The following is a 72,089-nucleotide window of genomic DNA, read 5'->3' on the forward strand; positions in this document are numbered from 1 at the left end:
GTGGGACTCAGCAGTAGAATAAGAGCTGAAGGAACCTTGTTCAGGTTTGTTTCTTTGGGGAGAACAACAACCTTGGTTTTAAAAAGCCTACTGTTGAAGGTCAAGATGGCAGAATAGAAGGATGTGGAGCTCACAGGCTCCCACAAATACATAAAAAATACATCTACATGTGGAACAGTTCTCACAGAATCCCTAAAAGCTTACTGTTGTTATTTTTTTCCTGCTCAGAGCTTTTAAGTGGAAAGATGTGGTTTCACAAAAGGTAGCTCAGCTGGGACTCAAAAATCAGTATTCTGCCCCAACCAGTCCTGCCAGTACCTCAGAGCAAGACCGTAGGCAACGTTATAATCCCCGGAGCCCTCAACCTCCTCTTCTATAAAGTGAGGTGTAGATCTTGATAGGACCCTATTCTACCCCTAACAGCCTGGTTGCTATTACCTAAGACTTAATTCTGGACAGTGTGTATGCTGGGTCCAACATTTCTAGAACACTTGCTATGTGACATGTAAAAAGCTTCCTTCCCCTTACATTACTTACAGAGATGGAAGTAGCTCTGTAATGAATGCCAAGCCTCATGCCCAACTTGACTGAACTCCGAGATATAATCTGGAAACCACTGTAATCTGAGAAGCAATGAAAAAGAAGAAAAAAAAAATAGCATAGTATTCAAGTAAATGGCCTTATTTCCGTGACCTTGTTATGTAGTCAACTCATTTATTTGAAAGTAATTTAATTTTAATTACCCCAGTACTGTCTCTGCAATGTTCAGGTTAGAAAATAGACTAAATTTCAACTCTGTGTGTTGAGAACAGAATGTTTTCTTTACAAGAGTAAAGAAAGAGTAAAGAAAGGGTTTTCTTTACAAGAGTAAACAGTAAAGAAAATTAGAGTTTTATTTAGCAAAGGTTGTTCTTTGTTTATTAGAAAATTCAAAATAGCTATATTTCTATGGGACATATCATCACAGCATGACATGACATGGTAGAAACACTTTATATCACTCTATGGCCATCGTTCGTACTTCTTAGGAGATTCCATATATGGCAGATGTTAATCAAATTGCATGCCTTACTCAATCTCTTTCTCAGAGGATCCTTTCCCAAAGCCACCATCAGTCAATATTAAGAGATGGTCACATCATCTAATTGAAGCCAGTCTCGTAATCTGACCTGAGAACTGCTTGGTTGGGCATTGATTTGACTTCTGGAGTCATGTAGATGTAGGGTGTGGATCTCCTTGAAGGATTTTTTTGGTTGAGAAGGAGCTGAGAAAGCTGCTGTGCAGGAAGAAAACAAGACAGAAACAGCTGTGTGGATGGAAGGAGAAGAGGAGCTGCCGAGGATCCTGCTGGCTTTCTTTATCCTTCTCCAGGTTCCCCGGGAGGCCAGTTTGCACTTCCTGCTTTTGGGTTCTTCTAAGAGATATCTCAATGCCCTGTTAATACAGCCATTCCCACCCTCTTGACAAACTACTTAAATATGACTTTGTAGCCCTTGTACTCAACAACCCCTTTATCATCATACTTTATCTTGGCAAACCATTCTAGAATTTAACCACATTTTATTACTTTTTCAGCCAGTGTCCCCTTATTTGCTTCCCCCACCAAAGCAATTGTATATAGGTTGTTCAAATAGTTAGCTATATTGTGCTAATCTGGCCAAGCATGGCCATAGACTAAATTTTAATGAGCTTCTAACCCCAGTTAGTAATGTGGCACAGTTTCCAACGGATGCATGCCACTGGTTAAAAAGAAGTGGTTTGATTTCAGAAAAGACTTATCACTGCAAATCTATCACTGGAAATCCAACTGAAGATGCCCAATGAGCATAGGTTTGTAGTGTCAGTATGGGAAATGAATTATGCTCCTGTCATGTCTGCCTTATCTATGAAATCATTTATATCCACAAATGCTTTATGATGATTCCCAAACCTCTCCAAGATCAGAATTACCCAGGGAAGCTTTGTAAACATAAATTCTTAGGTTCATCCCAGAACTAGAGTAAGAACTTTGGGGACATGTGGTCTGGGAATCTGTGTATTTACAGTTCTGTAGGCGATTCTGAGGCTCAGCCAGTTTTGAGGACCAGTGTTCTACATTATATACAATGTTCAGGGAGAAACTGGTCATTGAAAATAGAACACCAATCAATATAGGAAAACCAATTTTATTTTTAGATATCTACATTAAACAATCGGAAGTTGAAATTTCAAAAAATACAGTTTACAAGAGCACCCAAAACATGAAATACTTGGGTAAAAATCTACTGACATATGCAAGATATATATTCTGACAGTTAAAAATACTCATGAAAGAAATCAAAGAAGACCTAAATAAATGTAGATAAATACAATATTCATGGATTGGAAAATTTAATATTGTTAAGATGTCAATTCTCCTAAACTGTTCTATAGTTTCTACTCAATCCCAATAGAAATCTAGCAGCAATTTTTTAAAATGATATGTTTCAGGTGTACAGCGTTATAATTCAACCTCTGTATGCATCTGTGTTTAAAAAAGAAATTGACCAGTTGATTCTAAAATGTACATGAAAAGACAAAGGAACTAGATTAGCCTAAACAATTTTTGAAAAGCCGAACAAAAGCAGGACTCATACTACCTGATTTTAAGACTTATTTTAAAATTATTGTAATCAAGCCAGTATAATATTGACAAAAAGATAGACATATAGATGGATGGAATAGAATAGAGAGTCCAAAATTAGACTCATGCATATATAGTCAATTGATTTCTGAAAAAAAGTGCAAAGACAGTTTAGTGGAGAAGAGAACTTCCTTCCAATAAATTGTGCTGGAACAATGGAATATCCACATGCAAAACAATGAACTTTGACCCATACCTCATATTATATGCAAACATTAACTCAAAAAGGATAACTAGACCTAAATGTAAAATCTAAAGCTATAAAACTAGAAGAAAACATAGAAGAAAAATTTTTGTGATCTTGGGTAAGACAAAGATTTATAGGAAATGATAAAAAATCATGATCTACAAAAGAAAAAAATGGTAAGTTAGGTTTCATCACAATTAAAAGCTTCTGCTTTTTGAAGAACATTGTTGAGAAAATGAAGACAAGTGACACACTGGGAGAAAATATTTGCAAAATATGTATCTGATAAAGAACGTGTATCCAGGATATATGAGGAACTCTTAGAACTCAGCGACAAGGGAACAACCAAATACAAATCTTTCACTAGTGTGGTACACTTATTACAATTAATGTTCCAATATTAATACATTGTTATTAACTGTAGTCCACAATTTACCTTAAGCCTCACTCTTTGGTATGGATCTTCCATGGATTTTGACTAAAGTATAATGTATAGATCCACCATGACAGTTTCAAACAGAATAGTTTCATCTGTGCTTCACCTCTCCATCTTTCCTTGCCCTCTTCTCCTCCTCAACCCCTGGCAACCACTCTTTTTACCATCACTGTAGTTTTGCCCCAACATTACATTTTGAGCCAGAGATTTCATCACATTTTTAGGCAGATCTCTTTGCTTTTCTTAAAATGAAGAAAGAATATGTTCATGAAATTTAAGTTATTTTGCATAGTTAGGAAATGGTCACAGATTGAATTTATTCAGTTAGTTGTAGAGTTTTTTTCAAGGACCAGGTTGCATTTCCTGCTCCCATTAACCTAGAGTGAATACGTCGTGGGTCAACTCAAGCTATAGGTGGAAGAAAGGTCCTTGGGGATAAATGAGCGTCCAGATAAACCCAGAAGTACCCAAGAGGGACACGGATTTCTCTTGTCTGTCACCAAATTGCAACCAGCAATAGTGTCACTTGACCACATTCTAGCCATTTGATGGAAAATAATTTTTCCTCATAGATCAGGAGTCCACATGGGATAAGATCAAAGTTAAAAGAGAAATTCCCGTTTAACTGATGAAAGCAAGATATTTTTGCTAAGCCTCAGTTTTACGGGAAACAAGAAGAGGAGCCCATGTAGAAGCAGAGTGAATTGTGTGACTGATGGTGTGGAAGAGCATGGCCAGATGAAAGCTTAAAAAAATTAATACTTTTATAGTGCTTTATAGTTTTCTAAGTGTCTGTTCTCATACGTCCTTTGATACGAGTTATCTCTATCAGATGTGTTATAATATAGCTGTGTTTTAAGAGTTTGAAAATCTGTTTCTAAGAGTAATAGAGTGATCAGAAATGACCCTATAGTGAATATATAGTGGCGTTCCTCTTCTTTGCTTTAGTGAAATGCTTGAAAGTTTACTCTTTGTGCTGATAGTATGATTTGCTATTCAAAGACTATTTTAGTCTCAGCAGAGATGGAGTTTGCACATGCATTTTATATAACTATGGCCAACTCCCATGGGGCGGGGTGGTGGGTAAAGTATACGATTCATAGTAAGAAGTTGCTGCCTTTGAAATCACTTCCTACCATAATACTGGCCCCTTCATTACAGTGGTAATGGAGAGAAAGAAAGAAAGGAAGGAAGGAAGGAAGGAAGGAAGGAAGGAAGGAAGGAAGAAAGGAAGGAAGGAAGAAAGAAAGGAAGGAAGGAAGGAAGGAAGGAAGAAAGAAGAAAGGAAGGAAGGAAGGAAGGAAGAGAAAGAAAGAAAGAAAGAAAGGAAGGAAGGAAGAAAGGAAGGAAGGAAGGAAGGAAGAAAGAAGAAAGGAAGGAAGGAAGAAAGAAAGAAAGAAAGAAAGAAAGAAAGGAAGAAAGAAAGGAAGGAAGGAAGGAAGGAAGAAAGAAGAAAGGAAGGAAGGAAGGAAGGAAGAAAGAAAGAAAGAAAGAAAAAGGAAGGAAGAAAGAAAGGAAGGAAGGAAGGAAGAAAGAAGAAAGGAAGGAAGGAAGGAAGGAAGGAAGAAAGAAAGAAAAAAACCGAAATGGCCACTTCAAGGGGAAATTAGTGCTTAGTTTCTGAGACTGCTTTAATGAATGGAAACACTGGCAGGATTTTACACTTAAATTGCAAAATGAAGAATGATAAGGCTAGTGTGTTAGATCTATCTTCTGAATGGAAAACACTTAATGCAACATGTGATGAAAAAGCATCTAATGACTGAATACAGTCCTACAGTCAAATACGGTGTCTTTGAAGAAGGGTTTAAAAAATAAATGGGTGTATGTAGGTAGGCATGTGTGTGTTATATCCATTTAATCAGTTGCTACTATCATTAAGCAAAGGACCACGCTTTCTGCATGCACCCTTAGCTTGCTAAAGATACTCCAATAAAGAGAAGGCACTGTTAGAAGAAAATTTCATATTTTATTAAAAGTGTCTGATGCAGTCCAAAATGAAGAAATGGATCTTTTCCTGGAAGAGGAAAACAAGACTTAAGACAAAGCATTATAGTTTGGTCTAAGAGTCCCCATTTTTTAGAGATCTGTTGAGTCATCTTCCAAAGAACATGTTTTCTGTCCTCCCCTCCCATTTCCTCTTTCAGAAAACTGTTTCATCCTGAAATGCACTATTCATACAGAAAGTGTACCAAATAAAAATATACAGCTCACTGCTTTATTTCAAAGGGCATACAGTGTAATCACCACACAGGGCGACAGAACATTGCCAAGTGCCGCATAAGCCCCTCCTGCAATCCTTCCTCCTTCCCTTGCCCCCCAAATTCAGTTTTCTTTTATATTATCATTTCTTTGCTTTTCTTGACAATTTTACCATCAAAGCATGCATCCCTAGACATTATAGTTTTGTTTTGCCCTTGTTTTTTTGAATTTTGTAGAAGTGGAATCATACAGTTTATATTCTTTTGTATCTATGTCCTTTCATGCAACATTCTGAATGTGAAATTTATTCTTGTGGCTGTGAGTGGTGGTCTCTCACTTTCATTCCATTATATACATACACCACCATTTTTCCTACCCATTCTACTGTAGGTGACTCCTGTATCCGGATGGCTTTCAGTTTTTGCTTCTGTGGGCGATGCTGCCCTGAATATTCTTGTGATTTTTTATATACGTGTGCACGTATTTCACTTGTACGTGCCTGTGGGTGGAACTTCCGGTCACTGGTGTGCCTATATGCAAATTTGGTCATGCCAAATAGCTTTCTGGAGTGGCTTTGTCAACTTACATCTCTGTCAGTGGCGTATGAGAGCCTTCCTCCACATGGTTGCCAATATCTCGTAGGCACAAAAATATAGTTGTTGAACTATGTTTTCAAAAGCTTCACCACAGGGTTTCCCTAGTGGCACAGTGGTTGAGAATCCGCCTGCCAAAGTTCAAGCCCTGGTCTGGGAGGATCCCACATGCCGCGGAGCAACTAGGCCCGTGAGCCACAACTACTGAGCCCGCGCGTCTGGAGCCTGTGCTCGGCCACAAGAGAGGCCGCGATAGTGAGAGGCCCACGCACCGCGAAAAAGAGTGGCCCCTGCTTGCCGCAACTAGAGAGAGCCCTCGCACAGAAACGAAGACCCAACACAGCAAAAATAAATAAATTAATTAATAAACTCCTACCCCCAACGTCTTCTTTAAAACAAAAAACAAAACAAAACAAAAAGCCTCACCACAATGAATGGAATAAATAGCAGGTTGAAGAGATGAAGAATGTGTTGAAAGGTCAGACCGAGAAACTCTCCCAGAAAACAGTAAAGAGATGGAAACCATGAAAGAATAGCCCAGGGATACACGAGACAGGAGGAGGATGGCCAACATCTAAAGGAGTCCCAGAAAAGAAAGAAAAAAATCAAACGGACCATTTCAGAAAGTTTGTAGAGATAATCCCTCTGAATTAAGAAAAAAATTACTACTCATGCCTCAGTTTTTTGAGAAAGCCAAGCTGTTAAGAATTGAACGGGAGGGGGAAGGGTAAGTTGGGGTGAGGTGAGAGAGTGGCATGGACATATATACACTACCAAATGTCAAATAGCTAGCTAGTGGGAAGCAGCCGCATAGCACAGGGAGATCAGCTCCGTGCTTTGTGACCATCTAGAGGGGTGGGATAGAGAGGGTGGGAGAGAGACGCAAGAGGGAGGGGATATGGGGACATATGTATATGTATAGCTGATTCACTTTGTTATACAGCAGAAAGTAACACACCATTGTAAAGCAATTATACTCCAAGATATAAACATATAAACAGCTTATAAACATATAAAGATGTTAAAAAAAAGAACTGAGTGAACAAATAAACATATGCTAATAAGATTGATTTTCAGAATTTACGAAATACCTGGGACATTTAAAAGAATAAATCGCCTTATTCAGTGTGTGACTCTCAGCCTGTGTGTCTTTTCATTCGTACAAGTCCCGTAATGGTAGACTAGGCCTATCACCGCCCGCTGAGGTTGGCACTCTTCTGGTTCTCCAATTTTCCTGAATCCAACAATGATTCCTAGCTGTATAAAGATGGTTACCTGTCTGGCTTTGACTACGGATGTGTTTGTAGGCATTTTATAATAAATTCCCCCTAGGCTTGACCCATCTATTCTATCAAACATTAAACAATTTTTTTTTTTCTTTCTTTCTTTTGGTGGCATTGCATGGCATGAGGGATCTTAGTTCCCTGACTAGGGAAGGAACCCGTGCCCCCTGCAGTGAAAGCATGGACTCCTAACCACTGGACTGACAGGGAATTCCTAGATCAAACATTCTTAAGACATTTCAATTGACTTCTTTGATTTAATGACAGGTGTCAACATCAAAACAGTCCGAGATTTTATGATTTTGTGCTGTTTAGCAGAGAGATTGCAGAGAAACATTCTATCAAGTAAAATGTAGGTAGAAACTAGAGAAAAATGATTACTTGCTTTTATGAGTCTTCTCTGGACACATATACAATAACATATCCTACACAATTAAGATATGTATTAATGGTCATTTTCAGAACATACAAAAAGTCAATCCCCAAATGTTCATATTCTGTTTAGTCAGAAATGAAACACAATATACACTTGAATTGATCTGCTTTTCATTCCTTTCACTGTAACTGGCATTAGGAGAAAAAAAAAAGGGCAGCGAGACCTGCAAGGAAATCTATAACAATTAGACTCCAAGGTCTCATTCTATCATTATCTATTGTGAATAATTATCCACGTTTTACATATTTCATCTATTTTAAATCTTATCAATCATGTCAAACTGATTAAAATGGTCTAATTATGTTTTAGAAAATTTGGGGGGTATCATAGGATTAAGATATTTAATAAAACACATTTTGTGATTAAAGTCTCAGAAGAATCCCTTAAGTGTTAAGCCCTACTTCCCAAAACCCCTGTAATACACAGTTCACTCAGAAGCAGCAGTAAATCACTGAAGTGAACGTTTTCTTCATAATGTCACCAGAAAATAGCATAAGGAGTATTCTAACTACATGCCATGAAATTAAAACAACAGACCATGACTGATAGGAAATTATGGGTTTATCTTACTTTCGTGAAGATTTAAAAAAAAGTAATATTTATGGAGAAAGTAATGAATATTAAATCTTTCATACATCTGCAATGATTAAAGAATTCACTTATGCCAGCAACTCTGCAACATGGTAAGATTTCTGTTCAGTTTGAACAAAGAGACTCAGAGAAGTTAAATAGGGTCAGGCCACACAGAATGGTTAAGTTTGAAAGCAAATGAAGGCAATCACGTGAAAAGTATTCAAATATTTTAAGATGTCCTGTTATTGGAAACATCCGGAGTTTGTAGCTAAGACCTCCACACTGAAGTGTGGTCCATGGACCAGAAGCGTCAGCGTCTCGTTGGTGCAATCTCAGGCCCCAAACCAATCCTACTGAATTAAAATCCTATTTTTAAAGAAGATCCTCAGGTGATTCACCTGCACATTCAGGTTTTAGAAGCACTACCATTGTGGGGAATTATAATTTTGAAAACTTAAGGCTAATAAGATACTCCAATGACTGGAAGGAAATCAACAGAGTTCATGTATTTTTGTGTAGAGATCATGGCAAATCCTCTCTAGAGTGGGTGTTCCTTAAGAGTGAGGGTTGTATTTGATTCTTTTGTGCATCCTAAGCATCTAGTATAATGCCTGGCTCACATCTGATGCAGTGAGAGTGAATGAACAAATGCTGTTAAAATAAAAATAGAGCAGTCAAGTCAGTGATGTTACAGTATTTGTTAAAAAGGTTGGTTCAATGGGCAAGTACAAGGACATTCAATAGGCACACATGAAAAGCAGAATATGTGCACATGAAACATTTTTGCCCAAACACATAGTGGAAACAAACTGTCATTTGCTTAATTAGGACGAAGCACACAAAAAGTTCTAAGCATCACTCTGCTTTGCCTGATGATTTGATAACCGTGTCGTTTAAAGAGCAAATGTGACACTGGGATGCATAAATATTTTCATTATGCTAAGCCATATTGTTGGTTTATTATGCTGGTCAAATTTTACTAGAATTCTGCACTCATTGACCAAGGAAGAACCTAGAATATATAGTGGGTTAAAGACAAAAATCACTTTAGGAAATTAAGAGATTTAGATAACAGTTCAGAGAATGCTAAAAGATAAAAACATTAGTTAAGCCTAAAGCCTGCAGTGCAATCCTATTTGGAGTTGGTCAAATGTCACACATTATGGGCACAGTCCCCACAAGCCTGCTCTCACTTCAGAACCAGCTGCAAGCTCCGAGGCTCCCAGGCCACCAACTGGTTACAAATTTGGGGGCGTTACCACTTTCCCCTCAGGTTCCATGCTTCGCTAGAACAACTCATAGAACTTAGGAAAGCGTTATACATTCCACTAGAGTTTTATCATAAAGGATACAAATCAGGAACAGACAAAAGAAGAGACCTGTGGGGCAAGGAGCATCACCCTCCTGGCACATCCGTGGGTACCTACAATCAGGGAAGCAATCCCAAACCTTGGTCTCCGGAGGTTATATTGGGTCTCACTATGTAGCCATGATTGACTGAATCACTGATCTTGCGATTGAACTCAGTCTTATCTCCAAACCCCTTACCTTCCCCAAAGGTTGGGCCGATATCCTGAGGCTCAAAACCCTAATCCTATAGTCACACGGTGAGACTTTCCAGCAAGGCCAGCCCCGACCCTGGAACCACCAAGACTAACAATTCCTATCATGGGAAACTCCAAGGACTAGAAGCTCCCTCCAGAAATCGAGGACAAAGGTTGGCCAAATTCTTTACTATACAACATGCCTTGCTGAGGATTCTGGCCAGGCTGGCTTACCTCTAGGTCAGATCTTGACACAGTGATCCACAAAGAGTTGGCTACATTCTTCTGCTATTGTTATTTTGTTGCACTGTTCCAGGGATTGAATCCGGGCCCTCGGCAGTGAAAGCGCAGAGTCCTAACCACTGGACCACCAGGGAACTCCTGCAATTAATATTTTAAATTCCCTTATTATTACTTTTTTTGGTTGCTGGGATGACATATTCATGAAAGGTCATATTTTAAATCTGGCACAAAGTACACATCCCAATGTTGATTTCCTTCACTACAGAAATTATTCTGTATTTTATACTACTACTATTCCATGGATACAAATAAGTGAGATGAAGTTTACCTCCTTCTGATGGCAGGTCAACAAGGGAAATGGAGTGTAAAGGGTTAGCCTGACAAACTGATTTTTTTTTTCTTTTTTTTGCGGTACATGGGGGTCTCTCACAGCTGTGGCCTCTCCCGTTGCGGAGCACAGGCTCCGGACGCGCAGGCTCAGCGACCATGGCTCACTGGCCAAGCCGCTCCGCGGCATGTGGGATCCTCCCGGACTGGGGCACGAACCCGTGTCCCCTGCATTGGCAGGCGGACTCTCAACCACTGCGCCACCAGGGAATCCCTGACAAACTGATTTTTAAACAGTGCTAAATTGTTTAAAATTGGGGATGGCGTAGGTGGGATGCGGAGCTGGTAACAGGCAAAAACATTAGAAAAGTATGGGGATAAAAAGATGACTTGATAAGTTAAATTTATATTTTATCAAGGATTCAGGAAAATTAACTTTTTTTTAAACAGCACAAATCCTTACTGTCTTAGAGTTTAAGGCAGTAGTATGAAGTGCAAATTAACATTCCTTTCACTTTAAAATATGAAAACTTTAAAAATGATTATCATTTGGGGGAAAAAACACCCACAGTATTTAATTTAACATATGACACATGAAGACCAGGCAGAATTTCTTGGGCTAGATCCTTAAATTATCATGGGCTCTGCTGCACCCACATATGCACAAAACAGGTTTAGGTCACCATCAGAATACAGTGGAATTTTAAGAATGAGATTACATATTCCAAGTATACTATACTCACAAAATATGTGATATTACTAAGAGCATGGATATTAAGCTGTTTTAACCAACATTTACACTGAAAACGAAGATTAATAGGATTTTTTTTAATACAGTGGAAGCAATTCCAAAACTTACTGCTAAAAAATCAGGGCCAAAATCTTTCTGAATTTAGAGTTAGAACTGTGCAAGCGGGCTTCCCTGGTGGCACAGTGGTTGAGAGTCCACCTACCGATGCGGGGGACATGGGTTCGTGCCCCGGTCCGGGAGGATCCCACATGCCGCGGAGCGGCTGGGCCCGTGAGCCATGGCCGCTGAGCCTGCGCGTCCGGAGCCTGTGCTCTGCAACGGGAGAGGCCACAACAGTGAGAGGCCTGCGTACCGCAAAAAAAAAAAAAAACCAAAACAACAAAAAAAACCAACTGTGCAAGCAACATATTGTGTGAATTTGCTAAATCTACTTGTTTTTCAATTTATCCAATTTCATCTTCAAGCTGTCAAATTAAATTTCATTTTTAAGAAACACTATGATAATTTTATTATTTTATAGTAATTTAAGACATCAATTATTTTCCCTTCAATTTATTTTTATTTTACTTTTTAAGATTTTTTTGATGTGGACCATTTTTAAAGTCTTCATTGAATTTGTTACTCTATTGCTTCTGTTTTATGTTTTGGTTTTCTGGCCACGAGGCATGTGGGATCTTAGCTCCCTGACCAGGGATTGAACCTGCACACCCTGCACTGGAAGGTGAAGTCTTAACCACTGGACTGCCAGGGAAGTCCCTCCCTTCAATTTAAAAATCCAAATCATGAAATCTTTTAGCACCTTTGATGGATAATAGGAAATCTGGCTTGTGATACATACTTACAGGATACAGGATGATGACTATTTTTACTCTATTGCCTATATTCCACAGAAAATGTAAAGCACATTTTCTCTAATAAATACTTTTAAATGATCAGAGAAAAGCCTAAGTTTTAAAGTTTATGTACACTGTACTTCCCATCTTCGTAACAAAATCCAACCTTCACTACCCCAATTCCATCACATTCTTTTAAAGAAAAAAATCAGAGAATAATTTTTATTTATAATGAAGTTATTCTCTCTAGACTTAAACCATCAGTTCACTCTTACAACAGAGAATCAATTTAAATAACACCACCAAAATGGAACGGAAAAAAGAAAACAATCTGCGTTTACATATCAATTTCTTTGATATGTCATAATGATATCCAATTTTTCTTGCAACATGGTCCATTTCCAGTGACATTCTCAACAGATTGTAAGCGTCACAGTCCTTCATCTTGACGTTTTATTCTAAGGTGTGCCGGGTGCGGCTCTTTTGATTGCTTTGGAAGTTAAACAGTCCAACAAAGATTCTGAAGAAAGGGTGACTTCACATGTAATCCATCCACAAATGACAGCATGCCTTCAGAGCCTCTGGTTTTTATAAAAGTCCCTTTGGAAAGTTAATTGATTGATGAATTAATTCTACGTTATAAAGCGAATCACTGCCTAGACAGTCTGTGCCAACGTCCCCGACCTCCTCACTTCCACTGTTTTGTTTATCACATCATACAGCGATGGGAGTCTTATTTTGTCCATATTTTTGCTGTAAACATTGAGAAATATACCAAGAACAACTAACAAACCAGACCATACATATCTAAGAGAAAAAAAATAAGGAAAAAAGATTAATGTCAGAGTCACAATTTGTCATTAACCACAGAATTTGATGACATCACAAAAATTCCTCAGTGAAATAAAATTTTGCTATTGGGTACCTATACTAAGAGCACTAAATAAAACAGTATTTGTTTTATTTTACAAATAATATTTAGATCACACTAGACAGAATTCTATATTTTTTTTTTTTTTTTTTTTTTTTGCGGTACGCGGGCCTCTCACGGCTGTGGCCTCTCCCGTTGCGGAGCACAGGCTCCGGACGCACAGGCTCAATGGCCATGGCTCACAGGCCCAGCCACTTCGCGGCACGTGGGATCTTCCCGGAACGGGGCACGAACCCGTGTCCCCTGCATCGGCAGGCGGACTCTCAACCACTGCACCACCAGGGAAGCCCAGAATTCTATATTTTTAATGTTAAGTATATATGTAGGAAAAGCACTTTACAAGATACCAAATGTAGTTCATTTCTTTGAGGATAATAGCAAATTTGAAGTCCAACTCCTACCAAAAGTCTCAGGAGTATGTTTAAAGCACTGGATATGTAAACCTGCCAATGGCCTACTTAGCCCCTGCAGAAAGAGAAACTAATTTATAGAAAACAAACAGAGTTTTCCAAAATCACTGGATGCTCAAGTCCTTTATTTATGGCACAGTATTTGCATATAACCTATGCACAACTTTGTGTCTACTTTAAATCATCTCTAAATTATTACAATACTTAACACATGTAGATGTCATGTAAATAGGTACCAGGTAGTCATTGTAGTAATCAATGCCAATTCTCCTACTTTCTCAGGATGCGTCCCTTTTTATCTCTCTGTATTATACCCCAGCTAGTTGGACTGCTGAATTGAATTCCTAAGAAGGCCATTGGCAGGTTTACATATCCAGGGCTTTAAACATACTCCTGAGGCTTTTGGTAGGAGTTGGACTTCAAATTTTACTTTATGGAACTTCCTGGAATTTTTTTTCTGAATATTTTTGCTCTGTAGTTGGTTGATTCAATCTGCAGATGCAGAACCCATGGATACAGAAGACCGACTATACATTGCTGAAAGTTTATTTGTGGTTACCTTTAAGCTCATACAGCTGACCCCTGAACAACGCAGGTTTGAATTGCACAGGTCCAGTTACACGTGGATTTTTTCAATAAATATACAGTCAGCCCTCTGTGTGCAGATGTGGAACCCGCAGACATAAAGAGCTGACTGAAAGGGACTTGAGCATCCTTGGATTTTGGTATATGTGCGGGTCCTGGAACTGGCACCCCATGGATTCCAAGGGATGACTGTACATTGATAATTTCTAAGTCTGAATCTTCTCAATTACCAACGAATATAAGTTGAAATGATGCTAATTTCAAATACATACTAGACAGTAAAGAAAACAGTCAATGCTTCCACCGAAAACCACAAACTAAGAAAACCATTAGGGTACAACTCTAACTCAAATCCTTTGTGGGAAAAGACAGCAAATAAACTTAACAATTTTAAAAACCATATATGTATATATATAAAATTTATATATTTGCACCAGGGCAAGGGGAGTCCCTTAATCTCACCACATCACTCACATTCATTTATACGGGAAACAGGGTCGCATGTGCATTGGGACTGGTTAGGCAATTTAAGTATACAAAATGATTTCTTCAAAATAATTACATACATTTCTGAAACAGAAGACACATCAATAAATCTGGGTCAAGATGAAAAGGATTCTTTACAAAGAAATTAAGGCTGTTTAAGAGTAGACGTGAAACAAAAGTATCTAAAGGTAGAGAAACTTGTCGAAGTAAAAAGTACTTACTGAAACGTGAATGGTTTGGCAAAGAATATAAATGAAAGTACAATGGTCATTCCTTTTCTCCCTGTTGTCACTGTAGGGAGAAAAAGGGTGGTTTTAGAATGCGCCTATCGTCTTGGTAATATTTCGGAAATAATTTATTTAACAAATATTTACAGAGCCTACTGTGTGCCAAGATCTACGTGAGGTGCCAAGGAAACAAAGGAAAGCGAAAAAAGAAGAAAATCAAACAGAAAGTCACTGCTTCTGCTACCATGGAATTTATAGGCTAGCAGGGTTACAGACATTAAATAATAGAGTTACATTTAAAGTACAACTGTAATAAGTGCTTGATGGAGGCCATGAGGCTACGGAGGCACGTCATCCTTTAGGGAGACATACTTAGTCTGACAGGAAAGAAAGGACTTTTCCAAGGAAGATGCGATTGGATTCCGTATCTTTAAAAGCAGCAATCTAAAGGACGTCCTAGTGGTGGGCATCTATGGGTAAGACCATGAGACATCTTTCCAGTCCTCTGTACAGTCCTTCAAGGATTATGGCCTGAAGCTTTCCTCCCTCGTCCCACCCCGGTGCAGAGAGGAACTCTGCACGTGGCTCCGGTACACCTTTCCACCACTAGACTGTGTGCTTTACTCAGTTCCTTGTCCTCATTTCCACAGACTCTGTAGTTCCTGGCACTTAATCTTCAAAGTGTGAATTAATGAATGAATACCAGATGAAGAAGCTGCTTTGGAAGCTGTCAGAGCCCGATTCCCCGAATCTATTTTTCCTACTACTTTAGTAAAAAGACCCCTACTTTTAACTGGGATACCTTCCCAGCCTCTCCTACAGTCAGGTGTGGTCACGGGACTAAGTTTGGACAACGAAGTGTGAGCAGAAGTGCTGTCTCTAGGAGTGTGATTTGTAGGAACTTTCCATAAAGAGAAGGATGTGTCTTTCATCTTCTCTCCACCTACCCCGTCTGGAATGAGGACGAGGATGGCAGAGCAGAAAGAGGGACTGGATTCCTAAGGAGCTGGAGCTACCATGCCAGCTTGGGAGGCACATGGCATACGGTTAAGAGGACAGGTCTGGAGCTAGACGGCCTCAGTTGAAATACTGATTTTGCAACTTACTAGCTGGCTGATCACTTGGCAAGCCACTTAACCACCCTGTGCCTCCGTTTACCCATTTGTAAAATGGAACAATAACAGCACCTACTTTACAGGATCATTGTGAGGTTAAGATGAATAATATATGTAAAATAGCTAAAATGGTACCTGGTACATAATAAGGGCTATGGACATGTTAGCTGTTATATTACCATCTCTGGATTTGTTTCGCGTGAGAGAGAAAGACACCTGCCTGCACCTTCAACACAAGGATTGCATCTCACATTTCTTTATACCAATCACAGGGCTCATCAACACATACAGACTGATATCAGACTCTTTTTGAACAGCTACTATCTTACAAACAAAACTGAAACCCAAGCTAAGTGTATGCATTTGCGATCTTTCTTGACAGCATAAGCTGACTTGGAAGGTTGCTGATATGGCCCAATCTACAATTAAATTCCCTCTACTTACCATTAGGGACATAAACTTTAAAAAGCAGAGTCATATGTGAGCAAATAAAGAGAACAGTTAGGAAGAAATATACTTTTACAGAGGGGGCAATTCATTTGTTTCATTTCCTCTGTGGTATTAAAATAAATATTCCTCTAAAACCGTGAAAAATCAAAATCAGGTAAATGAGTAAGGTGTAAACGCCTTATGGATGTAAATTCTACAGATCTCTGACAGAGATGATCTTGTCCAACCCAATCTCTTCACAAAAGAGAGAAACGAGGCCCAGGGAAGAGGAGAGACTTACTCTCCAGGTCTCGTATCATTAAACGTCAGGGCTGGGACTGGGCTGCACCTTCTCTCACACCCCAGCCTAGCGTTCCTCATGGCAGGTCACACGGCTTCCCATCCTGATGGGCTTCACCCAGGGCTCTCTCCAGATGGGAGATACTGAGAGCATTTGTCATGTGGACCATTCTTTTGGCAAACAGTATGAGGCAGCAATTGGAGTCATCTGCTCCCCTCACTGGGCCTCACCTGCAGCCCTGCACCTGCTCCCCTCACTCCTCCAAAGCAAAGCAAGTAACAACCTCCATTTCTCTGACATGCCAAGCAAAGTCCTTGCACAGAGCACGTGCATAATAATTATTAGTGAAAAGGGAAGCTCATCTGGTTGAGGTTCTAGAAAGTGTACAAACGAAAGGCCCCAAAACCTTTGCTTAAAATATACCTGTCATGTTTTAAGTGTAACAAAACTGTAATTTTCCATTATAAATTAAAAGTGATTAAATACAGTATTTTTCCTGGAAGGTATGCATCCCATCATACTTTTTAATAAAAACATCTTTTAATGTACTTAAAGTTACTATCTAGATAAATGCATATATCTGATTTTAAAATTAAACCTTCAGGGCTTCCCTGGTGGCGCAGTGGTTGAGAGTCCGCCTGCCCATGCAGGGGACACGGGTTCGTGCCCCGGTCTGGGAAGATCCCACATGCCGTGGAGCGGCTGGGCCCGTGAACCATGGCCGCTGAGCCTGCGCGTCCGGAGCCTGTGCTCCGCAACGGGAGAGGCCACAGCAGTGAGAGGCCTGCGTACCGCAAAAAAAAAAATTAAACCTTCAAATAAGAAATTCAGATCAAACATCATTTTCTTTAGAATTTTAAAGAAATATCACAAGCCAAGGAATAAATTGGTGAAATGTGACAATATTCTTTCTTTCTTTCAAAAAAAATTTCTTTTTGGCTGTGCTGTGCGGCTTCAGTGATCTTAGTTCCCGACCAGGGACTGAACTCGGGTCCCGGCAGTGAAAGCACCGAGTCCTAACCACTGGACCACCAGGGAATTCCCGACAATTTTCTTTTTAATGAAGAGCAGATGCTGCCCTTACCTTGTGAAAAAGAATATCAAAGAAAATTTAAATGCTTATTTCATAATCTAAGCAAGTATATCGTTCTTACCTGTTACAGCAAAAAGTGCACCAAAAATTTTAATCAGAGCCAGAACAAAAGAGATTCCAAAATACCCAGTGAGGGAAAAAAGGAAAGCATAACCATAGGTCCGAACTGGATCCTGCAAATATAAAAAGCCTGTTAGAAAAATGCAAAACAAACCCTGAGGTATTACAAATGAAAGAAAACTACAGATTTTAATCAACCTTCTGAGCAATAATAAGCCATTCAACAATGCAGTCAAGCAGAGATTCTGATTTAATGGAAAAATGAGGATGAAATGAAAAATCCCCAACTTCTACGTTATGAATAGTTTAAAAATTAACTTATAGGAAAGAGCGAGGATAAAAAATTTAAATATAAATTATTTCATTTCTGAAATAATTTCTGATTTACATATATTGTATTAAAGGAGTTATCAAATTACATAAAACAGTCTTTTTGGACAAGGGGAATTAGAAATACAGAGGAAACTAATTAATGGAAGATGTTTATTTTTAAAAATGTGATTAGTGTTTACCTTTGAACAAAATGTGACTGCAGGGCCTAATCCACTAGTGCATGTCAATCCCAATAAAATGTACACAAAACCGATTGAATACGAATACAAAACCTAGAGTAGAGAAAAACAGAGTGGAAAAAAGTGCTATTTAACCAAAGGTGTAAAATGAAGGTTTTCAATATATGGCTCAATTTCTTTATTTCATTAAATCTGTAGAGGAAACCATTTTAAAAGTCACAGTATTGTTTCAATATGGCCTAATTTTCTGGAAATGATGGTTGATTCTGTTTATAAGTTTACACATTATTTTAGGTACAACATAACACAGCAGTACTAATCCTTTCATAAATGGTTACCTAATTATTCATTTTTTGCCTCGTTTAATTACTGAATTCAAACCAGATTTTAATGTTGGGGGTCCTAAAAACATACACAAAACAAAGATACTCTAAAACTACTTATTAGACATGAAAAAACCCAAACATTAAGTTTGCAAGTACATTAAAATACAATGAAAATAAGCAGTATATGACATACCTATTGCTTAATTTCCCAATTTTCCTACCAATCTTTCTATTACACTCCTTATAAGCAGAATCAGTGTCATCATCAAACTTAAATACTTGCTATGTGTCAGGTACTGTGCTAATAACGCTCTATATGGATTATTCCATTTATTTCTCACAACCAACCTAAGAGACAGGCACTCTTAATCATCATTCCCCAATGTGCGGATGGAAAAACTAAAACTTAGCGATATTAAGTCACTTTCCTCAAACAGGAGAGCTAGTAGAGAACAAAGGCTATCTTAGTCCAGAGCCTACATCTTAACCACTGTATTACATTCTTTCTACCTACTTACAATTCCTTAATTCTCTGATCGTTACCTTATCTAGGGAGAGTGGTGATGATGATCAAGAAAACTCCTGACCAAGAGTAAAGTTCCTATGTTCTTAGGGACACTGTAAAGATGCCCCACTCTGTTGACTAAATAACCAGTCCTACATATCCTTACTGCTGTGTGCTCTGTCTGTCTAGCAAGGTGATGGGCTACAAAACTAATGCAAACACAGCATAACAACCTTCCTATATACAAACACCAACCAGCTAGGAGATATATTGGAAGAAAAGGCATTATTTGCAGTAATAACGGCAAAAAGATGAAACACCTAACAATAACTTCAATGAAAAATAACTGGAGTCATACAAAGAAAACTTTAAAATCTAAGGGACATTTAAAAGTAACGCTTGAATAAAAGGAAAGTCATACCTTATTCTTGGACTGAAAGAATCAAGTGTATAGATGCCATTCTCCCTAAATTAATTTATAATTCAATGCCATACCAATCACAATAGCAATGGGTTTCTAGTTTATTTGGGGATAGGAACACCCAAGAATAACTACTGGTAGTAACATTCTGAAAAACAAAAGGAACAAAGGTGGCTAGTCCTAACAGATGGTAAATGTATGGTGATAAAGCTGCTGTCATTATATGGTTCTGGTGCAGAAATAAGCTTGAAAGAATAAAACTGTGAACCCTGCATTAGAATAAGATAGGATAAAAGAAGGTATTTAAAATAAAAATTAGAAAAGTGAATTATTCAATACATGATGTTGGGCAAAGTGGATAGCCATACGGAAGAAAATTTTTTTAAAGTTTTGGTTGGATCAAAGATTTAATAAATAAGGAAATTATAAAACTAGTAGGCAATGGGCATAACATTCTTAAATGTTAGAGTTGGAAAAGCCCTTTTCAATCATAATACATAGCTAGAAGTCATGAAGGAAAAGATAAGCTAAACTACGTGTAAATTACAAACTTCTAAATGGAAAATAATACCAAATACAAAGAGAGAAGAAAAATGATGTAACAAAGCATTTTTTTTAACACGCCCCAAACTCCATAAATCAAAGAGGAAAAAATTTATCAAATGCTTGCAATAAGGTATCAGCAGTGATAATGGTATTTTACTTTTTACCTTCCTATAATATTTGAACGTACTACTTTTATGAAAATAATGATGATAAACTAGTTTAAAATTGCAATGCCAGTCTTCAATACCATAATTATGTCATAAAATTAAGTATATCGTCATTTTTGAGTCTGTCTGATGTGAAGAAAAAGCACTAGAGTATTTACCATTTCCGAATTAGAAGCATTATGAAGTTTCATAGCTTTCTCTTGGACATTTCCAATGACAGCATCTGCACATAGTGCCAGGGAGATGAGGATCACACCTTCAAGAAGGCAGAAGAAAAAGTAACCTCATTTACACATATGAACGATAATCAAGACTTATCAGAAATTTAATTGGGCTAAAAAACCAAAATCAGACCTTAAATCACATTTGCTCAGCAAAGTTGAGTATTTTTATCCACAACCAGTTGTAACAGGCATGTAGGTGATGTTATTAAGAAAAAAACAAACAAAAAAACCCCAACTAATACTAATAAATTGCATTAATGCTGTCACCTTGTTGTGTTTCACAATCATGTCAAATAATATTTCTGCTTTTAAGCAGATTATATGTTTGAAAGAAACACTGTATTAAACAAATACAGAAGAGATTCTTAGATCTAGTCAGTTAATTCAAACAATCAAAGGAAGAGGGAAAGCGTAAAAATAGTACCCATATTATTAAAATATTTAATTTAAAACACATAAACATAATGCAGCTGTTAAGGCCTCTTCTTTGAGTATGGGTCTGTACCAAAATTCTGCACTTGCCTTTGTGCAAGCTGCATTCAGAACACACAGTCTCTATGATTTCCAAGTTGTTTTTAAAAAGTGCACCGAAAGCTTAGGAACTTGTGAAACAATCAGGGTATACAGTCCTTTCATATTTTTATGCTTCCCCCCAATTTTTACCCACACTTAATTCAACAGTGATTTTATTGACTTGTCAAAGTGTTTAAAATTAACTTAGTTTTCACAGAAAGAATTCTCTCTTCAAACTCATTTTTGAATAACTTAAGTAACATTTAATTATTGTATAATTAAAATAACACATACAACTGAGATGAACAAATCTGGAATTCAACACACTCATACAAATGTGCATGTGTACCTGAGAAGCACGCTACTACCTGCAAGTATATAGGACACTGGCCACCAGTCATGGTGCTTTACCAAAGAAAAACAAAAAAACAAACAAAAAACCGCAACCTTGGTTATATCTGTGAGTCTGGTAGGATTTGAAGTTTTCTCTATTTTTAAAAACTATATAAGCAATCAAAGGTAGCAGAGGGCTTCCCTGGTGGCGCACTGGTTGGGAGTCCGCCTGCCGATGCAGGGGAGGCGGGTTCGTGCCCTGGTCCGGGAAGATCCCACATGCCGCGGAGCGGCTGGGCCCGTGAGCCATGGCCGCTGAACCTGCGTGTCCGGAGCCTGTGCTCCGCAACGGGAGAGGCCACAGCAGTGAGAGGCCCAAGTACCATGGAAAAAAAAATGGGTAGCAGAAAAATAAATGTACATGTGTATGCACTTAATTGAGAATTTTCAAGTTTTCATACTTATTCTTCAATTTGACTTTTTATCATCTAGCTTTGGTATTTATTACCTAAATATACATTTTTATTCACCAAACTTGATTCTGAATGCTCTTTTCCTTGTTTCAAATATCAAATCTGTCCTCGAAAGAAAAAGACATGCTATTATCCAAGACTTGGAAAACAACGTCCCAATACCTAAAAGGCTATTCAAAGACATCCCAAAACTGTTCTGAACTGTTCTGAACAATGGCAACAGCATGAAAATACCTGAATTGCATCTGAATTACCTCAATATTTTAAAGGAGGACATTTATTTGAATAAGTAAATTCTGATATATTCACTTCATACATCCGAAGTTTTATTTATGTCTGCCTTAAGTAACCATCTTAATAGCTAATTTAATCTCCTTCAGACAATACACTCATAGATCAGGGACTGTGATAAGTGCTCATCAATTATTCTCAATGATGAGGAATCGTTAGGTTCTCATGCCCTTAAAAAACATCCCCATGGAACTCAGAAAGGGTGAGCACTTGAGTTATACTGAGAAGTTACAGACCACCAAAACCTGCTGTCTCCGTCACTGTCATCACCCTCACCCCACCACGTGCCAAGTGCTTTCACGTTCATTATTCCAGCACCTCATTCTATCCTTCCACTACCTTTGTGTGAGGCAAGCTATTATCATTATCTTTGTTTTACGGTGAAGCACTCCTCTAAAACAGCTTTTCCCCTCAGTTTTCAAATATAATTTTCCTTTTGCAGTTGCTGACACGAAAACGAAGTGTTCCTGAAAAACCCAAACCATGTTAGAAACATCTGCAACTCTAAGCTTTCTCACTGAAGTAAGGATCACTCGTACTCTGGATGATCAAAGCTGAAAGAACAGACCTAATAGGTTCTATCAGCATCGTCTGTAAAAGGCTGGTTTAAAGGGCTGCTCTAAGATGCTGATCTGAATCCATTAACTTAGCATGATTAACCAGGTTAGTAAGAAACATAGACTAACAACTGGTCAGGAACATTTTGATTCTTAGAAAGAACAGCAAAGTTGACGTAAATGATTTTCTTCATTACTTCGTACTTTTTTTTCTCACAAATAATTATAGTTTGTACTGCTGATATATGTATATATATATTACATATGCTGCTCTTTTTGTTGTTATTTTGTTTTGCTTTGTTTTTCTCCCTGTTCTCTCAGAGTTCCTTTGAAAGAAATATTTTTGTCAGGTATCAGGCTAGGAAATGGGATGAAACTAAAATAATCTTATGAGTGACACTCAATAGTTTAAGAATGACAATACTGTATATATAATAAGCAATCTCTCTGTAAGGTCTTTAGACTAAAAATGAGATTCCAACACTATTTTTATTCTTATTTATTTCTAAACATACCTTAATACCTATTCTCCTCGTGAAAGATCTAAATTTAATTTACAAAATTCCACGTGGCACACCATGAGGAAAAGTGTTTATGGTGGAAGCTTTATGCACTTTAAGGTTATGACCACATTTATATTACACAGTTCAACATTAAAGAACAGCATAATTTTCTTTTTTTAAGCTAAAACAATGAAAAGTAAGTTTGCAAGTTTCATTTTTTTAAGAAAATGAGAATAACAATAACTACTGTGATCCTCCTATAACTCATGTGTATATTTCCAATTCAGCTCATAAGAAATTGGTCTGTCATGTACTTGATAATGGGAGATTCCATCTAGGCACACAGCCTCTTGTCATGTCAAAATACTATACAAGAGTACTAAAAACAACTGTTATGTTTCCAGAGTTGTGATATTTTTACTACATCTTATATGGAAAGTCCAAAAGCTTTATGTTAGATATGAGAATCACAGATGCCACACCATCATTTAAAACCCTCATGAAACTGTAAAAATTCTTACTCTAAACCGAAACACCTACAAAATCTAGGAATACAAGTAAATTCCTACCTGTCAGGTTGAAATTTGGTGCAACCGTGCTGTCGGCCAGGGTAAACCATATCAGGCCGAGGCTCATGCATAAGGCAGCAGACACATCAGCAACATTGTAATGCTTTCCTGTGCAAAATAAATGTAAGTCAACCTGATTATGCAATTACCCACTCAGCACAGTTTTAGATCTATGTGTTTAAACAAGTAGAGCAGGGACTGCCTTTTATATCCAATGTCAAAAATGATCACGAGCGCTTAGGTCAAGGCATGAGACAGTCACAGAAGGGCTTTGAAAATCAAAATTACCCCGTGAGCACCAAAATGTCCTTATAAGTTAGATACGAGATCCTTCTTATGATAGTGAGTAAATATGAACATTTAAAAAGTTTGTGGAAACTAGTGCCTCTTTTACTTTATGTATAACATAAGGCTATGAATTTTCTTATACTTCGTAAGTTTACCAAGAAACCAGAGTAGTCATTCAGGCTGTATATGTTTGCAAATACTATAGTCAGATAACTTCTAGGTTGGTGAGGATTACCTTATTTTAGCACATCCAAGTTTAAATAATGAAATCACATAGCGTAACTTTTTGGAAGGACTGTTAAGGAGATATTATACAGGCCAAATCAGTTACGACGTGAAATGTGATTTTTAATAGGAAATTAGGATCATTGTTTTTTCCTGCGTGAACAGTTATCCTGAAATTATATGTGAAGTAGTTGACATACACATTTTCATTTTAAAAGGCTCTTTTGGGAAGGCTTATAATGCATAAAATGAAGTCAGGCTTTATAAGAACTTTGGTGATTATCAAAACATGAATATTCCTCATGACAGTCAGATGAACAAAACAAAAACTTGTTCCACTGCTTGTCGCTATCACTGCCTCCCCTTTTACTCCTATTTTCACATAGCTTGTAATTTAGTTGGGATCCTAGGGAGTCAACAGTCAGCAGAGCTGGTTAACAAACACTTGCTCAGCTTAAGCTTTACTTCAACATGGGAATCGTCCATTTGTATAATGGAGGTGGAGAGCAGAGCCCTGGAGAGTAGAAAAATGAAAAGAACTGAAAAAAAGAGCTTTCCAGGTACTTCTGAGCTAGGCCTTCAATATGTAAATACAATATTTCTGGAAATGTAGTAGGTTCCAGATTAAAAGAATAAAACAAAATACTATTTTTATTTTTCCCCATCTCCAAATTACTGATTTCAGATCCTGAGGTATATCACAGAAGTATCGGTGTTTTTATAATAGCTTTTTTTTTTAATGAGATATCACTCAGAAGTGTTACAATATCTAGACTGTTCATTAAAGATATTAATTGAAGTTTAATGTTTTTCCTAATGCTAGATGCCATAACATATCCTATTAATTTCAAACAGTATGAAAATATATCATTACTATACCTTGAATTAAAACTCCTCCTAGCATAACAGGAATCAATTTGCAGCACTTGAAGATGACTTGGGTAGGATAATTCAGGTAGCCCAAGGAAGTGTTTGATAACCCCATAGTACCCACAGTTAGAAAAGCTATTATCATGTAGGTTTTTCCTGGTATTCTGTAAAAGACAATTTTTAAAATCTTCATTTTGGGACCCAATTCATACTACTGTAAGAGAATGTGTTTACAATGTGTAAATTTCTAATTACTCTTCTAATTTCTGTTTAATATTTCTATAAATATCGGTAAAATATCACTATTCTTAAAGTTACAACAGTGTTAACTTGTATAAAAGAATGTTGGTGAAAATAACAATTTACCTTTATTTAATCAATTGTAAGTGAGAACTCTCAACTGTCTGAAAAAGTAGTACATTAGAGAGTTACTTAGATTCTTACTTAAAGTATAAATGCTATTACATTTAGGGTTTTTTAACAGTAGTTATAGCTACATATAAAAACCATCTTGACTAAATTTAGAAAAAAAGAATTGATTTAAAAAAAATTGGCTTCTATAATGGGAAAAGGCACCTTAGTTAATTAACTTCTAAATTGTTGTTGTTTCCTAACGTTCCATCTAGCATTAGGAAAAATACATCTATCCATTCTGCTAGAATAACCTGAGCAGAATTTCTCTAGAAAAAGAACAAGGTGGTTTAAAACTCCAGACATGGTTTTTATTACCATAATGTCTTATGATTCATCTCTAATGCTGTAATTCTATAAAATGTTAAAACAATCAACTTTCAGATGAGGAATCTGACTCTCCTCACGATCCCAAATTTTTCTACCTTGGGCTCTAACTGGATTTCCTAAAGGAAATTCTTAATTTGGTATCTTCATAATTCTGAGCTGGTCTTGTGAGCATATGCTCACAAGATACTTAATAGTCTAAGACAATAATCTTGTACATTGGTGCACTATTCATATAATTAAATTATGTTGCATTTTTAGATCTAGTTTCCATTTTGGGATTTGTGTTCACGTTTAAATCAAGGTGACAAAATTCCACATTTTTTATACGGCTAGATATAAGGCAAAATAATTTACTAGATAAGTTCAATTAAAATGCATCATTTCCACTTACGTTTCAATTTTGAGACCTTTGCTTACACTTTACTAACACAGTGGTCATCATTTAAAATCCATGTGGAAATAACTGGGCATGCCCGTTATGCATCAGTGTACACAGACACTGGTTTTTATGCTGTCCGTGGGGTTTAACTCTCAGTGGGGTATCAGTGAAGGAGGACAGCACCACTTCTCCAGGTAATGATAAAAGTCAGAAGAGGCAAATTTCCTCATCCATAAATTGCAAACAGTGGCCAGAAAATAAAAATTTGGGTCAGAAGAATCACAAGATTAAAAAAGCAACACAGTAAAGGAAGAAAGAAAACCAGCCTGGAACTCAGGAAACCTAAATTCAAAAGGTTCCAACTCTGAGTGCAGCCTGGGGCACGAGCTCATGGAAATCCCAGCTCTCCTCCAGGTCTGCTTTCTCACTGGTGAAATGAGGTTAGATTTCATCATCTTGCCTCTGGGACTCTCACTGTTTCTATTTGAATACCCCAATTGCTTACTACTTTAGATATGATGGGAAAGTCGTAACTTTGATAAGCCCCTTAGCTTTTCAATTTGGTACAGATCTCCTTTATTAAAAACTCACATACAGTGATTAACACTGAAGTTACAAGATGATCTTTGGTGAAATATATACTTTGGAGTAATATACTTTGGAGTATATTTAGGGTATCCTAGTCTATGATGGGCTATATCACACATAACCATATTTCATCCTCAAAATGAAACAGAGAGAATTTAAGAAACTTCCCTGAGGTATTGACAGAATAGGGGGCAGTAACATGACTCAAATCCATGTTTTCTGACCCCAAATTCTGTACTCTTCAAGTACATGGATATTCATATAAATATAGGAAGAGAGAAAAACCTAAGCAAAGAATTTGACTTATTAAAGGTCTAAAGAGCAGTGTCCCTTAAATAAATTCAGATATATATACACTCAAGTAAATTCAGAAATAGGGGATTGGGCATATTTTCATTGTAATACACTTATACTTTTTCTAAAAAAGTTTTTAATGTGCCTTGGAATGAAAAGTTTCAACTTCTAATTACATTTATTATAGGTCTATAAATTCTTCTACCTAATTCCTTCACTCATGTTTCAATCAAACACAAATGACTTTAAATATGTTATGGTTATGTGGTTTAAAGGTTGGGAAAAACATGACTGGAGGCTCACTCCCCATCTTTTGGTAGCTGAGAGGGAGTTGTATCTTTTTAAAATTTAACAGGAGATGCATCATCTTTGTGTTTTTTTCATTTAATAAATACAGCATTGGGTTCTTTTATTTTAGAAGCAAATCAGAGGTCCAGCAGTTTGCAATACATAATGAATATATATGGAAGTCAGGCTTCCATATATATTAGTCCTGACAGACACATTTAATTACTTTCTATTCTACCACCTATGGCTAAGCTAAGTCTTGTAGAGTTTCAGAACATGAAAATAATAAAGAAGATCTCCTCAGATTCAAACGTTTTTAACATTGCTGCTATAATAATTTATTGGCAATAGAGAGGTTGAGAGGTAAAATTAGACGCATGAAGAAATACTGGTGTTACTGATTTAAATATTTAAAATTTTATAGTTATTTTCATACAAACATCAGAAACATTTAAGAAAAAAAAGTAGCTATGAAAAATTTTTATTTTCACCGAAGGATTAAACATTTATATCAATGACGAATGTCAACATTTTAGCTCCTTATTACATTTAAACTGTTCAATATATACATGAAATATTCACATATTAGGGTCTGATATGACAGGATAACCACACTTAAATTTACCAAGAAAATGTTATATTCAAATTGCCAACCACCTTCTGATATGAGTCTAGGTTTTAATTGCATATTGCTCAATATGCCATTAACAATATTTCAAGATATTTCTCAAACCTAGGTGGTTGTTAATTTAAAAACTACTGTCTATATAAACTCTTTTAGTTTTGACAAAAAGGAACATAATAAAATTTCTCTAATGGTCAAGAATGCAATTCCTACTGCTGGCCATTACAAACGTGAGGATGTTAAGTGGAATATATCCCACAAAACAAAACATTAACTATGCATTTCAAAAGCCACTATAAAAATAGGTATTGATATTTCATATCACCATTCTTATGTAGTACCATCATACATTTTTCAGTAATCACACCTATTTCCATTATAAAAACATATATGTACAACTGAATACTTTCTCCTAGTTTAAGAAGATCTATCTTATTACTGAGTCTAAACAACATTTTTTTTTTTTTGGCTGCGCTGCGTGGCATGTGGGATCTTAGTTCCCCCACCAGGGATCGAACCCGGCCCCTGACAGTGGAAGTCCAGAGTCCTAACCACTGGACCGCCAACAAATGCCCTAAACATTTTAAAATCTGATAACATTACACTTTTTTCAATGTATAATGGAAATACCACATTTAATAAGTTGATAATACTGATAAAAATTCTTGGGTATTAAATGTTTTATTAATGGGAAATGTATATTTCATGTATAACATATTCCATGTGCGCAAAAAATAAAATAAAAATGAACTACTACTCGTGTACTTAACCGCCAAAAGATAAAAACAAATAAACCACATACCTTCTCCTTTTGTCCTGAATAAGCTGAAGCTCTATTAGGCCAAATATGGAGTAAAGTGCAAACTGCACTAAAGTAAGGTACCAGCCATAGGGCTTAAAACCCTCCACTGAAAATATTAATTCCTGTCAAGAGAGACACGAACACTGTTTAAGTCCCAGGGGCAGACCAATTACCTCACAGCACATTCCTGTAAGCACAGCATTTTAATAGAAACCAAGCTTCACCCCCAACAACACAATGCACAAAAAAACATCCAAACTGTAAGGCTTCTGAGAGGTAAAATTAGAGAAGTTAGGAGGCCTTTCCAAAGAAGTGACAGTAGATATCCAGGTGTGACAATCAGCAGAACAGAAAGCAGGGGAGGAAGAACTAGGAAGCAACCCCCTCCTATGCTTTTTTCTTTTTTTAAAAAGACCAAAATTAAGAGAGTCGCCCAGAACAATGAGGAAGGCAGCTGATCCAAGGACTCATGGACTCTTATAAAAGCATATTTCATTAGAAGTCTATTATCTCAGGCCTGTTTTCCAATATTAAGATAATCAGTTCAAATCGATAATTAATGCTATTTTTTAGAATTCTTGTGCCACAGACTACATAAAACTTCTCCTTATAGAGAAATGGTTACTCATCTTAAAAATGTTATATCATGAAAACAGTTTTTGTTAATTGTTAAAAAGCCATTCTTTTTTTTTTTTTTTTTTTTTGCGGTACGAGGGCCTCTCAGTGTTGCGGCCTCTCCCGTTGTGGAGCACAGGCTCCGTACGCGCAGGCTCCGTACGCGCAGGCTCCGCAGCCATGGCTCACGGGCCCAGCCGCTCCGCGGCACGTGGGATCTTCCCGGACCGGGACACGAAGCCGTGTCCCCTGCATCGGCAGGCGGACTCTCAACCACTGCACCACCAGGGAAGCCCTAAAAAGCCATTCTTAATCTCATCAAGAAGTATTCTAATAAAGCTATCTGGCTTAACTGAATGCATCAAACTATCCACCAAATAGATATATTTCAGCTGTATTTGAAATAAATTTTAAAAAGATAAAATTGATGGATAAACTTATGTTCGAAGAAAAACTAAACACAGCCTCTAAAAAGATCCTGAACTGAGTTTGTACATTTAGGATGCTGTGTAATTCCACAAATTTAGATTTCACGTTCAAGTAAGTCTGTAAGTTATTTAGGACATTTCTGGTTTATAAACTATAAAACATAAAAATAGCTTTATTAATACCCTGGCATTCAGGTAAATATTTCACTTTCTATATTGCTAAATTTACTACAAAACCCCATTTTCTTTAAACTATTTTAATATCCAATTAGTAGCAATGCCAGTTCTCACCAAAGTGATGTTACAATTATAATCGGTTTATCTTATTTTAAAAGAAACTTTGCACGTATTAGTTGTAAATTAAAATCTCTGATCATTTATCAAATAGAAAAAATTTAATGAAATTTGTAAATTTCTAATTCATATTCCATTAAAATGGCTAACTTTGCTCCCAAGCTATTTGGTAACAATGGTATTTCGAAGGACCAAAGAAAAAATTTTTCAATAAGAGATCCTAACATTTGATAAAAGTTACTATTTTGTATTGTTCTTCATTGTAGTATCTGAATTCTTATATCATCTTCTAGTACAAAAGTCAATTATAAATATTAAGATTTTTAAATTCATGTTGTTTTACACTAATGCACCCTATAGCATTTTCAGAAGCTAAGGAATAGTCACAATTCTGTCTTCTCCTTTATACTTAGTTTTATATTTCATCTCTATAAAACAAAGGAAAAGCATTCAACAATTTTTAAGATCACTCTGATTATAAATAATATCAGAGATATTATCTATGTTTTCAGAAAACACATCACTTTCCTTTTCTTCAACTATAAAGATTTTCTCATGTTAGGGGGTTGCATAGAAAAGCAAAGTTGGTAACAGCTGAAAATACCCACTGATGAGTTGACAATTGGTAATTAATGGTCCCCATGCACACATTCTGTTTACACTAGCCTGGGTCCTCATCCATCCAGCTCTTGTCTTTGAAGGTCAGGAATTTCCTGGTCAAGTGTTTACAACTATCCCATAAAACAATGCAAATACAAGACAAACTGGCAATGTTAGAAATGTTTTGCATAGGCAAAATCACAGAAAAATAAGGTTCTGGCAAAGTTGAATTAGAAGAGGAAACCAACAAGAATGAGAACACAACAGGTGCTTCAAGAAAAGGATGATTCAAGTATTATAGGATTGAAGAGACACCCTTGGAAAAATAGAAAACATCCTGATACACTTTTGCAAAATGACCTCTTAATGAGCTCCAGGAATCAAGAGTGAACTAGAATGTGGCTTTTGTGCTATCATTCAATTTCATGTAAGAATTATGTTCCAAAATACCAATCAATACTTCAACCATTTTCTTTTAAAAAGCACATGGTGGGGCTTCCCTGGTGGCACAGTGGTTGAGGATCCGCCTGCCAATGCAGGGGACACGGGTTCGAGCCCTGGTCTGGGAAGATCCCACATGCTGCGGAGCAACTAAGCCCATGTGCCACAACAACTGAGCCTGCGCTCTAGAGCCCACGAGCCACAGCTACTGAGCCTGTGTGCAACTACTGAAGCCTGTGCGCCTGGAGCTCATGCTCTGCCACAAGAGAAGCCACCACAATGAGAAGACTGCGCACCGCAACGAAGAGTAGCCCCCGCTCGCTGCAACTAGAGGAAGCCCATGTGGAGCAACGAAGACCCAACGCGGCCAAAAATAAATAAATAAACAAAAATAAATTTATATATTAAAAAAACCCCACATGGTCGCAATTACCTACATTTTGCAAAACATAACACTTCGTATTTTTTCATAATTTTAATTTTTTAAGATTGTCTCTTGCTTCCCTTCCCCCATGTAAAATATTTCACTCTAAAATTTGGATCCCTGTTTTCAGTCAATTTAATCGTAAGTAAGTAGCTCTTTCCTACTACTATACTAAGAAACTCTAATTTGTGAATAAACTTGCTATCTTATAAAAGAAAGTATCTTGGACAAAACTATTAGTAGTGCCCAAGTTGAGCTCATTTGTTATAAATAATTAACACATTATAAACAAATGACTAATTTTTTACCTGTATATATCCATAAATTAGGTAAAATACCAAAACTCCAGCAACACATATGAAAAATTGAGTAAGTTTGTTAAATCTGCTGAGATTTATGCCAAGCACTACAATATCATCTATCGACTTGATGTGTGGTGACATTGCTTGGGTTTTGGATGGGACAGTGATAGAAATATATTTCCTGGAGCTGTTGAACTTGAGATCCATTTTTCTTATGTTGCAGCATTCAGTGCTTCCAAAGTTATCTTTGTTGGTTTCCTCCCCTTTGTTCAGTCTTTCTTTTGCCTGCTGAGCCAAGCCCTACAGAAGGAAATAAACAATTAAAGCAAAACATTTAGACCATCAAGTAAAGTGCTATGCTCCAAATAATATCTCAAGTCACAATTGGAAAATTACACAGGTAAGATAGTAATATATAATACTCTGGATAGTAATATATTAATTCTCCTATTCAAGCTTCCCATCCACCGAAACAATATGCTTAGTCTCCAAACACGACTAAATTAAATATACACCATTCTTATTTCCAGAGCAACAAACTAAAAGCTAACCTTGTATTTATTTCATCAAAGTAAACGTGCCTTTATTATGTTTCCATTTGCAGTGAGGATATAATTTTTAAAGCCCACAATAGTTTACGCATAATGTCTTCAACATTAAAGTCCATCTTTAATTGCAGAAAAGAGTAAAGAACAGCCCAAACTCCTACAGCTACCAAGACAATTGTAAAATTTATTTGCTAATAACATTTTAAAATAAAGTCAAACATCTGTAAGTTGTGCAAAAAGCTAGATTTAACCAAGATTATAGAAAGGATACTATGTTTTAGCAACAGCATCTCTTAGGCTAAAAGAAAACATTTTTTTCCTTTGGAGAAAAATCTCTGCAATTTAAAGAAGTCTTTGGTAGTTGTTCCATGGGTATAAAGTTTCAGTTATACCAGGTGAATAAGTTCTAGAGACCATCTGTTGTAGAGGCCCTATGACACAGTGTCTGCGCTATGCACTTAAACATTTGTTAAGAGGGTAGATCTCATGTAAAGCATTCTTAACTACACACACACAAAGGGGACACAAGGACACTCCTGGTGGTGACAGATTTTTTTTGTTTGTTTTTTTTGTTTAACGACAGATGTTTATTACCTTGTCTATGGAGATGGTATCACAGGTGTATGTATATGCCCAGACTCATCAAATTGTATCTATTAAACATGTGCATTTTTTGTATATATCAATTATACCTCAATAAAGCTGTTTAGAAAAAAGAAATAAAGCTCTTGGGTTTGTAAAAAGCTGAAAAAAACATCATTTTTTGTTAGTCTGTGAAAAACAATCATGAAGACTCCATAATGACTATCAATTTCTCTTTGGATTAATAGAAACTGAAAAGTAAATTCATGTAAAAGTTGAGGAAAGTGCAGAATCATGACAAACAGAACTTATTAAGAAAAACTTATCTTCCTAGAAAAGAATGTCTGTTACAATCCCAGTGGGAATTAAAATTTACACTCTAGTTGAGAGAAGAGGATAAGAATAATTTTGACAGTGAACTCTCTGAAAATCTTTAAAAAAAACCCCAAAACTGCCATATGGTGATTTAAAATGGCAAGAATTAGAGTCACCTCTTCATGATCGCTTCTAGTTTGCTGATTTACAGAGATTAAGTGGGTCTCCTTCTGTAATTTAAAATTGGGGTCAAGGCTCTGCCTACAACTTGTAACTAACAATAATACACAGGCATCAAAGAACATTTGTTGTACATGATACCTGCCATATTTCTAAATAGAAAACGTGTAATTTCAAGAAGTTTTACTGTATTTCCTTTCCTTTGCCCATTTCTTCTTTTACACATTGTTCTTGTTGCCCATGCTACGTTTGATCAGTGTCATCTCCGTTAAGACTTTTTAAGTCACCCTGTAGGATCCCCTTGGGATATGACTTTCTTTATAAAGCATGCCTTAAAAGACCTTACCTAAATGTTGTTTGAATGTAGAAGAAATAAAAAGGTTAGCAACTATTTTCCATACGTGTAGGCGTGGGTGTACTAATAAATGGGTGTACAAATGGGTGTACATTCTAATAAATCTGGCCCCATGTAGGTTTTTAAGCTTCCTCTCCCTCCCCTGCATTTAGAATGAAGTTTTATTAATCAGAACATCACTCGTCAGATCATGTGACTGGTGAAGAAAGACTCTGAGCTCTGATAGCCAATAACTGTGATCCTGAATGTCTGCCATATCCCTTCTATTTCAGGCATTAATGACTGATACCAACCATCATCTAAAGAAACTGGTCTAATGTCCTTGTGATGTAGGAAAAAATAAAAAGAAATCAAGCACAGAATTAAAATTAGCTTTCAAATTAAACGATTAACATTTTGCTTTAATTTACAAGTTCATGTAACCCTTGAAACTTAAAAAAAACCCACAGGTGTGAATCACTGCCTAAGGTCTCTTCCTAAAGTCAACACAGACGTTTAATTACTTGAAGTTACAGATAATTGCTAAAATGCAATAACAAAGTAGCATTTCTAGCACATATTGAAATTTAAAAATAAATGACTGGTGACAATGTTGATTTAAAATACCAACTGAAGTAAAATTTAATTTCTTAACCTATTCTTTCCCAACCTTTTGAAGAAAAGTCTCCCACTACAAAAAGGTAGAACATAAGGAAAATATGTCACTACGATGTGAGCACCTTGAAAAAAAAAACTCGGTTCTGTATTTTGCCACACTCCGCATTACAATTAAAAGAATGTTGCCAATATAGCTAGGTTAACTGGACTCTGAATATTAATCATGACCAGTGGCGTATAATTATAAAACACAGAAAAACAAGATTCCTTCCCATTTCTTTGAACACACTTCATTGCACAAAGTTCAAGAAACTGTGTGCTAATTTTTGAAGATCATTTTTTTTTCCTAAGGGAGAAAACTAAAATTAGGACTTTACAGGTATATTAAGAAATTAAGTATTACAAATAACACCTATCTAAATTATTTTCAAAGGCTGCATCTCCCTCTTCCAAGTCCCAAACCAACCCAGTAAGAAAACATTCATCCCCAAAACAGTTCCTGACGTCTGATATCCTACTGTAGAAGAAATGCATATGCCCAACATTAAAAAAAAAAAAATGTTAGAACGCCAAATCCTTCCACCTTCTTCCAACATTTCTTTAAGAAAATAAAACGGTGGGCAAGAGAGTTAAGCTGCGAAGACTGGAGGAATTTGAAGAACTACCAGTGGAAGTTCACGACAAGAACTTAACCCGATGATAACAATCACCTTGCACTGCAAATGGACAGCGGAGCACCATACAGTACCCAGCTGAACGCAGATCCCAGACGTAGTTCTTCACTGAAAACGCTGTTGTGGGGGACCCAGGCGACTGACAGTTGTCCAGAGGCCCTGGGGATAGCCTACCAGACCCTCCCAGAGGTGGTCTCAGGCTTGCAAGCCTGCAAGTACCGGCCTGAGCGAGCTCTCGCCAGCCGCAGGGCGGAAGGGCGAGGACAAGCAGATGCTCCTCCCTGGAAACCGTGCCAGCAGGTTTCCATTCTTTGTGAAAGGAAGTCACCCGCGCCCTGCCTCCCGACCTCATCCTCTCCCGCTCTCTCCTTAGGATGAAGATGGGCGGTATCAAGGTTCTCCGGGGGCTGGGGCGGGGGGGGGGGGGGTCTGCGTCACAAACACGGCGAAAGGCCCGGGGGGGCACGTCCACTCCCGAGCCAGTGTGTCACCTGAAAGGGGGACCCCAGCCCAGGGGGCGCCTCAGCCAGACGGAGCGTCTCCCCCTCCCCAGGTCCGTCGCCATCACCTCCTGCTTCTCCTCCTCGCCCACTCCTGCACGTTCCACCGCAGCCGCCGAGGCCTCGCCAGGTGCTCGTATCCCCGGCGCCCGCGCGCCACTTCCGCCTATGTGTCCGTCGGCGCGTGCGCACTCGCGCGGCCCCGCCCCCTCGCCGGCCTCCGGCCTCTGGCGGAGGGGGCGCGGTCACGTCTCGCGCAGGCGCCTTCAGCTCCGGGGCGCTGGACAGGAGCCGACGAGGTGGGCCAGCGGTGCCGGGAGTGAGCTACTACGCGCGCTAAACGCCGCGTCGGGGCGGTGAGCGCCTGTCGGGTGGAGTGGTCTCATCTTCCGAAGCGTGCTCCTCGAGCCTGTGCAGCCCCCCAGGTTGCAGGGCCCGGTCCCCCGGTCCCCGTGGGCGCCCACGCAGGTGGCGCCTTCCCGTCCAGTGGCCGTGCGCTGGAATTTGAGGAGGCCCAGTGGAGAACGTTGAACCCGAGTATAGACACCGTTGGGGTTCCCTCTGCTTGATCCAAATGAGATGGGGTAAAGTCACAGTACCTTTCTCTGCTTCTATGTTTTACCTGCTTTCCGGGGAAGGTGAACCCAAGTAACGCTTGGGTTGCTTCTGACGTAATAATTCAGCTTGTGGCTACAGCATCCCCGGTCCTTTTCATGAACGTTTGGACAGTGCCACTTACTGCTCAGAGCGTAAATCCCACGGCTCTACCAGCTCCCAAACTAAACATTTACCCTACAGTTAGGGCTGCATCTACAATCACTGAGATGCAGTGATGTACAAACCGGGATGGGATCGGTGATGAATTGATTTGGGGGTAACGCTAAAATGATATGGAAGACAAAGATTACTATAAGGAAGGAAGCTTTTTGAGAGCATATGCTTTGGATTCCTGGGAAAGGAATGAATTGGAAGCACACCAGGCATCTCCTATTGTAAATGGTGGGTCTGGTTGGGCATTTTCATTTAATCCTTGTTAGGTCGAGTTTTTCAAATGTTGACTATGGCTTAGAGAATTTAAACTTCCTAAAGAAATAGTAAATGGTAGCCTTCCAATGATGCCATGCTGTTACCTGGGTAACGTGGATTTAATGCTACTGCTAGACATTTATACAACATGGGTCATGCCCGTAATCCATCAATTAGAAATAGAAGCTCTCTGCCCTCAAGGAGTTACAGGTACACAGGAAAAGGTAAATGTTAGCATAAAACAACTTACAGTACAAGAGGTGTTACAAGGTATCATCTCCTTGTACCTGGATAATTACGGTAGTCTTCTGGCCCGCCTTTCTACTTCCCCTTTATTTCTCTACTTTCCAATTCCTTTCAGCAGCTGGAATGATCCTTTTAGAACCTGCCAGTATACACCATTCCTCTGCTCAGAACCCTTTACCATTTTACTCAGATTACAATTCAAAAGCCTTACCATGGCTTCTAAGAAAGAGCTCAGTCTGGATAAACCACATCTACAGCTGCTGTTCAGACTTCATCAGACCCTGTCCAAGCACACCAAGCAGAACACTCAGGACCTACTGTTCCTTCTGCGGGGACCACTGCCCTCCCAGGTACCCACGGAACGTGCCCTGTCACTTTCCTCCGTAGCTGCTCAAATGTAACTTGACCTGACAGTTCTTCCCAGACTGTCCATCTAGGAGAGCTAACCCTACACACACACACACACACACACACACACACACACACACACACACACACACACACACACACACACACACTTTCCACACATTTGTTATCTGTGTCTCCCTTACCTCTTTGGCTCTACTGGAATGTCCCATGAGAGCAGGACTTTTGTCTCATTTATTCACAGCGGTACTGCCGTCATCTAGAACAGAGCGCTCCAGTACACAGTCAGCACTCAGTAAATACTTGGTGAATGAATAAGTGCCAAATGAATGTTAGGATAGTAATAAGGAAATTCAGAAGAAGTCACATGTTGCCTGGAGTGGTCTGTGAAAGCTTCCTTTAGACGATGGAATTTAAATGATGATGAGGATTGACACTGGGTGGGTGGGGGCTGTTTGGAAAGGGGGAAAGTGGGGGGGAAGGGTAGTCCGAGCAGAGTCAACCAAAGTAAACAGAGACACTAGACAAGGCAGTAATCAAATCTACAGTAGTTCTAGATGCTGACCTCTAAAAGTATAACCAAAATAGGAAACTGCTAATAGCACATCTCTGAAAATTCACTTTGCCTCATCAAGGCTAATTTATCTTTCCCTCTTTACCAGCAAATCCCATCCTTCTTAGATTGTATCCATCAGATACTGTCAATTCCAGACTGACCGGGAAATATATTTAGAGAATAGTTGGAATTTGTTTTAAACCGTGAAAAAGAAAATATCGAAAATAGCAGAGAATTAAATGTTTAAATAAAGCACAAGTGACACATGCATTTTAAGTTTTCTCATATACATGAAGGACAAAGAAAATAATAGGGCACAAAGAACCAGCTGGATTAAATGTCCCTGCAGTTCCCGTTGCAAGTCCAAAGGTATTATGTATGAAGAAAGAAGAAAATCGAATAGTTTCACTTTCTAAAACTATCCCAATTTCAACTATGACAGTGCTTCATTATAAAGTTATGTTTATTTAATTCTTTGCCATAATTTTTTTTTTTTTTTTTTTTGCGGTATGTGGGCCTCTCACTGTTGTGGCCTCTCCCGTTTGCGGAGCACAGGCTCCGGACGCGCAGGCTCAGTGGCCATGGCTCACGGGCCCAGCCGCTCTGCGGCATGTGGGATCTTCCCGGACTGGGGCACGAACCCGTGTCCCCTGTATCGGCAGGCGGACTCTCAACCACTGCGCCGCCAGGGAAGCCCTGCCATAATGTTTTAAACCACTACATATATACATATATATATAAAACAAGAAATAAAATAAATTATATATATAAATATATAAGTGGGTACTAGTCATCAGTAATTTTCATAAACCTAATCATAAAGATTAGCATGACTATTGTCTTTTGATACTCAAAGAGTTCATTTATTATGGAAATTGCTCTTTAGTAATCCAGGGTAAACTTTGTATTAAATCAAATGAGTAGTACTTTAATTAAATATTATAAATATTTTTTAATATAAAGGTCAATGTAATGGACAATGTTGTGTCTCCCACAAAATTCATATGTTGAGTTCTAGCCTCCAGTGCCCTAGGATGTGACTGTATTTGAAGATAGGCTCATTAAAGAGGTAATTAAGTTAAAATGAAATAACGAGGGTGGACTCTAATCCAATCTGATTTGTGGCCCCATAAAAAGAGGAAATGTGGATACAGACATGTACAGAGGGGAGACCATGTGAAGACACAGCCAACACCTTGGTCTCGAACTTCTAGCCTCTGGAATTGTGAGGAAATAAGTTCTGTTGTTTAAGCCACCCAACCTGGTATTTTGTTGTGGCAGTCCTGGCGAAGTAATACAGTCAGTGACATATTTTTACAGGTCACATACGAGCTGTATGAGAGATGATCTGGAGAAGTACTTGTTATAGAGGAGGCATTTAACCAATACTGACTGGTACATTGCTGCCCATTTCCCCCTGTGATAACCCTTGTTGCCAAACAAAATTAAAGATGTGCAGCTATGAATTGGTTATAACTTCTAAGAAATTCATAGTCCTGTTGTGTCAAAAGCCTTTGGTGTCCTGACTGATATGCTCAGCATCCTTTCTAGTTTCTGACTCACTGGGGGGACAGTTTCACGCAAGCTTCCACTCTTCTCTCTGACAGCTTCTCTCCTCTGCGTTTTGCCAGGCTGCTCTGCTTTCTGCCCCGAGGCGCTTCTGACTTTGCCTACCCGAGGCCAGCAGTAGCTCTCTCAGCTCACACCATGCACAGCTTTGAAGTGTTGGTGAGTTAACACTCCTGGGTCAGCTTTCAATCAGGAGACAGTAGCCAATGGGTAAAGGTTCTTGTCTTTCAGCCTGTAACAAGATAGTTTTGTAAGACCATTCTCCATGCTTCTTCAGAGGTCCTGGTGAAACTGAGTTCTGGTTGCCCACAGCAGCAACTTCAATAACACACTCTGGTATCATCTTCTATCTCTTTCTCCCCATTCCCTTACTGCTTCTTACTAGGATCACCTCCCAAATGACCTGGCTGCACACAAGTAGTTGTCTTAGGTTAAGCTTTGGGGGAAAACCAAGCTACGAAGGTTGGTGTAAGAAGAAAGTCTCAAATGCAGCGTCTCAGTTCTCTGGAACTGGGTCGCTCAGCAGTCAGGTGGCGACAGGGATACCTCCTGGTGTGCTATGGCATCAGGGCTACTAAGGCGCTTCCTACCTGTGGTGGATTGAATATGAAGATGAATCATTCATCTTCGTGGTTGCTGTGGCACTTGAATGGGAAAGGGACAATTGTACTTATAAGGCTGGGGGATTTTCCTGGCTTTTTTTTTTTTTAAACTTTCATGGTCAGCTAGCTGTCAACTCAGGGCTCACCATGAGAGCTAGAAAACCCCCATATCAATATTTAACTGTGGATATGAATGATTAATATTGGAATTGCAGTGCATGCATAGACTCATGTTACTGTTTTTAAAATTTAGCTTAAACATACTGTTGCAAAAATATCCATTACTGCATGCAGTAGGGTTAAAATAGACACACAGCAATGAAATCAATAAGGACAAATAAAGTCAAAATAATTTACAGTTATAAAGCAAGAATACGAGCATTCAGAACCATGACCAATTTGATTGATGGTATACTTTTTGACAACTTTATTGAAGAATAATTGACAATCTGCATGTTCTTAAGGTGCACAATTTGATGTTTTGATGTATGTAGATACATACACACATCTCCAAAATCAAGGTAATGAGCATACCTAGTACCTCCAAAGGTTCCTCCTGTCCGTTTATATTCTGTCCCCCAGACCCAACACTGCTGCTACCCTTTCTGCAAGCAACCATTAATTTGCTTTATATCACTATCCATTAGTCTGAAATTTTAAGAATTTTAAATAAGTGGAAACCTATCTTATATGCTTTTTTTGTCTGCCTTTTCCCACTGAGATTAATTATTTTGCTGTCCACCCATGTTGTTGTGTTTATCAATAGTTAATTCCTTTTTACTGCTAAGTAATATTCAGTTGCATGCAGTGTACACTTTATCATTCCACTTGTTCGTGGACTGTTCGGGTTGTTTCCAGGTTTGGCTGTTATTCATCAAGCTGCTTTTGAGCCTTCATGTACAAGTCTTTGTGTAGACAGAGATTTCATTTCTCTTGGTTAAATATCTAGAAGTGGAATGGTTGGGTCATATAGTAGGTGTGTATTTAAATTTTTAAGAAACTGCTAAACTGTTGCAAAGTAGTTGTCCCATCTCATGTTCCCACCAGCAACACGTAAGAATTCTGGTTGCTCCCCATCCTTGCGAACACTTGGTGTGGTCACTCTTTTGAATTTTAGCCATTTTAGTAGGTGTGTAGTATTATCTCACTGTGGTTTTAATTTGCAATTTCCTAATGATTAGTGATATCAAACATCTTTTCATATGCTTATTGGCATCCTATATCATCCTGTATATCTTCTGTATTTCTTGGTGAAGTGTCTGCTCAAATATTTTGCCCATTAAAAAAATTGGTTTGCTTGTTTTCTTACTATTCATTTTGGGAGTTTTATATATATATATATATATATATATATAGTTTTATATATATATATAGTTATATATAGTTACAGTTATATATATCTATATCTATATACATGCAAATCCTTTGATCAGAAATGAGATTTTGAAATATGTTCCTGAACATATGTTGAGGTTCCATGTTGAGGTTTCCTTTATCATTTTCTTTACAGCCTCTTTTATAGAGTAGAAGTTCTTAATTTTAATGTGGTTCAATTTATAATTTTTTTGGTAGATATGCTTTTTGTGTCATATCTGATTAATCTTTGCCTAACCCGAAGTCACAAAGATTTTTCTTCTGTTTTCCTTGAGAAGTTTCATAGTTTAGGTTCTACATTTAGATCTGTGATCCCATTTTGAGTTAATTTTTGCTTTTTTGATGAAATTTTTAGTTCGCCTTTGTTTTTGCAAGTTATTTTTGTTGGATTTTGAATTTTAGGATGATAGATGTTTTCCATTCAATACTTTAAAGATGTTTCAGCAGAGGATCTTTCTGCTTGCATTGTTTCCAATGAGAAGTCTGCTGCTTAGGACCTACCAAAGGTGAACATTATTCTTGTGGAGTTTTGTTCTTATTGTTCATATGTCTTCAGGACATAGATTGTGACCATTTAACAGTTACAAGTATATTATTTTAAAGCAAGCTAAACTTAAATTCCTCAATAAAATTGATTGCTTGTATTTTCAAATGAAATCAATAGAAATGGCCCTCCAGAGACATACTTTTGGGTGTGTCCTTAGCCAGGGCACCACACTGTACATCTTCAGGACCTCTCACATTGATGTCTTAGGAGACAACCTTGCAGCAGTGGTTAGATGGCTACTCTGCATCTTTGGAATAAAACAGTCACCACTTAGCAGAACCTAGTGCCTGGCAAATCAGTCTTTTACCTATTCTAAGGGGAGAAATATTAAAAGGAATTCTCTGTCAGGAAATTTTGCCCAAGATGCTTTTATGCAAATGATAAGTTTTGATCCACTGATACAATTAAATAAATTAAAAATTTATAGTTAGTATCGAAGCTTTCATTTGACCATAAGATACATTATTGTTTGTTTTTTAGATTTTTTTTTTACTGACTTCTGATAAGGTGCAAGCTTTTATTACAATATTAGCCTGACTTGTGGAAGTCACTCTAATATTTGGTTAGTTAAAATTGCAGTTGAGGCAATGTGTTATATTTAATACTAGAAAGTAGGTAAAAATCTCAAATCGCTTGCAAAATGCATAATGAAACTCTTCCAAGAAATTAATAGCATAATATATAGATATACTTAACATGTAAAATAATATTCATTACTTGACATAGAAACTGCTTTCTAAATACATTGTACTTTTGCATTTCAAAGAAACAAAGAATTAAAGAACCAGGAGGAAATTTGTTCTGTTCTATTTCTCTTTGTAACTAATATTGGACCAATTCATGACAGAAAGGTAGGTTTTTACCTATTTCTGTTTTCTCTGTACTCTAGAGAAGTTTCTACAGTTGAATAAATACAGTTAAATAAAACCTGGATAGGTAAATGATATGGCTGTTTTCTTTAATCTTTTAAGATATTGTATATAAGTTTTAAGGAAATTACTTCTTTCAGCTTAAAAGCTAAAGCCCTGAAACTGAAATATTGTAATCAATGACCAATAAATCAAGGATGTGGTTTAATGTGAAGGATTTTCTCTGTTCTTTGAATTAGTCTTAAGAATGAGATTTTGTCTTTTCTTATGACAAATGTGTTACTCAGCTATGTTTACCATGAATTGCTGGTTCTTTGGATCATGTCTATTATGCTGATGGTTGCCACCCTGATTACCCCATATCACAAAATTTTAGAGTCTTTCTACTGGAGTTCTTACTGGGTTAGTGTTCAGTTTGAAGGTATAATCAAGTCCATAAATTGCTAATAGAACTGTTGGATTTAGAAAGTCTCTTTCCCCAATACCCTCTTAGCAAATCCCTCCCCACCTCTGAAATTCTCTTAATCAGTTTTCATTACAACTCTATAATATGTGACCATGATTCAGCTGCCTTTAGTTTAATTTCATCACAACAGCCTTTCATAAAATAAGCTTCTCATTTCTTTGGATATATATATATCCATTTATTTGATTATCTAATTCGAACAAAGGCTCTGTTACTCTGTTTATACTGTGTGTGATTATTTTAATGTGATTTAGGTCTTAACTGCAATGTAAATTCTTTTTGAAGTAGAATGGCTAGCTTTCATTCACTTAGACATTTAAATTATCTGCGATAGGACTAAAATGGAAAGAGAAATATTACTTAAAACATCTTGTAACAATAGTATACTGGATTCATCAGGGGAAAAAGGCTGGGGACCAACTACTTGGAGAAAAATTGTAGCATTTTGATTTATTCCTCTTTGGCATGCTATCATGTAGAAGATGGTGTTTTCCCTTACCTTTCCCCCCTAATTTTTTGTCTTAAGTTTGCTAGGAAGAATGGAATAAAAACAGTGTATTTTTCAGGCTTATGCGATAACAGGAGAAATTCCATTCACATGTGTGGCAAAATAGGGACCAGGGAATAGCTGACACCACATGCACTTAAACATGAGACACAGGCTCTGTTTCCAAGGGCACGCTACTGAATATAACCTCGGTGAAGAACACCCGATTCTGGGGAGATGTAGTGCACATTACCCTGCAGATAAGACTCAAATTATCTTAAAGCCATTTAAAAAAATAAAGTGGCATTCTCATATTATATTAAAGGTCATTATTCAAAAGAGTTTTGAGAATACCAAGAGTTGTACGCAAGCTGCATCTTCTCATTAAAATGGTTTGGGGGTAATACCCACTGATTATTATCCATTATTATTGCTATTGGTTCTGGGACGGAAGTACAGTGTCGTCATTCCTTAAAAGCCAGTGGATTGACACAGAATTTCCAGTTATCGGAAATAGTGAGAGTTATCTATTACATTGCCAAATTTGGTCTTTTGCTACCCGTTGGGAATTAACATTTGGTGTGCTGGAGTACCTTAATTCTTATCAAACATAACATCAGAGGTTTTAACTGCTTTGCACACATTTGAGGAGGCTAGGGTATTTGGACAGTCTGAGTAGCAAACTCAGTTTTGTATTGAATTAGCTGCATTAAGCCAGGTAATCCCTCTGAAACACATTCTGTTGAATAAGAGATGCCAATATGGAAAAGATTCATCCTCGCTTCTAATTTAAGTGTCCTGCTGGGATAAAGAGTTTTGTAGCAATACAGTCTGACAGCTGGTTAGTTAACAAACTTTCAGTACCAAAGTGATTGTAAATAGACTGAATTGGACTTGTGGTTTGGAAATAACACTTCTTACTAGCTGTGTGTTTTTATTAACTTCTATGTGAAACTACATGTACACACACATATATATCATGCTCTACCTGTGTGTGAGTGTTAAATGCTTTTGGTACAAGGTTAGAGTTATTTAAAAGATCCGTTTTCACTCTGTGTAGTAGGTGATTGTTAGCAAGACACGGCTTTAAAACATTGCTTAAATTACTCCCTCATGTACTTGTGTGCTATAGCTACAGTATTGATGACCTTTGATCAAGTTGTTAGGGAACAAGGGTAGCAAAATGAATACTGCCTGGAAATCCAGAGATCTGAATTCTAGCAAGGCTCTGCCACTGTCACGCTCTATAACTGAGAAGTAGCATCCTTCCCAAGAGCCCTCACCATTGTCCCCTTGCTGAGTAGGTTAACAATCCCATCTCGTGTGCTACCACAGTTTTTATACTCACTTCTGTTTGCTTTTATTAGAACACTAATCACAGTGTTTTCCAGTTTCCATGCTTCTCTCTCTCTCTCTCCTTTTACTGGTCTGTGAGCTCTAGGAAGGCAGTGACCATGTTTTCTGTTTACCTTTACTGTCTTATGTAGTACTTTCTGTATAGGGGGCACTTGACGCATATGAGCTGAACGAACAGATTTGTATGTGAGGGAGTTGGAATAGAGTATCTTGAATAACTCAATTCTGTTTGTAACTTGATAGTTGGTACAGTTATTTAATACAAATGGTCTGTAATAAATTTAGTTGAGTGAATGATTGCCAAAGCTACCATTGGGATTATACCAGATTACAAGTTCCCAGATTGACTGGGTTTGCCTTGGACATCTGAGGTGTGTTATTCATTGGTTTGTGACTTATTAAGAATAATTGGAATATTTCAGAGTCATTCAATCACATTATGAACCTCAACAACGGAAGAAAGATTTTTTATGGCTGTTCACAAAAGAGTACAGTCTGAAGGTTATTTTGTCTTATCTTTAAAAATGGATTTCTGAGTATTAATCTCTTTAGATCTTGGAGCACATTAGTTACTGATATTGCTAAAATGGGCAGCGATGCCATACTTTTAAATTTTCTTGAAAGCTCCAATGAGAACATACATGCACAATGTAGTTCTGGATGGTTGAAATATCTAAAGGTATGCAAATTTAGAGGTAGTGATATTTAATATAGGAATGTGATTTTGAGACTCAAACAAAAGGATTATTTTAGTCCTCCGCTTTCATGTAAATGTAGGGGTGGGTCTTCATCTGGATCTGAACCTTGGAAGAAAGTCAGCAATTTGAGGATTGAACTCAACTTGAATTGTTTCCTTTTCTTTTGTGCTTAATTAATAGGCTATGCTTCAGACTACTGGTCAGAGAAAATGCCCCAGACATGTTTTATTCTGGTATTTCGGGATTCTTTATTTAAATATTTATATAATTTTAATTTTACTGTCTTCTTTAAGTTTTAATCTTCTTTATGATTATGAAATATATCCACATAGTTAAAAATTCAGAAGTTGCAGATGCATATGTGATGAAAAGTTGATCACATACCCCTGGTCTCATTTAGTTTAGTTTCCCCTCTCCTAAGACAGCCAATGTTAGCGGTATCTTAATATATTTCCAGATCAGTTTCCTATTCTGTTTTTTATTTTATGAAATCATGTAATTCTCAGTTTCCAGCAAGCTTCTTGAGAGCAGGGTTGATGTCTAATTATCACAGTGTTTTACCCAAGCAAATATGTGTTGAATATTTCAGTAAATCATAAGCTCAGCTAAGGCTATCTTACATGAATATTTATAATACTCATTATTAGTGGCAATACGCTCCCTAATAGTGTTTCTCTTTCTGAACCTTCAGTCATTTGGTTTCACTAGGCTGGATTGTATCCTCTTCTACAATTTTTTTTTTACAAATTCTATAATCCTTCAAATTTTGGATATACGTTTTAACCTCATTATTGTTTCATTCTCCTCCCCATTCTCTGTCTTTACATACCTTAATGCTTAATACCATATGGGTTACACCAAATTATCACAGTCTCTTATTATCCACTTTTGCAGATGTACAAAGAGTTCCCACATGCCCCACCCAGTTTCCCCTATATTAACATTTGTATTAGAGTGGTATAGTTATTACAATTGATGAACCAATATGGATACATTATCATTAACTAAAGTCCATAGTTTGCATTAGGATTCACTCTTGGTGTCTGTGGACTTGGACAAATGTATAAAGACATATCCTGTATCCACCATTTAAAGCGCCTAACATAGCAGTTTCACTGCCCTAAAGATCCCCTGTGCTCCACCTACCTATCTATTCATCCTTCCCTCTCTCCCCCACGAACCCCTGGCAACCACTGATCTTCTACTGTCTTCATTGTTTTACTTTTTCCAGAAGTTGTATAGTTGGAATCATACAATATGTAGCCTTTTCAGATTGACTTATTGTCTTTAGCAATATGCATTTAAAGTTCTTTCAGATCTTTTCATGGCTTGATAACTCATTTCTTTTTATTGCTGAATCATATTCTAGTGTATGAATGTACCACAGCTTGTTTATCCATTCACATTTTGAAGGCTATTTATGTTATTTTCTGAAGAATATTTTTTTCCCTTATGTGATGTTTAAAAGATTAAGTAAATGCAGAAGTAAAAACTGTAGCTAATATAGTTTATTGTTTCCAGAAACAAAGGATATTAGAAAATATGCCTCATGGTGAAACATTCAATTAAAACCTCTTTAGCTCTGAAATCAATATTTCATCAATATATGACAGGATTTAGATTTTGAAAATAAACACACTCCTTTTGTAATCGTAAAAAAGAATTTTTTAATTTCATTTTCTGTGTAATCAAAATCTCCAAGAGCATGAGAGTGTAGAGAGAAATCTTTTCTTATGGATGTTTATCTCATTATTACATCTCAAAAATTTTTTTAGTAGGAAAGTTTTTAATGTATATTTTGTTAAGGCTTATATTATAGAGTCCTAGAATGTACAAAGGGAGCTTAGAGTCCTCTGGTCCAATTGGTCGCCAATATCTGAATTTCTTCTCTGACATTGAAGGCAGGTGGTCTTAGAGCATATGTTTAAATGATAGGAAGCTTACTCTCTTACAGATCAATGGGTTTCATTTTTTTTTAGGTAACTCTAATCATTAGAAAAGTCTTCCTTTTATTGAACTAAACTCTGTTTTCCCATAGTTTATACCTGTTCATTCTAATTCTACTCCATGAATCAGAAAGAAAAAATTTAATCTTTTTTCCCAAGGATAGTCCTTTGAATATTCAAAAGAATATAATCTTTAGCTTTATTATAGCTAAAGATAGCTATAATATCTCTCTGCATATTGAACTTCCTGAACTCCTTATCATCTTAGATATCTTCTCCTGAATGGTTGTGCAGATGCCACTGTTCAAAACCATTTTGTGGACGCATGCCCAAGTTTTTCTCATTCATTCATTCGCTCTGTTTTTGAGTGCCTGCTACCTGACAGACTTTGTTAGATGCTGGGGATGTAATGGTAACCACTTCCCTGGCGGTCCCGTGGTTAAGACTTCACGCTTCCACTGAAGGGGGCACGGGTTTGATCCTTGGTCAGGGAACTAAGGTCCCCCATGCTGCGTGGACAAAAAAAAGATGAAACGTATTTCCAAGGGGTGAATACAGACCAACAAAAAAGTAAAATCAAGTAACAATAAATTGTGATGAAGGAAAGAAACAAGGGGCCAAGACAGAAATGGATGGGGTGGGGAAGCAACTTCAGAAAGGTGTTGAGGGAGGACCAGCCTGAAGGAGAGAAATTCAAAGGAGGAACGATCCAGGTAATCGTGGTCATATGTGCTAGAGCTCTGAGGTGGAAAGGACTTCAAATTCTAGAAGCTGAAAGATCACTGGCATTAGAATGCAGTGAGAAAAGATGCATGTGATGGTTTTAAAATATGTCTGCGCATCTTTTCCTAAGATGGAGACTAATTTCCGTCCCTTAAATCTGGGCTGGACTTCGTGATTCTCTTCTAATGAATGGAACGTGGCAGAGGTGATGCTCTGTGACTTCTGAGGCATGGTCGTAAAAAAAAAATAGCTTCCACTTGGTTTGCTCTCCCTTGGATCGATCATTTGGAGAGAGGTCAGCTGCCATGTCATGAGCTAGCAGCCTGTGGAGAATCCCTTGTGGGAGGGAACTGAGACCCCCCCCTCCCCTGCCCCCGAGCAAGCGCCAGGCTGTGCCTGTGAAGGACCCATGAGAATGAGCCATTTTGGAAGTGGGTCCACCTGCCCCGTCAAGCCTCCAGTTGACTCAGCCGCAGTCAACATAGTATCCACCGCCTCCTGAGAGACCCCAAACCAGGACCACCCAGCTAATCCACTTCGGAGTTCGTGACCCCCAGAAACTTTAAGACATACCACATTTGTTGCTGTTCTGAACCGCTAAGTTTTGAGATAATGTGTTGTGCAGATAACTGATAGAAAAGGGATGTGTCAGGCAGATTGCTTTTGGCTTCAAATAACGTTAAGACCCAGTGAAAAGCATCTTACAGTGAAGAGTTTATTGGCGCCCTTACTAAGAAGTGCACAGGTGGGGCTTGGTCAGTTCTGTGGTGCAGTCACATCCCCAGGTGCTGGGCACTTTCTGTTCTGCCCTCTGTACCATGTTGGCGATGTCCCCTCACAGAACCACAAAATTGTAGCAGCAGTTTTCAGTCATTACCCGGACGAGAGAGGCATTTCCTCCTGTGTGTGTTTCTACAGATAAGGAATATCTCTCCCTCACAGTTGGTGGCCAGAACTGAATAAAATATCACACATAAACCAGTATCTGGCAGATGAGATGGCAGGGGCTTTGGATGACACCTCGATTTCTGGCTTAAGCCACTAGCTGGAAGGTACTGTTTTTTGTTTTTGTTTTTTCTTTTTTAGGTCATGTGGGGAAAATCAAGAGTTCCATTCTGTATATGTTAAATCTGAGATGTCTTTAAGACATACACACTGAGACGTCAGGGAGCAGTTGGCTATTTACATTTGGAGCAAAAAGAGATAAAAATGTAAGCGTCATCAGCAGAAAGATGGTTTTTGAATCCATGTAGTTGATGACTTGAGCACAGGGGAGTGGATGAGAGGTGACAGCAGGCCCACAGCCAAATCTGAAGAACCTCAACATCTCAGATCTGGGTGCAAGAGGAGCCAGTGAAGGGAAACCCGGGTAAGTAGGGGAGAGGAGGGCAGGCAGAAGATGGCATCCTGGAAGCCGCAAAGGCAGCACATTTCAAGGAGGGAGTGGTTAACTGTGTCCTTTTTGCCAAAAGGTTGAACTAAATGAAGATGTATAAGTGACCTTTGGGTTTAGCACAGGATGCTGAGGAAGGAGGTGGATTCATAAGAGGACAAAGGATTCATGGGGCCTGAGTGATTAGAGACAGCATGCAAATACAACTCCTTGGAGTTTGGCCCTGAGGCGGTAAGGGTAGCTATAAGGGGATGTAGGATCGGGAGATGGAGGCTAAAGTCAGAAGACACCAGAGCACATCTCTATGCTAATGGGAACTTTCCCTCATAGAAGAAGAGGATGATTGACAATACAGGAGAAATGAGGGACCGCCCAAGGTGTAAAATCCCCGAGAACAGTGCACACATTTATGCACATTCCTATGTAACTTTAATTATTAGAGTACAAATAAAATATCCATTGTTTAGGGAGAGTAATTTAAGCAGTATGTTGGATCTATTAACTATTTCTTGGAGAAACAATTTGCAAAGTGGCTAAAAATCCAGACTGCTAGAGCCAGATTTTTGTGGTTTCAAATCAGCTGTGTGACCTTGAGGAATTTACTTAACCTCTCTGTGCTCCACCTCCCTAATTTTTATAAAATGGAGATAGTAGTAAAAGTACCCACCTCATAGGGTTGTCATCAAGGTCACCTTAGTTAATGTACATAAAGCATTTAAAGCAGTGCTTCGTCTATGGTAGATGCTCTGTATGCTAGGCACCTACTTGATAGTATTTGCTGGGTTTGGTTCTACTAAGTGATTTAGGCTAAAGGTACTGTTATCAGGAAAAAAATATTGATTTAAATTTTATTATTTTTACATGATATGGGGGTTATGCATAGAAAAGTATCATTTTTAAGATGCAACCTCAAATAAAAAAGTGAAATTTACATTTTGAAAGATCGTTATCCTAGCATCATTAAAATCAATTGGTTAGTCTTTATTATTTTCTTCTTGTAGGAACTCTTGCCTTGAAATATAAAACTTGACAAAACATGATGACTAGACATTCATCAAAAGCATCCAAAGGATATTTGGGGGGAGGCAGTCAAGGTGCTAAATTAAACAACATAGTACAAAATGGGAGATGGATTCAAATCTTGTACTACGTGCACAGCACTTTCTTCCTCCCTTGCTGAATGTTAATTCCCACCCTAGAATGTCTAGCGGCTTGCAGGAGTCTGCAAAGATAGAACATTTATGGGAATTAATGCTCGGTGGGTATACAACACGGGGACCCCGAAGAACTAAAAAAGCATGAATAAATGTATTCCAATTACAGGCTAATGCAGGGAATGGGTTTATGGTGCTTAGAGGTCTGGATCAGCTCTCTGACAGCCTGCAGACATTAGGAGCCCCTCATGACTCGCCTGCGATGTGGGCATTATGGAGTGATTTTTACTTTACTGCCTTTTCCATCAGATCATCCCCTTTCTTTCACACACAAGGTTAATTCACTTCTTGATCACATTATTTCCTCGCTGCTCTTTGACAATATAAAAATTCTGAGCGGACAGCTCAATCCCTCTTCCATCTCAGATTTGATTGTTATGGTATTGCCTGGCGTCCCTCAGAGGCCTCCAGCAGCCTTTGCCGTACTTTATGACACTTAAATGGCTTGGCTACAATTTCTCCATCTATTCACGAAATGCTGTTAATAACTCATTTCCAAAGAGGCCCTTCTTTATGGCTTGGCATTAAAGGAATTTTTATTAGGTGCCAGGATAGGTGACACACAGCCCCAGTAACCAAAGAGTTAATTAATCTGTTGAAATTTATTGCCTTTTATACTGCACTCAGTGTGACAGTCCCTAAGAGAAACAGATACTATATTTACAACCCAGGTTGAAATATTCAGTAATATAGTCTGCATACTGACCTACTCCATCAGTGTATGCCTTCTGCTGGAACGTCCATTAATCACAGAAGATGGATTTGTATAATCTATCTTCTTTCTTATTCTGAGATTCCAATAAATATTGAAATAATAATTTATTGATTACCTTGCAATATAAATGTGTGGTAAAGTCACCCAAGACATTTGCATGGTAATGTGTTTTGGAAGTTCTTGGCATTCTGTGGGAATAAAACGCAAAGCTGTAATAGGAGTGACATGGAGTACTCTTGTAGGCAGAGCACCAAACTTAATTTCATATTGTGTGTAGGGAAATGACAAGGTAGTTTCTGGACTACCAAAAGTCGAAGCCACAGCCACGATAATTACATTCTCCAAAGTAAACATCGTCAGTATTTATTATCACATTTGCACCTTACCTTCTTTGTGTTTTACCCCCAAATATTTTAGACCACAAATAATTTCTTTGTGCCACCTTTCACTTGTAAGACCACTTCTTTCCTGCACGTAATACAGGCAAAGATGAAAAGGGTATAGGTATGGTGGGTACTATCTTCCACTTAATTCCAGTAACATCTTCTGGGACCATTTTATAAATTCTCAGTCTGGATTGTATATTTCCTATGACTGTTGTTTGCATAGTCCTTTGGGTTCTTGCCCTAAATCTCAGTTCACTTCTACAATTTCCATGAGTTTTTTCTGTTACTTATGGGTCAATGATTTTGTCATAATTTTAGGATCATGATAATTTTTGCATCAGATCTGATTTGGTCCAGAAACATTGGAGAAATATATGAAAGGTCTTATAGAACATTGAGATGTCCTTGTGAATCAAGCACAATTATTGTTAAAAACTCAGAAACTCTGAATGTCCTTGTGTCTGGATATATAATATTATGCTGTTTGGGTGAACATGAGCTGAACAGCCAGCACTTCTGTTCTGCACATGTACCAGCAGTATTATACCTTAGGGTTTGTTGTAGGTGCAGTTCTAGCTGAATTCAATCACATTCAGTTAATGTAGCCCTCTTCTAGTCTCCATAATAATTCATCTCAGTTTTGGGCAACTCTTTATGATCAGGATAACTCTGCAGAGTGGATGAAATTCTGATGTGTGAGGTTTGTTTTCTAGTGCTTTCCTGGAAAGGTTAACCAGATGGTGAAATGTAACAGCTTGGAAGGTCCAGTTTTGATATACAGTCAATCATTTCTGAAATGATAATGAAAAAGCAAAAAGGATCAGAGCTTTTCAAATTCACTTTTTTTTTTTTTTTTGCGGTACGCAGGCCTCTCACTGTTGGGGCCTCTCCCGTTGCGGAGCACAGGCTCCGGACACGCAGGCTCAGCGGCCATGGCTCAAGGGCCCAGCCGCTCTGCGGCATGTGGGATCTTCCCGGACCAGGGCACGAACCCGCGTCCCCTGCATCGGCAGGTGGACTCTCAACCACTGCGCCACCAGGGAAGCCCTCAAATTCACTTCTTTGGTCATGAAATTGAAAATATACTTTTTTGGAGGCTAAAGAAGTATCTCATCATAATTCCCCTGACATTTAAACCTCTTGGCTATATATTTCTAAAAGAAGACAAAGTATTTTGAAAATTTTGCCATACATTTTTATACAGAATATATCACATTTTTTCATGTGAAAAATTATGAAACTTTTTAATGTCACCTGAAAACGTTTCTGATGTAGATTTCAAAATAAAATATATTTTCTTAAGTGTTTTTGGTAACAATAATACCAATTAAGTCGTATATTTCTTCTATATTTTATTTTGATGAAACCTCAAATCAGTGATAACCAATATAATATAGAATCAAGCAGTTCCTGAACCTTATTCTGCTATAAAACTTGCTAATTTGGCACAGATATTATTCTTTGAAGGTGGACAATATATAGTTTTTTCATCAGGTTTGATTTCTAGTGATTCGATTATTTTAATTATGGATTAATTATGGATATATATATATATATACTTAAGTATCTAACAAAAGAATTATGTTGATGCATTCGATTATTTCTTTAGTGATGAAGTTGGCTATGAGATGGCGTATTACCACACAAGTATTGTACCGCTCTCCTTCTTATTTTTTTGGTCCATTTTACTCATTGGTGTTAATAGCTGCTCCTTGTTCTGCTCATGTAAAGTCACATATTCTGATTCAAGCTCTCCCTGGTGTTTGGCTAATTGGACTATTCATTTGAAGTATACCATGTTTTATTACCTTATCTTCCATGGTATTTTACATTTTGGATTGACTGATTCTAATTCCTGTTTCACAGTAGTATAATTTCACAGTAGCACAACCTTGGGAATCCATTAAGTTTGGCCTTTAAAACACTGCTTTATTTTTCCCCACACAGTAGTGAAAAGCTGTGGCATTTTCCAGCACCCACATTGACTCCCCTTTTCTAACAATGCTACTTTCCCTTCCCTTCTTAATTTAAATCAATGCAACACAATATATATTTATTAAGCATCCATTACATGGTGAGTTCTGTGTCAGGTATGGACTTGAATTGGCATACGTGCTACTCTCAAGCGGTTCAAAGTTAAAGTCTGTCAATTGAGACAGAAAAGTAACACATGATGATTTTTAAAACCCTTCTTGCCCCCTTCTCACACAAAATCTTTAATTTCAGGAACTTGAAGTTGAATAATTTTGGAAGCTAACCTTTTATTTAGCTTCCGTCCAAGGGCAGGTACTTCATTAAGCACTTGAAATGGATTATTTTACTTAATCTGCACAAGGCTGCGTGGCAAGCACTATCATTGTATCATCCCCTTTTTACTGATGTGGAGGTGAGTTACAGAGAGGCCAGGGCACCTGCCGAGGCCATCCTTCTGGTGTACCACCTAGGGGGGATTGGAATGCGGCCACCGGAGTGCAGTGCTGGGGCACTTCACCACTCCCTCTCCCAGTTCTGCAGGATGAGACACAGGTTATTCAGAGTAGGAACTAACCACTCTTTTTGTCTATTTATTGCTCACCTCTGATTATTGAATCCTTTCCCCAGAAATTTACAATGTCCCTCCATCATATAACAAGTTCCCACATACATAGGAAACAATTTCTAGGCTCTGTTTTATTCCTACGTAATCTGTACTATTCTTTTGGTTTGTCTGTTCCTACCCTATTCCTATGCTGTTTTAATGGCTATAATTTTATAACATTTTTAATATCTGATTGGGTGAGTCTCTCCTTTTTCTTATTCAAAATGTGTTTTCTCTTCTTAGCTCCTACGTCTTTAAAAATATTTTTTATTGTGAAATTTATTATGCATACAAAAGACTACATAAAAATTTATGTCCAGTGTAAAGAATAAAAATAAAAAGCCATCATGAACCTATTATTCAGGTCATGAAATAAAATATTGCTTGGATATAATTCTCATTAGATCCTCCTTGATTTCATTCTCCTCCCAACCTCTTCCTTCTTCCAGAGGTAACAGGGTCAAAGTTTTGGTGTTCATCTTTCCCTTGCTTGTCTTTATAGTTTTTCTATCTACATCAATAACATATTATTGTTTTATCTGTTTATGACACTTATAGAATGAAAACAAATTGTATATAATTGTCTAAGACTTGGTTATTTTTTCCATGTTGTGTTTTCGAGATTTATCCATGTTGATGTAAGTAGCTGTAGTTAATTTATTTTCACTGTTGCATAATTTTCCATTATATGAATACAGGCATACCTTATTTTATTGCAATTTGCTTTATTACCCTTCCCAGACATTGTGTTTTTTTTATAAATGGAAGTTTTGTGACAACGCTGTGTTGAGCAAATCTATTGGTGTCATTTTTCCACACTTCACGTCTCTGTGTCACATTTTGGTGATTCTCATATTATTCCAAACTTTTTCATTATTATTCTATTTATTATGGTGATCTGGGGTCAGTGATCTTTGATGTTACTACTGCGAAAAGATTACAACTTGCTGAAGGATCTGAGGATGGTTAACATGTTTAGCAATAAGATTTTAAAATTATAGTATGTATATTGTTTTTTTAGACACGATGCTATTGCACACTTAATAGACTATGATATAGTGTACACATAACTTTTAAATGCACTGGGAAACCAAAAAATTCATGTGACTCACTTTATTGCGATATTTGCTTTATTGCTGTGTTCTGGAACTGACCCCGCAGGATCTCCGAGGTATGCCTGTATAACAAATTATTTTTCTATTCTACTGTTGATTGATATTACACCCATTTCAGATTTTGCAGTTATGAGCAATGCTGCCGTGACCATGCTTATACACACGTTCTGGTATGCATGTGCAACGGTTTCTCCCAAGTATACACTAATTAGTGGTGTTGCTGAATCACAGGGTAGGCACGCATTCAAATTTATTAGGTATGTCAGACTGTTTTCCAGAGTAGTTATATCAGTCTATTTGCCTGTCAGCAATATGTGGGAGTTTTTGTTACTCTACATTTTGCCAGCCCTGTGTTGTCTGACCTTAAATGTTTTTCTATTCATAGGTATAAAACAATATTACATTGTGGCTAAGTTTTGTTTCTCTGATTATTAGTAAATATATATATATATATGTATATTTATATATGTTCTATTGCTTTTTTCTTCTGTAAAGTGCCTGTCCACATCTTTTCATATTGTGTTGCTTGCCTTTTATACCTTGATTCATAGAAGTCCTTTGTATATTCTCAATATAAGTTCTTTTTCAGTTATGTGTGTATTACAAATATTTTCTCTTAGCTTGGAGCTTATCTTTTTACTCCTTGGTAAATTTTAGTCATCAGACTTATTCAATTTTAATGTAGCTCAATTTATAAATATTTTTCTTTGTAGACTATACTTTTTGTATCTTGTTTAAGAAATATTTCTTACTGTGGGTTGTAAAGATACTTTCTTATATTACCTTTTAAATGTTCTATGCTTTTGTCTCTCACATTGATTTTCAATCAACCAATAACTAATTTGTGTGTGCGTGTGTGTGCATGTGAGTGTGCGTGTGTGTGATGTGATACAGGAAATCTAATAACAGTTTTTAATAGGAATAACTAAAATGCCAGCACCTTTTTGAATAGCCCATCCTTTTCCCACTCATAAAAAGTTCCAGATCTGTTATAAATCATTATAATCCATTTTGCATGGATTTGTTTCTAGACTTTCTATTCTGTTCATGTCTATTTATCTGCTTATACCACAGGGTCTTAATTATATAGCTCAATGATAAGTCTTCAAGTCCACTAGCTTAAGACTCCTCCCCAACTTGGTGGCTATTTGGGGGCTTTTGTTCTACCAAATAAACTGTAAAATCAACTTGTAACTTTAACAGTAACAACAGCAATAACAAATCCAGTTGGGATTTGGATTGGATCCTTTATAGATTAATTGTGGGAAAACAATACATTGTTATGTTACTGACTCTCTCGAGGAATATGGAATATCTATCTACTTAGGAATCTTAAATGTGTTTCAATAGAACTTTATAATTTTAACCCTAAAGAGCATGCATATATTTTGTTGGATTTATTTCTAAAGTACAATTCATTTTTGTTTCTTGTATAATTTATTTTATTGACATGTTTTAAAAATCACAGTTTTTGATTGTTACTGGTACAAAGATTTGCAATTGAATTTCTGTATTGATATTTTTATCCACCAAAATTATTTAATTTATGTATTTGGAAGCAATATTATTAGTATTTACACAGGTTTGTACTTTATATCTTCTTGGTGAACTGAACCTCTTACCAATATTGAGCAACTTTTTAAATCTCTGGTATTGTGTTTATAGTCTGTTTTGTTTGGTGTTACTATGATTATGTCAGCCTTCTTTTAACTAATATTTGCTTGATATATCTTTTTTCCATTACTAGACTTTCTAATTTTCTGTGTCCTTATGTTTTAGGTATGTCTTTTTTATGCAGCATATAATATTTTGAATTTTAATCTTATTTGGCTGTCTTTGTCTTTGATTTGGAGAGTATAGTCCATTTACATTTATTGTACTATTGATATATTAAATTGGATTAAGCCATCTTTTCCTTTCTATTTCTATTGTTGTAACTCCACTTCCTTGCCTTCTTTTTGATTAATTCCTTTTGTTTATTTTCAATTATTTTCTCCTCAACGTGTTTGGAAATTACTTATTCTATGTCTATTTTTTTAGTACATTACCTATTTTACCATGCATTCTTAACAAAGCCTAAAGTTAGTTAATAATTATTCTTTAATTCTGAATCATGTGAGCATCTTAGAATATATTAATGATCAACCCCTTCTAAAATTACATTCAATTGTTGACAAGTATTTTAGTTCTCGCTAAGTGTTAAGTTATTATTATTTCTTCATTTTGTCAGTTTTTAAAATATTTTTTTCACATATTTTCTAATATTTTTGCTTATTGGTAATTCTTGTAGAGATTTTTTTCTAGGATTATTTCCCTTCTGTTCATAAATTTATAAAATTTTTCTTTATTGAAAGTCTTCTGGTGATAAACTCTACTTTTTTTGACTTTTTTTCCCCCAGATGTCTCTGAGTTTTATTTATTTATTTTATTGATGTATAATTGACACATAACATTATATTAGTTTCAGGTATACAACATAATGATTTAATATTTGTATACTGATAAGGTCTTTATTTATCCCTCATTTTTGAAAGATAGCTTGACTGGGTACAGAACTGTATGTTGACAGTAAAAGACAACATGCTCACAATGAATGAAAATGTAGTAAATCTCCAGAAAGAACTATAAACTTGAAAAAGAACTAAATGGAAAATCTAGAACAGAAAAAATACAATATTTGGATTAAAAATATTCCCTTAAGGGTCTTAACAACATATATATGAATTAAAACATGTCAGCTTACTTGAAAACTGATTAATATAAATTTTATCATCTGCAACTCAGAGAGGAAAAAAAAGAAAGAAAAAAAATGAACAAGACTTTATGAGGCTGTTGTAGCCATCTTGAAGTAATAGATGGACACTCCCCACCCCCAATGTGGTTCAGATATCAAGACTGATGATACCCCCCCTGCCACACACACAGCAAGAGGATATGAAAAAGTTTATTACTCACATAACAAGGCTGTTTGGGAGAGCTGAGCAGGCCTCTGGAACTGATCTGAAAAAGACTAAAGAGAGTAAGGAAAGGTTAATGCTCTGAATCAGTTGCTGGTGTCTATAGAGAAGCTTCCTTATCAGCTTTGCCATCTGTAGGGCAGAAGGGGAAGAGGAAAGAACTTGGTTTAAAAGCTGTCAGCAGTTAAATGTTATAAAATGGAACATATTCATATTACAGAAACAATATCAAAATGTCTAAAATATATATAATTGGAGTTCAGGAGGCAGAGGAGAAAGAGGATGTGTCAGAAAAAAATGTTGGAAGATTTTTATGGTTAAAAATGTCCAGATTAGCTGAAGACTCATATAATATATGCAGGTTCAAGAAGCCTGAAAACTATGGACCAGTTCTTTCATGGGACAAATACTTAGGAGTGGGTGAACTAGTCGTGTTGTATATCAGGCAGGGCTCAGTCAGGAGAAGAAACCATAGTAATTTAAGCTGTGGAAGTATAATACAAAGAATTATTAAGCTGCGATAGGAGAGGGAATATATCAATGTAAAGGGAACTCTAAAGGCTACTCTAGGGCTGAGGAAGAATACCCACAGGATGATATAGTTGGAAGAGGGGGGCCTTTCCCAAAGCTGGAGCTAGATCTCACTGGAGAAGGTATCGTTGCAGCCTACTGATTGGTGGAAAACTTCCCTGGGTTCCTGTGCCCAGAACTTGTCCATAGTTGCCAGGCAAGCAGGAAACAATGCTCTGGAATACAAGTGAGCTGAAGATGTGGGGCAGGTACACAGAAGCAGTAGTGCCGTTGCGAGCACAAGGTCTTCAGAACATGGTGTCCACCTCAGGAGGGCCTTGGCTGTTGCTAAGGGGTTGCATGTTCTGGGCAAGCAGCCGGGACGTACACCACTGAATACTGTTGACGGGTTGTGAGGCAAGAATAAACAAAACAAAACAAAACACATCAGACCAGAACAGTGAAGCCCCTTGTTCCTGCAGTGTTTCTCTAGTGCTCTCTACTGACCAAGCTTAACATTGGCTCACTGTAAAAGAGAAATGCTTAAAGAGTGCAGTCCACTAGTGCAGAGCAGGTTCTGAAGGATGAGTTTGAAATTAAGAAGCAGTAAATTGATAACTAGCCTGTAAAGTATATGTTTAAATTTATAAAACATTGTTATGCTGTTTTCTGAAGTGTTTGTACCAGTTTGCATTTACACAACAGTATGAATACAGTTCCAGTTACTCAAGGTCCTCAATAATGCTTGATATTGTCAGACTTTCAATTTTATCTATTCTAATGTATATGTAGTAGTATTGAATTCTGTTTTGATTTTCATTTCCCTATTAATAGTATTGTTACGTGCTTATTTGCCATCCATATATTTGCTTTGGTGAAGTGTCAGTTCAATTTTTTTGGCCTATATTTTGAAATGGGTTGTTCATCTTCTTACTGTTAAATTGTAATTGTTTTTTAATATTCTGGATACAAGCCCTCTGTCAGTATATAGTTTGCAAGTATTTTCTCTCAGTATGTGCTTGTCTTTTCATTTGTTGTCTTTGGAAGAGCAGGTGACTTTAATTTTGATAAAGTTTAATATATCAATTTTATAGGTTTATGCTTTGTAAATTCAAAAATATTTTCTCCCATGTGTTCTTCTAGACTTTATATAGTTTTAGCTTTTATATTAGATTATCTGGCACAATTTAAGTTCACTTCTGAAAGATAATGTTGCATTTGTTTATTTGTTCATGCAAATAGCTTCAATCATTCCAGCACCTTATGTTGAAAAAAATTTTCTCTCTTCATTGAATTGCCTTGGTGCCCTTACTGAAAATCAATTCACCATATATGTTTAAGACTATTTGCTAACATTTTGTTAAAGATTTTTGCATATATATTCATTAGGAATATTGGTCTGTCCTTTCCTTCTCATTTGTTACCTGGAGTTGTCAAATTGTGAGGTTTGAAAGCACAATCCTCTGTACTTCCAAGTCTTCCCAAGACTTCCAACACCATCTGAAAGTTTGAGGGATCCCCAGAATCAACTGCAGGTTTTATAATTGCTAGAACTCACATAACTCACTGAAAGCTATTACGCTCACAGTTAAGATTTATTAAAGGGAAAGGATACATTAAATCAGCTGAAAGAAGAGGTGTATAAGGCAATGTCTGGGAGGATTCCAAATGTGGAGCTTCCATTGCCCTCAGGATTTGTTACCCTCCTGATGTCAATGTCTGACAATTCACATGGATACTGACAACCAGGGAAGTTAACCCCATCTTTTGTTTTTGTATCTGCTTCTTTATATTTAAAGTGGCTTTCTTGTAGACATCATATAAATAGACCTCGTTTTTAAAATCTAATCTGATAATCTCTACCTTTTATGTGGATTATTTAGACCATTTATATTTATTTTGATCATTGTTTCTGTTAGGTTTAAATGTGCCTTCTTTCTGTTTGTTTTCTATTTGATAGAGCTATACTTTTGCTCCTTTCCCCCTCTTATTTCCTTCTTTTGAATTAGTAGATATTTTTATGATTCTGTTCCTCACTAATATTGACTTATTACCTTATTGTGCGTGTGTGTGTGTGTGTGTGTGTGTATGTGTGGCTGCTTTTGAGTTTACAGTATACATTTTTAATGTATCGCATTCTACCTTTAAATATATTACATTACTTTACATATAGTCTAAGAGTCTTACAACACTGTTACTTCCATTTATACTCTATAGTCCTTTATACTACTGTTATACATTTTATTTCTACATATTATAGATCTCACAGTTCATTTTTATTTTTTTCATTAAACCATCAATTATCTTTTAAGGAGATTGAAAAAGAAACAAGAAAATGTCTTTTATATGTACCACATATTTATCATTTCCACTGTTCATTCCTTTGTTTAGATCCAAATTTCCATGTGGTTTCACTTTATTTTTGCCTGAAGAAGTTCCTTTAACATTTCTTGTAGTGCAGAACTGCTGGTGATGATTTCACTCAGCTTCTGTTTGTCTGAAAATTATTTCTTTCATCTTTAGTTTTGAAAATTATTTTTAATGTGTATAGAATTCTGGAAAGTTTTTCTCTTAATACTTTAAAGATATGTCTCCATTGTCTTTGCCTTGCATCATTTCTGACAAGAAGTCTATTTTCATTCTTTCAGTAGTTCCTCTGTATATAATGCCTCTTTTTTCTCTAACTTCTTTTAAAAAAAAATTTATCACTGGTTTTCAGAAATTTGATTATGATGTACCCTGGCATACTGTTTTTCACTTTTCTTCTGCTTGTGCTTCATTGAGCCTTGGATATGTTGGTTTTTAATTTTAATAATATTTGGCAATTTTTTGTTCATTATTTCTCCAAAAATATTACCTGTTTCCCTGTCTATTCTGGGATTCCATTTCCACAGATGTTAACACTGCTGAATATTGTTCCACAGATCACTGATGCTCTGTTAATTTTATTTAATTCTTTTTCTCTCTGTGGCTTTGGATAGTTTTTATTGGTATGTATTCAGGTTCAATAAATTTTTTTTCTCCAGTGTATAATCTGCTGTTAATCCCATCTAGTATATTTTCCATTTTAGCTAATCCCATCTAGTATAATCCCATCTAGTATATTTTCCATTTTACTTACTGTATTTCTCATCTCCAGACGTTCCACTTGGGTCTTTTTTATATCCTTCATTTCTCTTTTTGTCATGTCGTGGATCCCTCTACCTTCTTGCACATATAGAGCATATTTATGGTATCTGTTTTAAACTCATTTTATGCTATTCTGTCACCTGTGTCATTTCTGTGTTTTGTTGTATTGATTTTATTTTATTTTTTGTTTACAGGTCACATTTTCCTACTTCTTTACATGCATTATCATTTTTTAGAAATTAAAACAAATTGATCTTTATAGAATTTAATTTTTAAAACATCATGAAGCTCCTAAAAATTAAAGAATATCAGTAGAATGTTCTAACTCTGAAAAGGTGGAAATCATTGATCTGACCAAAATTGATATTAAAACATTAGATTCACATTGGAATGCCTCATTTATATCTATATTTTTCCTCTCATACTTCTTTACTCACAACATTTTAAAGAAGAAAAGGAATATAAATAATCTTTCTCAAATAATTCCACCCTCCAGGTGGCCTCTACTGATACCATGGGGAAATAGAGACCCATTACTGCTAGCCAGTGATGAAATTTTTGGCTCCCCAGTCAGAAATTCTAACAGCATCCTGGCCTCATTACAGTCAAGTGAAGATGGAAGACTTGACTCGAACTGAGCATTTGCTAAGGGTGAATGTGAAACTGAGGGGTTTTTGTTGTTGTTGTTGTTTTTTCTGTCGTGTTTAGCTAGAATAGAGTGGTGGTTGTATAAAGGTATTTTTACTAGGCTGTCACTTTCCCGATCCTTTGGCTAGAGAAGAAGAGCAGGGTTTTCTTGGCACTTTTGTTGTTGTTTGCTTGCACTTGTTGGCATTATTTCTGGTTTGCTGGCTTCTCCCTCACCTCGTCTTGATATATTAAGCAAAAGGAAAACCTATGGGCCTCTCTGGTACATTGCCCCTTAGGTTCCAAGCTGGTCTGCCTTCTTCTCTCTACATTTCAGACTCTTCGTATGTTTGCTTCATAAATAATGTTTAGGGTTTTATTTTAAGCTGCACCCAGTTGGAAGAATAGGAAGAAGTGTCTATTATATCTTATCCCAGAACCAGAAAGCATGATGGATAATTTTTTATTGGATATTGGACAATATGAATTTTGTGTTTGTTGATGTTTATTTTTTAAATCTTTTACTAAATATTTCTGGGATTTGTTCTGGGATGAAATTAAGTGACTTTGAAAGAGTTTTACTATTTCTAGGCTTACCTTCAAGGTTTTTAGGGTTGGTCCATATAAATCATTGCTCTGGGGTTAATTTGCCCTCCCTCCTAATGCAATACCATCTTTAGGACTTTACCTAATGCCTTGTGTTTTGGGATGTCTTTCCCATTGGCTACTGAGAAAATGAACTAGTCCAAGCCCTCTTTGAGCCTCAGGGGATAGTTCTTCCTATTCCTTACAGGTGAGCCTTTCCCTGGCCTTGCCTAACATTCTCACACTTATCCACAGATCAGTTCTTAGACAAAATCTTTAGGGGGTCCTTCGCTGATCTCTAGAGGGAGCTCTTTCTCTGTCTAGTTCCTTCTTTGATATCAGGCCCCAAATCCTAGCCTGCTTATTCTCCCTAATTTCTGCATAGTCTCCTTAACTCAGCAAGGGTATGGGGATCTGTTTGGGTGTCTCCTGCCTGTGCTGCAGCTTGGAAGTTTTCCCAGGCAGTAAGCTGGGAAAATTTTAAGATTCACTTCCTGTGTTTCCCTGTCATACAATGTTTAAAACTGCATATCACACGTTTTGTCTGGTTTTCTAGCTGTTTAAGGTAGAAGGTAAATCCCTCCTTCTTAATCCACCTGGTTGGAAGTAGAAATCCTTGCTTTTTGCACCATCACTTTTTCCCTTCTGGTTTCAGTTTTCTTTTTTTTTTCAGTTACTTTTCAATTACTAGTACTTTTATTTTAATCGCTATTGATCTATCATCTATCTATCTTTGTGTGGTTTTTGTTTGTGTTTTTACCAGAGTGATATAGTCTAAGGGTTTGATTATTTGAAAATATCTTTGTTAGGCTACAACTCTTGGATGATGTTTTAGGTGAATGTAAAATTTAGAGTTTCAATTATTTTACCATAACACTTTATGTCATTTCATTCCATGAGATTTTAGCGTTAATTGTTACTAATATGACGTCTGCTGTCATGTGAACTTAGAAAGTTTTACACAGGTCCACCATATTTCAAATGTCAAGGTAATTTATAACTTTGAAGGTGTATTCTTGCCAATACAAGAATGAAAGTGATGAAAATTAAGAGATTGGTGGAGTGATCACAGTGTGAAAACACAGTCAGTGTGTCGTAGAGCTATTTAAGATAGTGTAAGGTTGTAAAAAACTGAAAGATAGGATAAGATGTAAAAATTTCTCTTCAAAAGATAGATATAAACATAAAATATAATACTGTTATGATGAAAATTTGGACTTAAAGCCTGACATAATATTTATAGAGACTGAAACAAGCGGAGAGAAGATTTTCCAAATAGGAGGCCTCAAACAGATTTCTTTATATTTGTGACTCTTGACAGTTAAGTAAACATAAATTAAAATGCTTTGAAAAATCTTAAGAATAATAATCTTTCAAAAGAAATAACAAACAAAAAAGGACACAAATACTGTCCTGTAGAAAACAAAACAGCAAATAACTAGCAAAAGAAGCATAAAAACAGAAAAAACAAAACAAGAAGACAAATATAATATTTATAACAACAAAAATGAATTCATTAAAACACAAAGACTCAAATTGAATCAGACAATGAAAAGAAACAAAACAAAAAGAAATCAGGGCTTCAAACATTAAAGTCAGACAAAGGCCAGATAATTCCATGGAATAAAGAGAACCCCTTCACACTGCCAAAGCGAACAATTCACGATGAGAAATGTAACATTAATCTTTATGTGCTGAATAATCTATTATTGAAATATACAAAGTAAAACTATTAAAATACAAGGAAGAAATGATAAAAACATATTAGCCAGAGATTAGTCTATGTGGTCAAATAAATAAATAAAGGATCAGGAGAATATTATTGATAAGGTAATAGATACATATGGAACCGTGTAACCAACAAAAAGTAAGTGTAGCTGTTTCTATTCATTTGGCCATTCATAAAAATTGATAGTTTGTGAGACCAGAAAGAAATATCTTAATAAATTCCCTCAAGAATAAATGTTTTGTCGTAAGAGTAAAAATGAAAATTAGTAACAGAGATTTAATTCCACTGACAACTACAACTTAATCACTTAAAAATCAGTTTTGACAGTGCTTCTTAAACTTCAGTGTGCACATAGATCACTTGGGGGATTTTGTTAAAGTGAAGATTACGATGTAGTAGGTCTGGGATAGTCTGCATTTCTGAAAAGATTCCTAATGTTACTGGTCCATGGACCATATTTGTAGTCTGATAAGGACGCTTAAAGTTGTATTTTTTCCCTGGGCTGCAGATTTTGAACTTTCCATCCTCAATCATTGTGAGAACCAGTTCCTTAGAATAAATCTTTTTCTATATATGTACACATCCTGTTGATTCTCTTTCTCTGGAGAGTCCTGAATAATAAACTGTGCCACTCTCCATGCTATTTTGTCCTTGCCTGCACGGCTAGAAGCAAAGGTCTCCAAAGATGATGGAGCCACGTGATGCAAGGAGTTTGGATCCCTCAGTCACCACTGAAGTCAAAATTCCCAGCATCATGTGACCTGTATCAGCCTTTGTACAGGCTAGAAATAAATGTTCTTTTGTTAAGTCACTGGGAAAAAAATATAGTTGTGCTCCTTTAATATAACACAATTCTAGTTTTAAAAAAGTTTCAATTCAATTTTTAATATGTTCAGTGTTGAAATCCAGATGTCCTAGCTTATTTGAAGTTAAAGCTCTCCCTCCTGTTCCTTTCATGACCTGGTGGCAGGGCCCAGAGGGGTGTAAACTGACTGCTTCTTTCTTATGGGGCTTTAAAAAAAAAATTATTGGAGTATAGTCAATTTACAACGTTGTGTTATGGGGCTTTTGTACAGGAATCCCCCTCTCCTCCATCCTGTGCCTCACTGAAACCTGCAGTTCTTTACACTGAGCTTTATTTCCCCCACAAAGTCACCCTTCTGCACAGCCACCTTTGTGATCTAGTGGCCACCGAGGTTGGCTACCTTTTGTCTGGGTGTCTTAGGTGAAACTAATAGTCTCAATTTTGTTAGCAGAATTAGCCTCCAGGATCTTTCTACTCTCCCCTCCAGGAGGATTTACTTAGGCAAGACCTAAGACATTGCTAGCCTGGCTCTGTTTCTTCAGTGGGCCTCATCTGGTCCATGGGAAAAACCTCATGCGTCCTTTGACCAGACATATCCTGGGAGGTCAGGCTATTCCCAGTGGAACATTTCTATTGTCCATCCTCAGAGTAGATAACCAGTCACTGATTCTCACTTTTTAGATTTCTCAGGCTTCCATCAGACACGAGCTCATTGTGCCCCCTAATCTCCGAATGGCCGCACGATAGGTCTCTTCCCTGGCTCTACAGTACAGAGCCAGCACACTTAATTTCTTCCCTTTGGGCAAGGACACAGCACAGCTTTCTCCAGGAAAACCTCTCTCTCAGTTCAGATTTAACCCAGTTTCTTGAATGTTTTAGACTTTTTCATCTAAGTTTTCAACCGTCACTTTACAAGTTCTACATAAGGATCTGCTAATGCATTTTCGGATGTGGGCATGGTTGGCACAGGGCTTCCGCATACAGTCAGGCTGTGCATAGTGGACCTGCAGGAGCGCCATTCACCTCCTGGTCACTGTGGATTTATGCAGTGATGGTGATGGTTTCTCATAATGATTTTTCTAAATGCATTTTGTATAATTAAGGAAAAGAAAAGGTTGCCCTTTTCCTAATTGTACAAAATCCTTTTCTTATCTAGTGGCAACTTATTTTGTCATCAACTATCTTGGGTTTTCAGAAAAAACTGAGAAGTGCCGTGTTTTTAGGAGTATTTTGAAAACTTGAGTATTTAAGTTTATAAAATGTAATGAGGGTAACATATATATTGGATTCCATGTTATTATCCCTTGAATACCAGTGCAATTTCATCTTTGTTGGTTTTTTAATCATTCCTTTGCTCATTCTGACTGAGAGCTTTTTAATTTTAGAAAAGTAAATATGAAATAGAAGTATTTGAATTTCAGTTATTGTTTGTCTTCATATATCGTCAAATCAGGCTGTTCAGTTCCTTTGGTTGCTTTATATTTGTTATCAATATTTCAAAGCACGTGTGTCTACAAATCTTAATAGATTTATTATTCTAGGCTTTATTCTTTTGAAATATGGAGTCTATAAGATGGCTATTATGTACACAAATTTATAATTTTATAAGTTAGGCAAAGAACATTTTATAAGGGCCTTTTTTTGAGAGTTTATTTTCTCTTCAAATTTTCAGTAATATAATTTTATTTTTGTCCAAAATATAAGGACCTAAAGGGTGGCTTAAATTATTTAAATTATCCCAATTAAGGAAAATATTGTTCAGTTTGTAAATTTGATGATTTAATCTTGTAGTTCCCTTCATAATACTTGTAAGGCTTAGCAAGATCATGAAGAGAAATTGCATTTCATTCTAGAACCTGTGGTAGAAATCTCTAGAGTTTATCTTTGTAATTTCTCATTCTTCCTTGTAAGGACCAGCAATGCTCATTCCACTTTCTATGAATAATTTTAGTTGACAATCAAAATATATTAACCCCAGGTGACCTCAGAGCAATGAAACCCTTTGTTTCTTATTCAGAAGGCTGTTTGGCAAACACATTTAAATCACTTATACACCACAAAAATTCTTACAGATGAAAAGCTCAATAGCCTCTCCTACAAAATAATTCCTAGATATTTTAACCTTTTATTTCTGAATTATATTGCCTTTTATCATGCTGATAGAAAATATAGTAAATTTTCATTGTGTAAGACCCAATCTTAGAGTTGATTGTGAAGACAATTCTATTCAGATTCAAGAGTAAAAATCAAATTTCCCTCCACCTTTGGCCAGAAGAGGGAAGCAGCTGACTGCTTCTGAAGTATATTTGTAATAATTCCAATCAACTTTTTTACTTCAAATTAATTACCACTCAACAATTCAATAGTTAAAATAATGCATATCTCTTAAATGCCACTTTGTAAAATTATCAGTAATGTATATTCTCTTCATTCATTTACTCCTTGAAATTTTTGGTTTGTCTTAGACTCTGTGTGTTTGTGAAATTTAATGAATGCTTTCCATTTCATGGTCAATCTCTGCTTTAAGTCCAAGTTTTACCAATGGATTTGCAGATCAGTAACAAAACAATTGGAAGATCCATCTTACTGTTTAGGGTGTAAACTTTTGCCTTTGATGTAAGAGTATTAATATTTCTTAATTGCTCTACACAATTAAATGCAAGCCAATGGCAACATAGGATGATATTTTTTTTTACCTCAAATATTATTTCTATTACTGTAAGTTGAAAGAAATATCTTTTAAATTAGGAAGGAATCACTCCCTTAAATTGATCTCTTTTACTGTTCTGTTGTTGTTCTATATCTGATATATTTGGTAACACCTGAAGTTCATCTGTTTCCCTGAATTCATTTGTATTCCAAAGGTTAGATGGAGTAGAGAATTGAGGAAAAATTTTCTGGATGATTCAATTAAAAAAAACAAATTAAGCACCTATTATTGAGTAAACATGAATTTATATATTTCTGTGTTGATTATTGCATGCGTTTCTTTCTTTTTTTTTTTTGAGTTGATATTAGCTGTGTTTGTACATCTCACACTTTCACTATGACAACAAAATGCTAAAAATTTGATCCACTTGCCTCATGATACATTGTATTCAGTTAGACCTTACAGGTGACTCATCCTGAATTTGTTGTTCACTCTTTGTTCAGTTACGGACCCAGTTTTAGGAGGGTGATGCTATTATTCAGTTTCTTTACTGTTTCTTATTCTTGAGTATATTTGATTTTTCTATTTTTTCTTTTCACTCTGATTTAACTTCCAAATTAGGAATACTTTTATAGAGAGCCTAAAAGAAAAACATATACCTAAAGAAGCCTCAAAATATCATTAGCTCAAAATCTATACTCATTTTAAGTGAATAAACAATTTGAAGTACATCAAAGATGGCCCAAAACTTTGATATTCCTCTCCAACCGCAGTCCAGCTGCCCCAGCTCTCATTGGATGGAGCAGAGATAAGCTGTCTCTCCTGAACCTTGCTCAGATCACTAATTTGTGAGCAAAATATGTGCTTTTTGTTTTTGGCTTTAAGCCAAAAAGTTTCAAGGTGGTTTGCTGTACAGGGTGGTTTGTAACCAGCATTAGGGAAAAGAAGAAACTACTGCTAAATTTTAAGTCCCATACTCTACAACACCACTTCAGGACTGGAGTGTTGACTGCTTCCCTGCTCCTGGACAGTGTTGGTAAATGTAGAGTTTATACAACGTACCAAGTGGGTAATTGTGTCAGGACATCGTTTGTGTACCGTTTTTCCACTTAAGTGGGCAATAGTGTTGGAATGGATTTTAGAAACACTAATTAATAAAAAAAAATTGTATAATGATGCTCCGGGTTTGTTCACGGTAACTTTAATTAGGATACTACAACTAAAGCAAAGAGCAGTGAAAGTTTAATAATGCCATTTTTTCTTTTCTGTTTGAAAGCAGTCCACAGACTAAAACTAGAAGACTTAAACTGAACTTTTTGATTCTTTTAGAAGGAAAATTCTCATTTTCACACTGATTTATTTTTATAAAACAATTCTCTTTAGGGAGCAAAATATATTTTCTCCTTAAGGCAGTTTTTCTAAGAACTTAGCAGGCATCAGAATCACCTGGAATCCTTGTGATAAAATGTAGACTGGGGGACCCAACCAGGACCCAACCACAGGGTTTCTAAGTCTTTAGGTCTGAGGAAAGGCCCAAGAATTTACATTTCTTTCAAATTGCTAGGCATTGGTGATGTTGTCAACTTTATGATGTCAAATATCCTCACTGTGTTGTACATTAGATTCTCAGACCTTATTCCTTACATAAGAGAGTATTTGTGCCCTTTTACTAAACTCTTCTTATTCCCCCCCACCTCCTCAGCCCCTGGCAGCCACTTTTCCACTCAGTTTTCTGAGTCTTTTTACCTCAACTGATGTTAAACTGAATATTAGCCTAAAACAGAAATGGTGCTTCAAAATATAATTTCGATATCAAGAAATGTAAAATCATATTAATCAACTTGAGTATAGTAAATATCAATGCATTTTTGTCTAATTCAAAACTACTTGGTGGGATTGAGGAACAGCACATCACAAAGTTACCACCCTCCCCAAAACATAATGCTTAGTTCAGACAGACGGCTTCCTAGTCCTTCTGTGATAGAGAAAATGATGGATAAATTAACGGGGACCAAAACCAGAGGCACAACTATTATATAAACAAATATAGTTGGCGCTCTGTATTGATGGGCCACAATTGTTCCCGAGCCACAGATTCAACCAATCACAGATGGAAAATATTTGAAAACAATTTCCAAAAAGCAAAACTTGACTTTTCCGTGCACTGGCAACTAGTTACATAGCATTTACATTATAGTAGGTATTGTAAGTAATCTGGAGATGATTTAAAACATATTGGAGGATGTGCATAGGTTATATTCAAGTACTACACCATTTTATATAAGGGACTTGAGCGTCTGAGGATTTTGGCATTTGAAAGGGGTCCTGGAACCAGTCCCCCTTGGATACCTACGGATGACTGTAATATGAAAATGCATGAAACAAACAAAAATGGGCACCTGGAGTTAACATTAATCTCTTTACTATATATTAAACTGACATATTAGAAAAATCAAAAAATCATATAATCATAGATATACATATATATATGAAATATCTTGAATAACAAAAGCATCTTAATTTAGAAGTAAGCAATTTTTTAGGTAAATTTGGGAAGCTAGAAAATGGTTTAGAAATGATAAAATAGATCTGTATTTCAAAAAGCACATAAAGCCATATTGAGCAGGAAGAAATTTGAACAAAAAAGGAATTCAGTGTGATGAAAGACAGCCTATTGCTTTAATAGCCCAACAAAGCCAGAATCATCGTGAAGCATACAATCCTCAATGTGTTACTGTGACTTCAGTTGGAGCTGCTTAAATTTTTTACTAAAAATAACTAAACATGGGCACAATAACAACATCCTTTATAACCTTTTTGGCTCAAGCAATATTCACACATTCCTTGTTACCTTTTTGTGGATGGAATATGCTTAACCCTTGAAAATACAATAATGCTGTTTAACATTGCAAGAAGGACAGACAGTAATACTTCAAAATCATGACAACTATTTTTAAATGTAATTAATTTGATTAAAGCACCAAAACAAAGAAATCCCAGAAAAGAAGGGCAGAAACATTTTATTGTAACGTCCTTCACAAATTTAGACTGTAATCCAGTGCTTAAATAATGCTTGTGTCAAAATAGTGAACTGACTTTCTGCAAAGGGCGTCTTTGAACTGGTTTTTACTTGTGGAGCTGTTTTGTGTACTAAAGATTATCCGCTTGTCAAGATGCCATACTGAAACCCAGATGAGTAGCTGAGAAGCTCATTCTCCTTGCCCTCGGGACAGCTAAGCTTTACATTTTTGATGACAATGGAA

The 72,089-nt window shown here is 36.8% G+C and overlaps 1 protein-coding gene across 2 annotated transcripts; it reads right to left on the minus strand.

The window, feature by feature from the left end:
- Window positions 1–12,320: 12,320 nt before the first annotated feature.
- Window positions 12,321–35,773, minus strand: SLC35B3 (solute carrier family 35 member B3). Of its 2 annotated transcripts, none has more exons than XM_082663732.1 (10): window positions 35,671–35,773; window positions 31,858–32,151; window positions 28,748–28,869; window positions 25,040–25,194; window positions 23,648–23,755; window positions 20,343–20,440; window positions 18,220–18,312; window positions 17,709–17,820; window positions 14,704–14,773; window positions 12,321–12,877 (listed from the first exon to the last, which is right to left on the minus strand). In XM_082663732.1, the coding sequence occupies exons 2-10, from the start codon at window positions 32,056–32,058 to the stop codon at window positions 12,727–12,729; spliced, it is 1,110 nt and encodes a 369-aa protein (XP_082519858.1). In that variant the 5' UTR covers window positions 32,059–32,151; window positions 35,671–35,773; the 3' UTR covers window positions 12,321–12,726. The 2 variants fall into 2 exon arrangements, with proteins under 2 accessions (XP_082519858.1, XP_082519859.1); XM_082663733.1 differs by having other exon boundaries at window positions 35,594–35,770.
- Between the last annotated feature and the right edge of the window lie 36,316 nt (window positions 35,774–72,089).

Source organism: Grampus griseus (genome assembly GCF_964374135.1).
Source record: "Grampus griseus genome assembly, chromosome: 10".
NCBI classification, from domain to species: domain Eukaryota; kingdom Metazoa; phylum Chordata; class Mammalia; order Artiodactyla; family Delphinidae; genus Grampus; species Grampus griseus.

Coding starts and splice junctions, on each gene's coding strand:
- SLC35B3 (XM_082663732.1), bottom strand. CDS start 32,058: ATGGATCTCAAGTTCAACAGCTCCAGGAAATATATTTCTATCACTGTC. Junction 25,195..28,747: donor ATTCAGGACAAAAGGAGAAG/GTATGTGGTTTA, acceptor TGTCTTTTACAG/AATACCAGGAAAAACCTACA. Junction 20,441..23,647: donor ACCAAATTTCAACCTGACAG/GTAGGAATTTAC, acceptor GCCTTCTTGAAG/GTGTGATCCTCATCTCCCTG.